Here is a 70825-nt window from a genome sequence, read left to right as displayed (position 1 = left end):
ATGCAGCTGCGAGGAGAACCACAGGGCGGCGGCCCTGTGGCCCGACGGGGCGACGCAGCGGCAGCCCGATGCTCGATCGGTGGAGAGGCGCGCTGAACTCGGGGACGATCTTCACGGGACCTGCGGAGGCACGCGTAACCTATGGGCCAGGTCGGTCACGCGGCGTAGATGAGGCGGATCGCGCCGGCGAGCGGGTGATCAAGCCGATCGCGCGCGAGGTAGGGGACGCCGCTCGGTGGAGGCGTGGTGGCGGCGGAGTCCGAGATGAAGCCGGCAACGACGGACGGCGTGGAACGTCGTGCAGACGAGCTTGTCAGCACCGGCACCCGGGCTGCCAAAGCAACGCCGGCGCCCGGGCAGCGAGGCCCGAGTGACCAACGGAGCAGCGGCGCCCGAGTGAGGCGGCCGACGAGCCTGACGCAGCCATCCCGACGCAGCCGAGGACGAGGCCGGCGAGGTGGACCGCCGGGCCGCCGTGCAGACGCGGCGGAGGCGGGTGATGTGGATCGATGGGCGGGCCGGCGTGCGAGCGACGGCTATGATTGGTCGTCGCATGGCGCGAGGCCGCCGGGTCGGGGCGATGCAGGTGTTCCGGTCGGAGCAGGGCGATGACGCCGACGCAGGGTGACGGCCGGACAGACGCGCGGACGGCGGCTGGCCCTGACGGGCCGCCTTGGTGCGCCTGGCCACCGGGTCGGGAGAGGCCGGCTGGTAGCGCCGGGGTCGGAGTAGAGGCGCTCGGGATCGACGGCGGCGGTGGGCGACGCAAACCGATCAAAAATAGATCGAAAAACCAAAAAGAAATCACGCGATCAAAATGACCGGCGGGAGAGAAAACCCCGGAGCAAGGCTCAGGGAAAAGACTCTCTAGGGCAGCCGGTCAACACGACCGGCGGACAAACCCTAGGTACGGGCGGCGCGGCCCCCAGCGGCGGTCATGGAGACCGACCGCCCCGGGGGCGGCGCGCGGGTGCGGAAGCGGCGGCGACTAGGGCTTAGGATCGACTTGCGATAGATACCATGTTAGAAGGGAGAGAGAGATTTGGTGGAATTGTGATTAATGTATTGCTTGAGCCTCGTGGGCATATATGAGTACAATGATCAACTTGTAGTACAAGACAAGGCAGGAACAAATCCTAGTCTATCCTATACTTCCTAATATACATTATACTCAACATATGTGTATGACATATTGTTGATCGGAAATAATGTAGAATTTTCTGGAAAGCATAAAGGAGTTTTTGAAAGGAGTTTTTTCAAAGAAAGACCTCGGTGAAGCTGCTTACATATTGAGCATAAAGATCTATAGAGATAAATCAAGACGCTTGATAAGTTTTTTCAATGAGTACATACCTTGACAAGATTTTGAAGTAGTTCAAAATGGAACAGTCAAAGAAATAGTTGTTGCCTGTGTTACAAGGTGTGAAATTGAGTAAGACTCAAAGCGCGACCACGGCAGAAGATAGAAAGAAAATGAAAGTCATTCCCTATGCCTCAGCCATAGGTTCTACAAAGTATGTCATGCTGTGTACCAGATCTATTATATACCCTACCACTGAGTTTGGCAAGGGAGTACAATAGTGATCTAGGAGTAGTTCACTGGACAGCGGTCAAAATTATCCTTAGTGGAATAAGGATATGTTTCTCGATTATGGAGGTGACAAAAGGTTCATCGTAAAGGGTTACATCGATGCAAGTTTTTGACACTGATCCAGATGACTCTAAGTCTCAATCTGGATACATATTGAAAGTGGGAGCTATTAGCTAGAATAGCTCCGTGCAGAGCATTGTAGACATAGAATTTGCAAAATACTTACGGATCTGAATGTGACAGACCCGTTGACTAAAATTATCTCACAAGCAAAACATGATCACACCTTAGTACTCTTTGGGTGTTAATCACATAGCGATGTGAACTAGATTAGTGACTCTAGTAAACCCTTTGGGTGTTGGTCACATGATGATGTGAACTATGGGTGTTAATCACATGGTGATGTGAATTATTGGTGTTAAATCACATGGCGATGTGAACTAGATTATTGACTCTAGTGCAAGTGGGAGACTGAAGGAAATATGTCCTAGAGGCAATAATAAAGTTATTATTTATTTCCTTATTTCATGATAAATGTTTATTATTCATGCTAGAATTGTATTAACCGGAAACATAATACTTGTCTGAATACATAGACAAACAGAGTGTCACTAGTATGCCTCTACTTGACAAGCTCGTTGATCAAAGATGGTTATGTTTCCTAGCCATAGACATGAGTTGTCATTTGATTAACGGGATCACATCATTAGGAGAATGATTTGATTGACTTGACCCATTCCGTTAGCTTAGCACTTGATCGTTTAGTATTCTGTTATTGCTTTCTTCACGGCTTATACATGTTCCTATGACTATGAGATTATGCAACTCCCGTTTACCAGAGGAAAACTTTATGTGCTACCAAACGTCACAACGTAACTGGGTGATTATAAAGGTGCTCTACAGGTGTCTCCGAAGGTACTTGTTGGGTTGGCGTATTTCGAGATTAGGATTTTTCACTCCGATTGTCGGAGAGGTATCTCTGGGCCCACTCAGTAATGCACATCACTATAAGCCTTGCAAGCATTGTAACTAATGAGTTAGTTGTGGGATGATGTATTACGGAACGAGTAAAGAGACTTGCCGGTAACGAGATTGAACTAGGTATTGAGATACCGACGATCGAATCTCGGGCAAGTAACATACCGATGACAAAGGGAACAACGTATGTTGTTATGCGGTTTGACCGATAAATATCTTCATAGAATATGTGGAAGCCAATATGAGCATCCAGATTCCGCTATTGGTTATTGACCGGAGACGTTTCTCGGTCATGTCTACATTGTTCTCGAACCCGTAGGGTCCACACGCTTAAAGTTCGATGGCGGTTATATTATGAGTTTATGTGTTTTGATGTACCGAAGGTAGTTCGCAGTCCCGGATGAGATCGGGGACATGACGAGGAGTCTCGAAATGGTCGAGACGTAAAGATCGATATATTGGACGACTATATTCGGACATCAGAAAGGTTCCGAGTGATTCGGGTATTTTTCGGAGTACCGGAGAGTTACGGGAATTCGCCGGGGAGTATATGGGCCTTATTGGGCTTTAGGGGAAAGAGAGAGGAGAGGCTGCGCCCCCCCCCCCCCAAGGCCTAGTCCGAATTGGACTAGGGGGAGGGGCTGCGCCCCCTCCTTCCTTCTCTTCTCTCTCCCCTTTCCTTGACTCCTACTCCTACTACTTGGAAGGAGGGGAATCCTACTCCCGGTGGGAGTAGGACTCCTCCTAGGGCGCGCCATAGAGAGGGCCGGCCCTCCCCCTCCTCCACTCCTTTATATATGGGGAGGGGGGCACCCCTTGGAGACACAACAATTGATCCCTTGGATCTCTTAGCCGTGTGCGGTGCCCCCCTCCACCATAATCCACCTCGGTCATATCGTAGCGGTGCTTAGGCGAAGCCCTGCGTCTGTAGAACATCATCATCGTCACCACGCTGTCGTGCTGACGGAACTCTCCCTCAAAGCTCGGCTGGATCGGAGTTCGAGGGACGTCATCGAGTTGAACGTGTGCTGAACTCGGAGGTGCCATGCGTTCGGTACTTGATCGGTCGGATCATGAAGATGTATGACTACATCAACCGCGTTGTGCTAACGCTTCCGCTTTCGGTCTACGAGGATACGTGGACACACTCTCCCCTCTCGTTGCTATGCATCACCATGATCCTGTGTGTGCGTAGGAAAGTTTTTGAAATTACTATGTTCCCCAACACTACCCCTACCGGTCGGTATCCGCCATCGGGGTTAACAGTGAAACGTAAATCCGAATCGGACTCGCGATGATCGATGAGATCGGTCAGATCGGAAAATTCGGCGTGATCGGAGTTCAGATGTGATCTGTGATTTGTAGAAACGTCGGGCGCTGCCCCTTCGAACCCCGCCCGCTAACCGGCTAGCGGGACTGTCGTGTGCGTAGCGCCTTGTATTTCGTACATGATCACTCTAACCGGTAGAATGCGATTCTATGCATAACTTTATTTTGCAGGGTTTGATGTGAATAGTATGGTTCATGTGTATGTGATGCATGTGTATAAATTTATACATGGCATGCGTGTCATGTTTGTCAGCCGGCAGGAGCCAAAGTGCTGTCATTATATTGTATAACGACCTGCGTGTCGACTTGTGACTCTATGTAAAAATCCTTACTAGTTGTAGTAGTTGGATAATAGAGATCAGGTTGGTGGCTTGGCGTCCCGGCGTGACAAACAAGATGGAGTTCCTAGATGGTCATCCGAGTCGGAGCCGACCTGGAAGAACATCCATGAAGGAGCCATACTATTTCACAATATATGTTTATTTGTGATTGTTATGGTTCTTGTTTGCTATGCATGTTAGAATGGTAGAAAGATCCCTCATGAATATCAAGCGAATTGCCATCCCCGATGTTGCACCTTCGCACGTCAAGTACGTCTAGTAGTGGGCTCATAAAATTGAGGTGCTGCTGGGTGTCCTTGAACTGAAGGGTTCGTGTCAGACACGGACATGCACTACATCAGGTTAACTTGACAAGGCTATCAAAACGGTTTTGGGCCTTGTGGCAAAGGAGGTTGGGGGCCGGGGTATGAGATACCTTCCCGACCGACAGGAGTCGTATAGAGATATGATTAGCAAGGAGTTGCTTACCGAATAGGCATGTTGTCTAGCAGTGATGCTAAAGCTCACTAGTCGCATGTGCTAGTCGGATCCTGAATCACTGAGAGTTTGCGGAGGGATGCCAACTTTAGTGGGAGTATTATCGTTTAAGGCTAGAATTACTCTACATAAACACATTGCTTACTGATTGCATATTTTCTGTTGTAGATCAATGGCACCACCTGCTCAACCCAACTTTGCATTGAAATCAATTCTGGAACAGGATAAACTGAATGGAACAAACTTTACGACCTGGTATAGAAATCTGAGAATTGTTCTCAAGCATGATAAAAAAGGAACATGTTCTAGAGGATCCACTTCCAGAGGAACCTGCCGATAATGCTAATACCACAACTAAGAATGCCTACCAGAAACTCATTGATGAATCAACGGAGATCAGTTGTCTGATGCTGGCTTGTATGGAGCCCGATTTGCAACAGCATTTTGAAAATGTTGAGGCTTACGATATGATCGAAAGTCTCAAGAGCATGTTTCAGACACAGGCTAGGACCGAAAGGTTCAACGTCTGGTGATCCTTGATGGATTGCAAGCTGAAGGAAGGTGATCCACTGAGCCCACATGTGATCAAGATGATCGGATATGTGCAAGCTTTGGATCGGTTGGGCTTCCCGCTCTTGGATGAGTTGGCTACTGATGCAGTTCTGGGTTCTCTTCCACCCAGCTATGGGACGTTCATCTCGAACTATCATATGCATGGCATGGATAAGAAGCTCACTGAATTGCATGGGATGCTCAAAGTGGCAGAGCAGGATATTAAGAAAGGCACGCATCAAGTGTTGATGGTGCAGAAATCGGCTAAGTTCAAGAAGAGTTGGTCTAAGAAGAAGGCTAAGGCAAAGGGCACGGAGATGGTAACCTCCGCCGCTACGCCGAAGTCTGGACCGGACTCAAAGACCATTTGCTATCATTGCAAGAAAACTGGTCACTGGAAGAGGAACTGTAGCAAGTGGCTTGCAGAGCATGGCAAGAAGGCTGGGAATGCTGCTCCAGGCAAAGGTACACTTGTTGCATATGTTATAGACATTTACCTTGCTGACATACCTAGTAGATCTTGGGTATTTGATACCGGATTGGTTGTTCATATTTGCAACTCGATGCAGGGGCTGGTAAGAACTAGGCGTGTGTCACAAGGGGAGATTGACATCAGGGTCGGCAACATAGCAAGAGTTGCTACGTTGGAGGTCGGCACGATGCAGCTCCAGCTTCCTTCTGGATTTATTTTGGAATTGACTAATTATTATTACATTCCTGCACTTAGTCAGAACATTATTTCTGCCTCATGTTTGATGAGTCAGGGTTATGAATTCAATTTAAAGGACAATGGTTGTTCGTTTTATTTGAATGGTATGTTCCACGGCTATACACCCATTGTTGATGGGCTATTTATATTGAATCTGGAACAGGAACCGGTCTATAACGTGAATGTCAAGAGGCATAAGCCTAATGAGATAAATCCGACATACTTCTGGCATTGCCGGCTTGGACATATTAGTCTGAAACGCATGAAGAAGCTCCATGATGATGGGCTCCTAACTTCGTCCGACTTCGGGTCGTTCGAGACATGTGAATCATGCTTGCTCGGCAAGATGACTAAGTCTCCTTTCGCAAAGAGTTGCGAGAGGGTCCGAGCTGTTGGAACTTATACATAGTGATGTGTGTGGTCCAATGAGCACAACTGCCAGAGGTGGCTATCAGTACTTCGTGACTTTCACCGACGACTTGAGTAGATATGGATATATCTATTTGATGAGGCACAAGTTGGAAACTTTTGAAAAGTTCAAAGAGTTTCAGAACGAGGTTGAGAATCAGCTCGGCAAGACTATAAAACTTCTACGATCAGATCATGGAGGTGGGTACATGAGCCAGGAGTTTGATGATCATCTGAAAAGCCGAGGTATAGTACCTCAGCTCACACCTCCGGGTACGCCACAGAGAAACGGCATGTCGGAACGGAGGAATAGGACCTTGTTGGACATGGTTCGGTCAATGATGAGCAAATCGGATTTACCCTTGTCATTCTGGGGATACGCTCTAGAAACCGCAGCTTTCACACTTAACAGGGTACCATCAAAATCCGTAGATAAGACACCACATGAGATGTGGACCGGGAAGAGTCCCAGTTTGTCTTTTCTAAAGATTTGGGGTTGTGAAGCATTTGTCAAGTGACTTATGTCAGACAAGCTTACACCCAAGTCGGATAAGTGCATATTTGTGGGATATCCGAGGGAAACCTTAGGATATAGCTTCTACAACCGGGAAGAGAACAAAGTGTTTGTTGCTCGGAACGGGGTTTTCCTTGAGAAAGAGTTTCTCAGTCAGGAGGCCAGTGGGAGGACGGTCCGACTCAAAGAAATTCGAGGACCACACGGGGACGGCTCGGCTGGTGATGAGATCATACCGGAGTCAGTCAGGGAACCCGTAGTGGAAGCGGCACCGAAACCACGGAGGTCGGAGAGATTGCGCAGAGTGCGTGATGTATTGTTGCTAGAAAGCAATTAGCCGGCCACGTATGCGGAAGCGATGGTGAACCCAGATTCCGAGGCATGGCTGGAGGCCATGAGATCCGAGTTAAAGTCCATGGATGAGAATCAAGTCTGGGACTTGGTTGATCCGTCGCCTGGCGTAACAGCCATTGGTTGCAAATGGGTCTTTAAGAAGAAAAATGATGTGGATGGAAATGTTTAGATCCACAAAGCTCGGCTTGTAGCTAAGGTTATGGACAAGTTCAAGGAATTGACTACGACGAGACTTACTCGCTGGTACCCATGCTGAAGTCGGTAAGGATCATACTAGCTATAGCTGCATATTTCGATTACGAGATATGGCAGATGGATGTCAAGACGTCTTTCCTTCACGGAAATTTAACCGAGGACGTGTATATGATGCAGCCCGAGGGTTTTGTCAATCCGACTAGCGCTAGTAAGGTATGCAAGCTCAAGAGATCCATTTATGGGTTGAGGCAAGCATCTCGGAGTTGGAACATTCGTTTTGATGAGGTCGTCATTGGTCTCGGTTTCATCAAAAGCGAAGAGGACTCTTGTTTATACAACAAGTTAAGTGGGAGCTCGATAGTGTTTTTGATCTTGTATGTGGACGACATACTACTGGTCGGAAATGATGTTTCGATGCTAAACTCGGTCAAGGAGTCATTGAATGGCAAGTTTTCGATGAAGGACCTTGGTGAGGCAGTGTATATTTTAGGCATTAAGATCTATAGAGATAGATCGAGGAGGCTGCTCGGCTTAAGCTAGAGCACGTACATAGATAAAGTGTTGAAGCGGTTCAACATGAGTGAGGCGAAGAAAGGGTTCTTGCCACTCTCACATGGTATAAGGCTAAGCGAGACTCGGAGTCCTTTGACATCTGATGAGCGAAGCAGGATGAGTAGGATTCCATATGCCTCGGCAATCGGATCCATCATGTATGCCATGATATGTACGCGGCCCGATGTTGCTTTTGCAATAAGCCTAACAAGTAGATACCAGGCCAACCCAGGTGAGAGTCACTGGGCAGCGGTAAAGACTATTTTGAAGTACCTGAGAAGGACTAAAGAGATGTTCCTAGTTTATGGAGGTGAGGAAGAGCTCATTGTAAGGGGTTACGCCGATGCTAGTTTCCAAACCGACAGAGATGATTGTCGACCACAGTCCGGATTCGTGTACGTCATGAACGGAGGAGCAGTGAGCTGGATGAGTTCCAAGCAAGATACGGTGGCCGATTCTACCACAGAAGCCAAATACATTGCGGCTTGTGAAGCTGCAAAGGAAGGTGTTTGGATCCGAAACTTTTTGGATGATCTTGGTATTTTCCCAGCCCCGAAACCATCGCACAAGCCAAGGAGCCGAGGAATCACCACAAGACCAGACACATAGATCGGAAATATCACCTGATACGAAAGATCGTAAAGAATGGTGATGTAGAGTTATGCAAAATTCACACGGATGCAAATGTTGCAGATCCGTTGACTAAGCCGCTTCCACAACCCAAGCATGAGGGGCACGTTAGAGCTATGGGCATTCGATGTCTATTTGATTGACTCTAGTGCAAGTGGGAGACTGTTAGAGATATGCCCTAGAGGCAATCATGTATGATGATATTTCCTATGTGTTTATGAATAAAGATAGTCCTTGGACATTATCAATGATGTGTATCAGCAAGTACGTGACTTGTTTGTGGGACTATGCATTGTATGATGATTGTCCTAAAAGGTCCCTAGTCGAAAGGGCTGTGTGGACGCGCAACCAACTAGACTAGCATATGACACGGTCGATGGCTTGGTCTCACTAGCCATGGAGCATTGGATGCTAACCGGATAATATGGACTTGGAAGGATCTGGTCGGATTCGACGTAGTCGGATCCGAGTCGAGATAAGGTCCGAGTCGGACAGACCCAACTATGAGACGTAGCGATATGTCATCGGTGAGTCTCTAGTACAACATACGTTTTATGTCCTAAGACCTGAGCTGACGCATATACTCGGGATGGTGACAGACCTGCTTTGGGCCGACCAAACGCTACTCCGTGACTGGGTAGTTACAAAGGTAGGTTTCAGGCTTATCCAGACCCATGCTGCGAGACATGGTCAAGCAAGATGGGATTTGCCCCTCCGATCAGGAGAGATATAATCTGGGGCCCTCGTGTGATCCGACCAGGATAAGCATGGCCATGCGACAAGGATTATGAGATAATCTGGATTATGGTCGGCATCACTGGAACGAGAAAGAGGTCGGGCTAGCATAAGGATGACAGACTCGCCTTGAGCCCGACAACATATATCGTGTGGTAAAAGGAATGGAAGTGTGATGTACAGGTTCGCCTAACCAGCTTCATAGTCTGCTTGGTGTTCGGCATGCCTTGCTAGAGGCCGCTACCAACTATGCAGTTCGAAGGTGATCTGAACTGCGACCAAGCCAGCTTGAACCTAAAGGGTCGCGCGCTTAAGGGAAGGAACCTACGAGGTCAGATCCGAGGACACTGGTCGGATATGATCTGAGCTGTATTCGGATTGTGGCCGAGTAGACTTATGGGCTTTAGGGTTCGTGCGAGACCCAAGTGCCCGCGACGGACGCCTATATAAAGTGGAGGTGCGGCACACTCAGGGGTTGATCGCTTCGGCGCTGTCACTAGGGTTTGCATGTGTTGTGAATAGACACCTCCACTCGCCGCCGGTTGTGTGATCGGACCTAGCAGTCCGCCGCACGACGTTCCTCCTGCACGCGCGGATACCGTTAGAGGCGGTGCACTTGCGCCGCTCCGGCGAACCTGTACGTGGGAACAGACGACCGGCTGTTCGAGGGAGATCGGACGAGGAGGAGACGATCCACGCGAACGCGCTGCCCCAACTCTTCTTCCGCTGCACGGCACTGCGCGTCTAGTGGTAACGATCTGTGATCCATCTCCCGTAACATGTTCCTGGTTGTTCTGCGCATAGGAAAATTTTAATTTGTAGTCGACGCACCCTACCGTAGAACCCAACAAAAAGTTATTTTGGGTAAAAATGGTGGTGCTCGATGGAATCGTCGCTTAGGTGGCGTCATGGTCCCGCTGGTTTTTCCCACTCGCTGGGGTTTAGCTTTCTCTCGTTGTCTAACGGTGTCGATTCCCTTCTCCTCTTATCTTTAGCCGACGTCAACGTTGTTCTTCATTTTGGCTAATCCAGGGGCCTTGGCCGAACCACATGGGGTCGTCGGACCTTTCTGGTGTCTTTTACCTCACCCACTAGCGCTATATCGATATAGTGTTTGCGATTTTGTCTTCTTCGGTGTTGGATGGAGCAGACTAGGGGGGCCGCCTTTGTTGGAACTATCGTGGGGTGGGCAACTTGTTGACGGTCCGAGAGCTTCGTGAACTAACAAAGCAATCTGCCTAGACAGATTGAGAAAACATGTGTCAAAATTTAGCATCAATATTAGGATTTAATAAAAGTTTCTTCGTTAGTAATTCAGGAAGAAGTGGTGGAATTTGTTTATTTTGAAATAGATAAATAGTGTTAGTTGTTTCCGGTTGTTCACAGTATCGTATTGGTGCTCATGTGAATGCTAAAGGTTGTGTTAGTTGTATCGGGTAGTTCACAATATCGTACCGAGGCTCATGTGAATGCTCTTTTTTTTGCAGGAATCATGTGGGCTGCAAGAATTAATCTAAGGCGCATTGTCGATCATCCAAGGACCAAACAATCACACAAGGCATGACACTGTAATTTGTTAATGAGATTCATCTTAGGGAATCGGTGTCTTAGTTAATCGCCAAGCTTGTTTGGCAAGCATTGCAACGTTGAAAAGATGTGTGTCACGGAATCCTAAACCACCCATATACTCTGGCATTGTAAGGACATCCCATGACACCCATGATGCCTTCCTTTCTCCATTCCTACACCCCATGAAAACTTTTTGAGGATAGTATCAATGGTTGGCAAAGTTATCTTGGTAGGAGGAAACATGACATAAAGAACGTGGGTATAGCCTGTGTGACTGACTTGATCAAAACCTCATTACCGCCACTGCTAGGCACTTATGAATTTATTTGGTAGAACACACACATCCTCACAGAACATGTTGTTCACTAATGGGCCACGCGAAATAGACGCACTGTGTTACGAACCTTCCCACATGATTTAGGGAAGGTTTTAGAAGATCCTGTCGGTATTTCTTTCTCTTTTTTCTATTTTTTTTATTTTTTTACAAATTTGTAAACATTATTTAGACTTCCAAAATATTTTAAAATTTGTGAACATTTTCTAAATTTCCTAAACATTTATAAATTAATGAATATTTATATACTTGTGAACTTTCAAAAAACTTATGAACTTTTTTTAATTCTTTTTTTTTATTTCACTAAGTTTTTCGAAAACAGAAAAGAAAAATGCTAACAACATAACAAAGCCAAGCAGCCATCGAGCAAGCGCCAAGCGCCCAATGCTCACTTAGGGCATTTTGCCGTCTAAAGCGTAAATAAGAGCACCCATCAAGCATTTTGCAACCATTTGGTTTAAAACACACACCCTCACGAAGCGATGTCCCCCAATGTATGGGACCAACTAGATGCACTTTATGAGCCTTCCCACGTGGTTTCTGGAAGATTCCAACTTATTTTTATTTTATATTCCTATCATTTTTTGCAGTGTTTCTGTTTTTTATTTGTGAACATTTTTTACAATGCACTAATAAATTTTCAGATTCGCGGATATTTTTTAAATTTTTGAACGTTATTTAGAATTCATGAATATTTTCAAATTAATGAACATTTTTAAAATTCAAAATACTTTTAAAATTGGTGTAAATTTTAAATTTTTTTATGAAAATTATTTTAAATAGTTGAGTACTCCCTCCGATCTATACTAATGGTCGCTGATTCACAAATACTTGAATGCTTGAGTAGTTTTTTTTATTTCAGGAACTGTTAAAACAATTTACTACCTTTTTATTTAATAGTTGAACAATGCTTTGTTTCACTGTCAGTTTCAAAACCAAAAAATTCCACTAGCAGCGAGCGAGCGCCTGCTGCAAGTTTTAGGGGCATTTTGCCGCCTGAAGTGTTAAATAGGAGCACCCAACCCCTTCGGAACGTCAAAGCCGAAAGACAGGGCAGCTGCGTCTAGGACGACGGCCTGGACCTGGGCCTGTTGCCTTCGTCAGATGCGCTCCACGGTGGCCCTGCCTTCGAACTGCAACGTAGGCCGGAGCAAAGATCATCCAGTCACACCTGCGTCAAATCGTCAAAGGAGGGAGGAAAAGCGAAAGCGAAACGAAAACCCAACCATCCGCGCACATTTTGATGCGAACGAATTTTATGCTGCTCTGCTCTGGGTTTCTTGGATCTGTTGCATCCATCCTCGGTTCCTTTTCGTTTCTCGGAGTTCGTACGCTATCCGAACCTTTGGGCACATGAGATGCTCACATTCTCACAGCGCACAGCAAGAAGAGAACGGAAGAGAACACACCAGCACGCATGCCGCGATCATTGGCGGCGATCTGTAAAGATGAGCACGCTTCTTCCTTGGTGCGAACAGGAAGACTTCCAGTTCAGCATATTAGCACCGGCATGATATGATACCAGTTGCTGAAAAGTTACTCCAAGCTCCAAGAGCATCAGCTCGTGGGCAGCATTAACAAAATCAAAAGATAAAAAGCGGCAACGTGCTAGAGGTTTCCAGGAACGACGGATCAGGAAGGTTGATCCCGGTGGAGCCGACTGTGCTCGGTCGTATCATCTGGTCCATTCCAGCGGGCATGTTACGTTTCGAGCGTCGCCATGGCGCAGGCGATGCATGGGGCATGGCATGGCTGCATCCACCCGAAAAGCAGAAAGAGAAAGGGAAAAAGGGAGGCCAAACCGAAAGAGATCGAAAGAAGCAAAAGGGGATCGAGGGAGACGACGGCGCCATGCCATGGCGGCACGCCGTGCCTGTGCGTGCAACAGGGATTTGAGAGGGGGCGCATGCCGCTTCTTTTGAGCCTGCTTCTCATGTCGCCCCCGCGCGCTCGCTTTGCCGGCATTTTCATGATGCGCCGTGTCCCCGGTCTCGGGATCACCACCGGCTGCCTCGACCCCTAGCGAGCCCTGCCCGTCGCGTAGCCATTGATGGCCACGATCCACCTCCCTTCGCAATGGAGTACCTCTTGTCTGCTCCACGCCCGTCTCTCTCGTCCTCCTTTAGCCCCCTTATCTTTTCGCTTTCTCCGATCTCGAAACCGTGTACCTGCTCGCGCTTCTCCTCTCGAAGCAGTTTATGGAATGGAAGGAATCTATCTTCTCGGCTCCATCACATGGGACCAAGGTAGCAACAAGCTGGGGGAACTGAACTTCACACTGCAGCATAGCTTCTTGTGCAACCAATCTGTCCAGAACCCTGCTAGCTTAATTATGTTGAGCATGCATGTGCGAGCACTGAATGTTTTTCTGCAAGATATCGCAGCAGAGGATAGCAGCCGGCTCATTCTATGATGTCAAATCAGGTGAATATTACAGTCGTTGCCGACCGATGATTGAAATTCCAGGCTTAAAATTCAGTGTGCGACCGTTCGAATTGTCTTCGAATATGTTTCCCGCCGGAAACCATTTGCAGCGCATGCAGTTAAGTGCTGCGTCATGTCTGCCATGGGTTCAGAGAGGCAGGGTGACTAACTTCACGGACTCTGTGTGCAGCAGCCACTACTCACTTAGGCACAGCGCAACATGCTGCCTAGATGCGTATGATACTTGGTGAGAAATTCACTTTCCCACACAAAATTCACGGCACATGCATGCAATCCACATGAGCCCTTGGGGGCAGAGGGGCTGCACTAACTTTGTCGCGCTCGTTCACGCTGCTTGTGTCCCTGAAACTTGTCTTTTATTTATGCTGATCACGTTCTTTTACAGCTAACTGAAACTGTCTTGTCCGTCTGATGGTCTGCAGCTCAGCTGTTCAGGGACCATGTCCGATGATCTCACGGACAAATCATGACCACCTTTTACTCTGCGTGGCTCCTAAGCTCAGATTAGCACGGAAGCAACACCTTTGTTAATTCACTAGCCAGTAGCCACTAAACTTTTACGAAACAATCGATTACTAAGCTCTACCCTTTCACTGTAGCACGTTGGTTGAAAATGACTCGCGCAGAAAACTGCCAGACCACCAGCAAGTCATTTTCAATAGTACTTACTTGACAACCAAAGAACGATCCAAGTTCCGGGGAAATAATTCTCGATGACAATCATCGCAGGGTGATCACGGTCATGTCAGATAATGGAGAAGGTAGAGATCAGACGTATCCGCAAACAGGGCATGCAGGATAAGAAAAGAGGCGTTGATCGCTGGAGCAAGAAAATGGCAGAGAGCTGGGTGTCCACTGGCAAGTGGCGAGCAGAACAGATAGACGGATCAATCGACCACCTATCTATCTCTCTCTAGCCGCCCACCGCACTACCGCAGATACCTGCTGCTATTTGGCCAAGCAGGCAAGCACCCATTCCGCGCAGGGCACTACATATCCAACGATCCTTCCGGCCGGGGTGGGCAAAATTTCGTGTTTTGACCTTTTGACAAAGAATTTCAGGATCGAACCCTGGTTTGAAAAAATTTCAGGATTTGACCCTTTTTCCTACCGCCAGGGGCTCTGGCGGTAGGGTTAGACAAACTACCGCCAAGGCCCCTGGCGGTAGGGTACTTATCCACGTCAGCACGCGGAAACGGCCGCCGTCCCCCTCCGTCGCACCCTCCCGCCAGGGGACCTGGCGGTAGCCGGTCTAACCCTACCGCCAGAGCCCCTGGCGGTAGGGTCCGGGCAGTTATTTGCCCCGAAACCCCCGCGCCCCTGCCCATCTCCCCACCCCTCCCCCTCCCCCCCCCCCCCCAGTTCCTCATTTTCTCCCCCAAGTCGCCCCTCTCTCCATCTCTCATCTCCTCCACTCCCCCCTCGGATCTTCACCGATTCTTCATCGTTTTTGCGGATCGAGATGGCCTCGAAGAGAGAAACGTAAGCTCCTCCAATCCCTCCAATTATTTTTTACAAACTTACTTCCGATTCGACGCATTATTTGCTTGAAATCCCTCATATTTTGTAACTTAGATTGGATTTTTTTCACCTAAGATTGATTGTAGTTGTAGTTCTTAGTTCTTTAGTAACTAGTGGTATTGGATATGAACTCTAATCAATAGTTCATATGTTAGTGTGAAGATGAACCCTAGTTCATTTTTTTTGTTAAAAAAATTATGATGTAATGTTGATATGAGGATGAACCCTAGTTTGATGATGCATGTTGATATGATGATATGATCTAGTGTGAAGATGAACCCTAGTTTGATGATGCATGTTGATATGATGATATGAAGATGTTGTTTGGAAAATTTATTTAAAAATATGAAGATATGATGTATGTTGGAGGTTTTTTTTGATATGATGCATGTTGATATGATTTGATCCATCATGTGTAGTAGATGTTGTTGGAGGAATATGCTTAAAATTTTATTTTAATATGATGCATCTTGATATGATTTGAGTTCATTGTTTGTTTATGTATGCTTATGCTTATGGTGCTTTTGTTTATGAAACTCTATTAAGGCGACCACCTCTTGCAGACAACATCGGCCAATGGTACTCCATGCTGGACTGGGCATTCGACAAGGGTCATCGTGCTCGTTTCATAGAGAACGGAGAGGTAAGTGATATGAATGAAATATTGATCAAAGTTTTTGGATTGATGAAAATGATTTCCTAACTTTTGGCGTTCACTGTTTGACAGATGCTCTAGCCACTGCGCATGAGGGGTCACGGGGTTCATGGGCATATGGACTACGACGAGCGGTACGTGCCGTTCTTCAAGAAAGCCCGTCTGTTGGGTTTCGTGTTGCAGTTCAAGCATCAGCCGCCGACGCTTGTCCACGCAGCTCTCACAGCTCTGATTGACCGGTGGCGACCCGAGACCCATTCTTTCCATCTGCCATGCGGGGAGATGACGGTGACCCTAGAGGACTGGGGGATGATTACTGCCATGCCGATCGAGGGTCATGCACTCACCGGTCGAGTGGAGAGGACCAACTGGCAGGAGAGGGTCACCACCCTCATCGGCGACTGCCCCGGTGCCAAGAGTAACCGTACATCCGGTGTGCCGTTGACCTGGCTCTCGGAGCACCGGAAGACATGCCCCCAAGGCGCAGATGAGGCGACTGTGGAGTTGTACGCGAGGGCCTATCTGTGGTATATTCTCTCGGAGGTCGTGTTTCCAGACAGGGTCTGCTTGGGTGTGCAGGAGCTGGGTCAGTTGAAGCTTATCAGCCTGTAGCCACACAGGGCCTCATCGGCTCATCGAGCCATGCTCCCTCGTCGTCTAGGTTGGTTGGGGAGGAGGAGGAGGAGGAGGAGGAGGAAGAGTATGAGGAGGAGGAGGCCACACATGAAGAAGAGGAGGAGGAGGAGGATGAGAGCAACGAGGAGGAGGAGTACGATGAAGATTATGGACCTCCACCAACTCAAACATCTCAAGCATCTCAGCTGCCGAAGAAGAGGAATCCGAAGAAGAAGGATTTGCTGAGTCCGGACCCTTTCCAGACACCGGTTCCTCGCCGGCCCAAGAAGAAGACCGTAGAGACTCGTTCAAAGAGTAACGAGGACCGTACCTCCAAGAGGGGAAGGAGCAACTGATTATGATCTTTGATACTTGGCTCTTTTAGTTTGGTTGAACTTTGTTTGGTTGAACTTGTCTAGTGGTTGTGAAACTACGTGGAACTATGTGTTTGCTATTTGTGGATCTATGTGTTTGCTACTATGTGGAACTTCGTTGAAGTTCGTTTGAAATGTTATATGCACAAGTTATCTAATGTTGATCTATGTGATGCCCAAGTTTAATTGTTTAAAATCTCTGATATTGCTGTCATATTTGTAAAACTTGTTGTGATATTGCTGTCATATTGAATTCGAAAATAAGCAACCAAATGAACTAGAAACAACAAAACAGAGGACCCTACCGCCAAGGCCCCTGGCGGTAGGGTCAGACACCCTACCGCCAGCCCCCATGGCGGTAGGGCACACCTACCGCCAGGGCCCTTGCTTTTTTCGTTACAGAAGCTTTACACTGGAAAAATACAGGACCCTACCGCCAGGGGACCTGGCGGTAGGGTCACACAGCCTACCGCCTGCCCCCATGGCGGTAGGGTGAACCTACCGCCAGGTCCATTGCACATTTCGTTACAGAAGGTTTGTACGGCAAAACCCTGCCACACCCTACCGCCAGGGGATCTGGCGGTAGGGTTAGACCTACCGCCAGGCCCCCTGGCGGTAGGTACTTATCCATGTCAGCGCAGTCAAACGGCCGCTGTCCCCCTCCGTCGGCACCCTACCGCCAGGTGCTTTGGCGATAGGTTGTCTAACCCTACCGCCAGAGCCCCTGGCGGTACCAAAGGGTCAAATCCCGAATTTTTTTGAAACCGGGGTCAGATCCTAAATTTTTTTGTCAAAAGGGTCAAAACATGAAATTTAGCCGCCGGGGTGGACGTGGACGCGCACCGGAATCTATCTGATCTACATATGGTCGTATCTGGAGACATGACATAAATTCAGGTGGCTTGCTACTGTAGTTTAGCAATGCGCGCTTGCTTTTTTCCAGGCTGGTGGAAGAGGAAGAAGATCCATCCCTCGGCTCGGTTGTGTCTGCGTAGGAGGAGATGGAAACGGAGCGCAGGAGTCGTGGCAAGTTCGATCAGGGCATTGACCTCCGGCGAAAGGTAGGAGGAAAACGTTTGGCTGAGGTGGAACTCACGCGCACCTACGTTGTCATGGGATTATAGTAATTGCTTTGAACAGTTGGTCGCAAATTCGGTTTCCTGGGATGCGACGTGGTGCGCTCAGAAAGAGATAACTGCGTCGGTTTGGTCCTCTCTTTTCCGCAACTCTGTTGAAGGAAGCACTCGGCCATGGGAATTACTCCTGCTTTTTGTGTAGAGATCACTCGATTGCATTGGCAGGCTGGGATTTTCCCTGTCAGTTCAGTTGTCACTTCCAATCATGCACTCCCAATCATAGTTGGAACCTGTGGAAATGTGCATGGCGTTCATGCACCCACCCAAAGAATTAGAAATTTTACCGATAGACTTTCCGTGTCCCAAACGGATGAGATCAAACGAAGGGCTCTGCATGCATGGCTTGTCCACCCTTTTTTTGAAATGAAAGGGGTTGCCCCCCTGCCCCAACTTTTTATTGAAAAAGCAAAGGCAACCAAAGCACACTGTATACAGCTCTCGGCTCCAGCCAGAAGTAGCCGCAGCAGAATTATTACAAAACGATGGAGCTAAAAGTCTGTTGAAACGCCCACAAGAGAACTAAGTAACTGGCCCCTATAGGGAAGGCAAAGCACAAGCTATGAAACCCCTATAGGGCTATCGGCATGCCAGGCAATCCTAAGCAACTCCCCGCGATGATGGTCGAGCAGCTTCAAGCATTGGAGGAGTAGCACAGCTTGGGAGTCCATGCACAGGATCTTCCATTGATGGATATGCCTCCCCACCATTCCCAATACACATTTGATACTTCGCCATCTTCTTCCCTGAAACACAATTTCATTCCGAAACAACCATAAGCTCCATAAGGTAGCAGCAGAGATCAGGTTTATTGCATCATAGCATTTTTTCTTCTTCCAAAAAGGAATAAAAGATTCAAACGATTCTGGTACAGGCATCTTAGTGCAATTAGAAATCACAAGCCAGACTTGCCGAGCCACCACACAATCAAAAAATAGATGATGGATACTCTCAGCTTCACTACAGAAGACACATGTCAGGTCCTCCACATGTTGGCGTTTAGCCAAATTGTCCCTAGTCAGACTCTTGTTATGCACCATTAATCAAAGAAACACATGGATATTAGGAGGGACTCTAATCCTCCAGATAAAATCTCTCGAGATAGAGACCACGCCCCCCCCCCCCCCCAATTAATCACTTTATACATAGATTTCACTGAATATACTCCTTTATTTTCCAAGGTCCACACAGGCTTATCAGCCATGTTGGATAAACGGATACCCTTAACCACCTTAAGCATCTCATTCCAAGAGCACAAGGTATCTTCACTAACACATCTCCTAAAGGTCAGCTTCAAATTCTCTCCATCCCAAACCTGAGCCACAGAGGCATCTTGTTGCTGGCAGATTACAAAGAGGTCCCAAAACCTAGTCTTGAGTGAAAAATCACCCACCCAGGTGTCATGCCAAAAGGAAATTTTTCTCCCATCCCCAGGGATCCACCTATAAAAGGTCTTAGCAGCAGAAAACCCCAGGTAAAGCTTTTCCAGAAGGGAGAGCCTACCCCAGTTCTGGACCAAAGTATATTTGGTCTATCCACATTATATTTATACTTAAGCAACTTCTTCCAGTCACTATCCCTACCATCAAAGAATCATTTACTCCAAGCAGCAAGTAAGGACATATTAAACTCCCTAAGATTAGGAACACCCAAGCCACCCCACTCTTTCTTTTGAGAGACCAGCCCCCATTTGGCCAAGTGGTACTTATGATTGTTACCAACATTACCCCAGAAAAAGTGGGACATTTGAGAAGTAATAGCATCAATTCCCCACTTAGGGAATTTCATAATGGACATTAAGTAAGAAGGAATACTAGCAATGCAGGAAGCAAGTAAAATCAATTTCCCTTTGTAAGACAGGTTTCTCCCCAACCACCCAGCAATATTCCTGATAATTCTATTAATAATTGGTTGGATATCCTCTCTCCCGAGATTCTTGAAATGTAAAGGAACACCAAGGTATTTAAAAGGGAATTCCCCAATTTGACAACAGAAAATTTGAGCAAATTCTTTAGCATTCTCCTCATCAATATTGATGGTATGCAGGTCACTTTTATGAAAGTTGATACAAAGACCAGATAGCTTTTCAAAATAGGCCAGGATCCATTTTAAGTGTCTAGCATGATCAACAGAGGCATCTAAAAAGAGCAGTGTGTCATCAGCATATTGCAAACTGACCACACCACCAGGCACCACATGAGGCAGAAGCCCTTTAATCAGATTATGGCTAGTAGCTTTCTTCAACATTTTAGAAAAAACATCAGCCACTAAGTTAAAAAGGAGAGGAGAGGAAGGGTCACCTTGTTTCAGCCCTTTCCCTCCCATAAAATGAGGACCAATAGTATCATTAATTTTCACAGCAAAAGTCCCCTGATGAAGACAGCTACAAACCCAACCTATCCATTTTTTACCAAAACCTCTAGACCTCAACATTTCCACAAGGAAATCCCAATTCACCTTATCATAGGCTTTTTCATAGTCCAATTTTAATACCAGGCAACTAGAACCAGATCTGTGGATCTCATGAATCACTTCATGAGCCATGACTACACTTTCAAGAATGAATCTCCCTTTAATAAAAGCAGTTTGATTTTGGGAGATAATTCTGTCACAAATAGGGGAAGCCCTAGTGTTCATAGCTTTAGAAAAAATCTTAACAGAACAATTCCCCAGGCTAATAGGTCTAAAAAAATCATATCTTTAGCATTATTAACCTTAGGGATCAAGGTAATAATAGCAAAGTTTAATCTGGACACATCCAAATTACCATTTTCAAAGTCTTTCACTAACCACATAAAGTCATTTTTAATTCATTCCCAAAAGGTTTGATAAAAGATAAATGACAGGCCATCAGGGTCAGGGGCTCCTCCAGCATAAGAGCTCATAATTGCCTTTTTAATCTCCTCCTCAGAAAAGGGTTTCTCCAAAATCTCTCTCTCCTCCTCTGTGATCATATCACACTCATCCCAAAAATCCTCATCTAAATGAATGTCAGGTTTTTGTTCATAAGAAAATAGCTTCTTATAGAAGTTAGTAGCAACATCCAACAAAGCATCAGTAGTTGTAACAGGACCATCAGGGCCATTTAGTTCATCCAAATGGTTTTCCCTATGTCTATGATTAGCAAGGGCCATAAAGTAAGCATTATTACGATCTCCCTCTAAGATTTTTCTGTCTCTAGATCTCTGCCAGAAGGCAGTCTCTTCCTTTTCCAGATATCATCCAATTTTTTCTTAATGAGATTCATTCTCTCAAACTCATTTGGAGGAAGATGATTTTGCTCAGATTTCACATCTAAGATATCGAACTCCATATGGAGAGATTTTTTCTTTTTCTTCATGGCAGCCTCAATATTAATGCTCCACCCCTTAATGACCTTTCTAAGAGCTCTAGTTTTGCACCTCCAATTCTCAATAGAAGAACTAGCATCACCATTCTTAGTCCAAACATCTTGCACAAGTTGGGAGAACCCAGCTTGAGCTAACCACCACTTCTCAAATCTAAACATCTTAGGGCAATTAACTTTCCTAGCCCCGGTGTCTAGCACTAGGGGGGTGTGGTCACTCCCCACCCTTGGAAGGGCAATCAAAGTGGATAAAGGAAAATGCATATCCCAGTCCACAGAAGTGAACACCCTATCAAGAACTGCAAAAATGGGATTGTTCTGGTTATTGGACCAAGTGAAAGATCTGTTGGAAATGGAAATTTCCAATAGGGCCCATCTATTAACCCAGTCATTGAAGAGAAAGGCAAAATGTGGATTAATAGTGCCACTACTTTTATCAGATTGTTGTCTTACAAGATTAAAGTCACCACACACCAGAACAGGGTATGAGGCAGATTCCATGATATCATGTAATTCAGCAACAAAATCTACCTTGAATTCAGGATAAGCAGAGCCATAGACCACAACTAACTGCCACACAAACTTGTCATTTTTTGTCTTAATGGTAGAAACCACACCAAATTTTTTGTTAGTAAAGCCAATAACCTCAAACATATCATTTCTAAAACCTACTAGGATACCCCCAGCAGTGTTCAAAGCAGGTAAGAAGTGCCAAGTAAACTGGTTATGTTTGTCCACAGCCCTGAGGAGACCCTCAGAAATGAGTTCTTTTTTAGCTTCTTGAAACCCAATAAAATCTGGGTTAGCTTTAGCAATAGTATCACACAGGCACTGAATTTTCCCTGGTTGTCCAGGCCCCCTAATGTTCCAAATGAGACCTATCATATCTAAGCTATTTTGAAAGGATGTGACAAGCCACAAGGTTTAACCTTGGTCAGAACAGCTGGGGACTTCTCACAGCAAGCAGCAGTGCCCACTGGATGCTTGAGAGTAGCCCCCACTGGAGTGAACCCAACATCTACCTCATGAACATCCAAATTAGAAGGCAACACAGTTTCAGGGTTGTTGTTAGCAAACAGCAGACATTTTTTTTCATCCTCAATTAAGTCATCAATAATCACTTGTTTAGAGCACACATCCTTACCCATCTTCAAATTAATTTTCTCAGTATGAACAGCAAGGAGATTAGGGTCAAGAACAGCAAATGAGTTACCTTCGTATGTGTGAGGCACTTCCAGGTTCTTCTTCCTCTTGTACTCAGCGGCTTTCTGCATGATATTCACATGGCCATGTCCCCTGGTTTGTGGCTTCTGGGCCAAGACAGGCCCCCATTTAGATTTATTCTGTCTATTTTTCCCATCTTCCAGCACCTCATCAAGTGAAGTCAGCAAAGATCTTTTCAAACCAAAAGATTTGATCAATTCAACAGCATCCATAGGTAAGGTACCCATATCCTCCTCAGCATTCTTCTCTTCTTCAGAATCAAAACAATCAATTGATCTCAGTATCATGTTGCAGTAAGCTACACTATCACCTCCAGCCAGGTTACCATCACAATCACAGTCAGCCCCATTATCCAAAGGATTTTTTATCTTGGGGGTAGTATGAGGATCCATAGCTTCATAAGAAACAATATTCTCACTTACAACAAGTCCATCACCCAATCCAACTGGGTAAGTTGAAACTACATTTTTCTGTTTAGCACAACAGTTGAAGCACAAGCTTCACCCTCACATGTTCCTTTGGTTAAGTCATCAAGCTCTTTTCCTCCTTCAGAATTAGCTTTTGCTACAGCACATTCCATGATGAAGTTTTCATGTTCAGTGTCTGACCAGCTAACCTGGTAATCAGTAACCTCAGAAGTTTTCTTGTGGCTACCAGCACCAGAAGTCCCTTTTGAGCTCAAGTTAGCTTTATCCAAATCATGTATAGCATTTTCATCATTGGACAGAATGTCATCCTGAGCACCATCAGTTTTGCCCTCCTGATTATTCTCATTATCTTCATCAATCTCTTCATCATCACCCTCTTCATCATTAACCACAGAATCTAGGCCACCAGATTGTTCAAACCCTTCCACAGTAAAACCAATAAGAAACGACTTTTTCTTCATCTCTATCAACCTTTCAAAAGGAATTTTGGTTGGATCTCTGCAAGCAATTTTGACCCTCACATTCTCAAAAAAGGTTCTGAACATTCCATTCCAGTCTACATCAGTGAGCACACCAACATAGAAGCAATTTGACAGAACACCTTCCAGGTACACCATTTAGGTGGTATGCCCTCAATCAATACCCAGGCTTCAACAAGTTCTCCAAATGGATCACATGCTCCCTTCCATTCAGTCACATTCACATTTACACCATCTTTAGGCAGATCAAAGGCTGGGAATTCAATAAGATCCTCAGCACTTTTCCAGGGTGGGAACCTGACTAGGAAAGTCTTGCTTGACAGTTCTCTCACTTGCCATGGCCATTGTCTATTCTTGCAAAAGACAGCAGACAGCAAGCCACAAAGCTCAGTCTTCTGCACCTCTCCTTTGATGATGTTAACTACAGCACAGTTCTGATAATTCAACCACTTGGTTTCAGCAACAGCAGGAACCTCCACATGGTAAAAACCAAGACCACTAGCTCCACTTCCAAAAAAGGTAGCTGAAGGTTGAATTTTAGCCCAGGCAGCACAATTGTTAACATTATGATTCTGCTGGCAAATAAAACAAGCCTTTGTCTTCACACAGTTTCCCACATAATGGCCAGGACCCCCACAATTATAACAAATCATATCTTTATATCTTGGATCCAGCACCTGTTCTACCTCAGATTCAACCACTGGAGCAGGGATTTGAGAAGAAGAAGCAGTAGAGGCAGTCGACTTAGCTTTCTGCACAGGGACATGATCTTTACCAGAATTGGTAACACCTTGGCGACGTTGCACAGGAGCCGGAACGCGCTGGCCACCTCCCTGCTGGGAGGCAGCCCCAGAGCTTGATCCAGACGGGCGCCTATCAGCCATCACTACACCTTCCTTAACAACTTCTGCAAACGATCTGGAACCCGGACCAATTCCCTCGCAAGGCAAGCAGATCGGTTTGGGAGGAGGATCAAAAGATCGAACCACAGCAGGATGACAGTCAGCCCTGGTAAAACTCCCAGCAGCAAGCAAATCCTTCCGCACCTAGAATATAGTGGGGAAAGGTTTTGAGAATAAAGGGTTAGGGTTACTGTGGCGGCGGGGAGGGGAAGGAATCGACCACAACTGGCCATAGTGCTCCTCTATATACTCTAGGTCATGGCTGGACTGAGAAAGCGCATTACCAGATTTCGCTTTCCGCCTCACCACACATCCACGAATGGATGGCTCGCAGACCTTCGGAGCAGGAAAGGGGCTTCTCTGCTTTTGAACACTTTTTCCTGAAGCACATGCTCCAAACTTTTCCCCTGATTTCGAATTCAGACTTGATAAAGCAGAACTTCTGTCATCGCCCACACCTGACTTAAACTTGCTAACATCCATAACATCATTTTTTGATACCAAATCACCAAGAGGGAGAACCCTCAATTCCTCTTTCTCTCGATTACTCACCGTTAAACTGTCAACAGAAAGGGAAGCCCCCGAATGAGGCACAATGGTATTATGAACATCTACATAATCAAGCATTTTAGCCGTACCAAATTTGCGGCGTGCACGAAAGTCGCGCAAGTATCTCAGAGAATTAACAGAGATGACCCCCGAAATCATACCTTGGTCGCCAGGCCATGGCGGAGGCTCGATGTCGTGTCTGCTGCCCTTGGTGTGGTGGCCTCCAGCGTGTAGACCTCCATCGTGCAGGCCGTGACCAGCACCATCGACGGTCGCTAAGGCCGACGAGGAGGGAGGACCCTGGGTGGCAGCACCCCAGGGGGAATCCTTGAGGTTGCATCCATGCGCGGCCTTGCGATGATGAAGCGAGGAGGATTGGATCTGAATTCATGCCACCGCTCGGCCTGCACTGGATCTGGAGAGCCCGCCTCCTGGATAGCCCAGAAGAGGAACTCCACATCCGATGCGCCATCGTCGCCGGTGAATCTCGCGTATTCGTCGAACCTGGTGTGCTGAAGGATGCTCTCGAAGATCTCCGACCACATCGAGCGATCCGGGAATCGCTCCCGCACCACCCGCTCCATCTCCTGGTACGCCTCCGGTGAGTTCGCATCGACTGGAGGAGACGGAAGCCGCAACGGCTCCGCCACCCGCGACGTCGACTGAAGGCGACGGATCTGAGCACCCCGGCGGCGAGGTGCAGTCATCCAGTCCAGTGGCGGGAGGGGAGGTGGATAGGCTCGGGGACGGCGCAGCAATGGCGGTGGGGAGGGAGGTAGGTGGGGGAAGGGGGGAGGGGAAAAATCGCCCGCTCATCAATGTGAATCTCTGTCCAAATTCGCACCCTCTCCATACATGTTACTCCAAATTCGAAGCATGGAGTTGGTTTTGGCTAGCCTTGGATTTAATAACCAACACAAAAAATATTACAACAACCGAGCAGAGCAACGACAAACCGACCGACCTCCCACGGCCATGGACCACCCACCCTAGCCAGGGCCTCGAAAGAGAGGAGCCCTAAACTAAACAAAAGCGATCAACACTGCATGCAGTATATGATTACCGGATCGACTCGCTCATCTGGCGACAGGGACACTTAAAAAAATTCTGTCAAGCTAACCCCGGCCCGTGCATGTGCGCGCCTTCCATTCCTCCAAACTTTCCAATCCCTTTTCCACCAATAATCTCCCGCCCGCCCGCCCGCCAGCGACGCCGACGCGCGCACACACGCCCGCAATCACCACGCCGCAGGTGCACGGACGGTGCTGCCCCGCCGGGATCACGAGCAGCAGAAGATCGGCTAAAGAAGAGAGGCAGACGAGACGAGACGACACGACACGATCTGCGCATGGCCGGAGCGTACCCGTGCATGCAGCGGAAGGTGCCGGGCAGGCAGAAGGCAGTGTCGAGCCGAGCGCAGCTGTGCTGCGCTGCGCGCGCGCGTGCACAAGGAGGAGCGCGATCTGCGCCTCTGATGCGCCTGCCGCGGCGTTGTGTGCTCGCCGGCCGACCGGAAAGGAAAGCGAAGGCTGCCGGCCCCCGGCCCGGCTCTCGACCGCGCGATCCGTCCGTCGCTCCGATGGACGGACGACGGTTTCCTTGGGCCTGGCGCGGGGGAGGGGGGGGGGGGGGGGGGGGGGGCAGAGCGTGACGTCCCAGCACACCCTGCCTGCCTTTTCGCATTGGGACCGCACGAATTAGTTGCTCCCAGGCCGAGCTGCGGCCACGTCAGTTGAATGTATGTATGTATGTATTCGGTTCCGCCGCCCAAGGAGAAAATGTTCAGTGTATTGGGCTGTCTGTCTGAACACCGTAACTTTGGACCCTTGTGCTGTGCACATTCAGAAGCAAACAAGCCTCGTAATCACTTGTCGGTGAATATCTCTCCTCCTTCATTCATGTAAAACAAGAGGAGCAGACTTACAGTGTGGAGAGGCGTGCGCTCGATCGTGCACATAGAACAAGAGAACAACCAACAGGTAAGCAAGCCAGGCGCAGGGCAGGGCCGACCGTCGCTGTCTCCGAATCCAACAGCCCAGCTTTATTAATCAGGGATTACAATGATGACTCCTCGTTGCTTTATATAGGGGGTAAAGGGTCAAGGGATAAGTACCCACTTAACGTAAAGTGGGGAAACGGGAGGGGCTAGCCCGTGCGATACGCACGAGGCCGCCGCCACCCCTGGTGGCCCCGGTTTCCCAACACTCTCCCTTGGGTAATTATCCGTATATCCATGCCTCAAAACTCCAAAAAACCCAGTGGGAAAAAAATATGGAGAAAGAGCACACAGTATACATTGTTGTATTGCACGAATTGCCTCGTCAAAAACCTCGTGTGAGAAACATCAGGAAAACTCACTCAAGGGAAAAAGAGTACAATCCACTCAACCATCAAGTTGAGTACTCGATCATCAGGATTGAGATTTTAGCGACGAGCTTGTGAAGTTTTCTCCCCCTGAACCTTGCATCTCTCTAAGTCTCATCATACCGATTCCACGCACACACCTCTCTAAGGTTGATGCCGGTAATGATTTAGTGAACATATCAGCAAGATTGTCACAGGACTTAGTATGCAAAACTCTCACCTCGTTCAACTGTTGCAACTCATGTGCATAGAAGAACTTGGGACTAATATGCTTTGTGAGGTTACTCTTCGCATAACCCATCTGGACTTGTGCAACACAAGCAGCATTATCTTCATAGATAATGGTAGGGGTTTGTACGGTGTTCAGCCCACATGTCTGCTGAATGTGGCCGATCATCCGCCGAAGTGATACACACTCTTTTGACGCTTCGAATAGTGCCATGATTTCCGAGTGGTTCGTGGAAGTCGACACAAGTGTTTGCTTGGACGATTTCCAGGAAAACGCAGTTCCACCACAAAGGAAAACATATCCAGTCTGCGATTTGCAATCATGCGGGTCCGATAGGTACCCAGCATCGGCATAACCTATAATAGATAGGTCTTGATTTCTTTTATAAAACAGACCAAGATCTTTGGTCCCTTGCAGGTAACGGAAGACGTCCTTGACACCTTTCCAATGCCTCTTGGTAGGTTCAGAACTGTACCGAGCAAGCAAACTAACGGCGAACGCAATGTCTGGCCGTGTACAATTTGCGAGGTACATGAGTGCTCCAACTGCACTCAGGTAAGGAACCTCTGGTCCCAGAGTTTCCTCCCCCTCTTTCTTTGGCCTGAACGGGTCCTTGTCTGGCTGTAAAGATCTTCCGACCATCGGGGTCTTAGAAGGATATGCCTTATCAAATCCAAATCTTTCCAACACCTTCTGGGTGTAGGCCGACTGGTGCACTAGAATCCCATCAGGGGAATGTTCAAGTTGCAGACCTAGACAAACTTGGTTTTACCCAAATCCTTCATCTCGAATTCCGACATCAGGTAGGAACTCGCTTCCTCAATATCCTCAAGCGTACCGATTATGTTTAAATCGTCCACGTACACCGACATTATACAGAATCCATCTTGGGATCGCCGTATAAAAACACATGGGCAATCTTTATTGCTCGTGTAGCCCTTCTCATGAAGGAAATCACTTAAGCGATTGTACCACATTCTACCAGACTGTCTGAGTCCGTACAGTGCCTTTTGAAGTTGAACACTGTATAGACCCCTATTTGCTCTATCATGATTCGGAACAGGGATACCTTCTGGAACCTTCATGTATATGTTCGAATCCAAGTTACCATATAGGTAAGCAGTGACAACATCCATTAGTTTCATTTTCAAGCCCATGTTTACTGCCATCGAGATCAAGTATCTAAAGGTAACTCCATCCATGACTGGGGAATAAGTCTCCTCAAAATCGACACCTGGTCGTTGCGTGAACCCTTGAGCAACGAGCCTTGCTTTGTACCGTACTACCTTATTATTTTCATCTCTCTTTCGAACAAAAACCCACCTATGGCCAACAGGGCGAATGTGGGGAGGAGTTCGACAAACTGGTCCGAACACCTTCCTTTTGTTGAGAGATAATAATTCGGCAGTAATTGTCTGCTGCCAATCTTTCCAATCCGACCTTTTCTTGCAATCAACGAGCGTGTTAGGCTCAGGGTCAAGATCTATGATTGAGGCAATTTTCGTAGCAAAGTTGATGTCGACAATCACCGTTGCTCGGTTCAGGGACTCCCCCGTATAAATAATTTATGGCCATTTCGTCATGGAGCGCATGCGGCGCAAACACTTGCTCTACCAAATTTCCCATTATGGGAGCAAGGTCCTTTAGATTTCCCGCGCCGATGTGTGCGCTCACATCTCCGCTGGGTGTTTCCCCTATGGGAAAGTTTAAGTCCGGAATTTCGTGCACTGAATTTTCCGTACTTGTGCCAGGTCTCGACTGGCTCCCCGTTTCAATTTGGGGTACTTTGGCGACAGGCTGTGATAAATCTCTCTTATCCTTTTTCGTCGGGCGTCCCCGAGTACTTGGGATTTGAGAAGCCGGATTTCTCGTCCTTTTAGGCCTTTGGACGGGAGCGGGCATGCCATCATTTTTCTTCGGTATTTCTGTTGGAAATATGCCCTAGAGGCAATAATAAATGGTTATTATTATATTTCTTTATTCATGATAATAGTCTATTATTCATGCTATAATTGTATTGTCCGGAAATCGTAATACATGTGTGAATACATAGACCACAACGTGTCCCTAGTAAGCCTCTAGTTGACTAGCTCGTTGATCAACAGATAGTCATGGTTTCCTGACTGTGGACATTGGATGTCATTGATAACGGGGTCACATCATTAGGAGAATGATGTGATGGACAAGACCCAATCCTAAGCATAGCATAAAAGATCGTGTAGTTTCGTTTGCTAGAGCTTTTCCAATGTCAAGTATCTTTTCCTTAGACCATGAGATCGTGCAACTCCCGGATACCGTAGGAGTGCTTTGGGTGTGCCAAACGTCACAACGTAACTGGGTGACTATAAAGGTGCACTACGGGTATCTTCGAAAGTGTCTGTTGGGTTGGCACGGATCGAGACTGGGATTTGTCACTCCGTGTGACGGAGAGGTATCTCTGGGCCCACTCGGTAATGCATCATCATAATGAGCTCAATGTGACTAAGGCGTTAGTCACGGGATCATGCATTACGGTACGAGTAAAGAGACTTGCCGGTAACGAGATTGAACAAGGTATTGGGATACCGACGATCGAATCTCGGGCAAGTAACATACCGATTGACAAAGGGAATTGTATACGGGATTGATTGAATCCTCGACACCGTGGTTCATCCGATGAGATCATCGTGGAACATGTGGGAGCCAACATGGGTATCCAGATCCCGCTGTTGGTTATTGACCGGAGAGGCGTCTCGGTCATGTCTGCATGTCTCCCGAACCCGTAGGGTCTACACACTTAAGGTTCGGTGACGCTAGGGTTGTAGAGATATATGTATGCGGAAACCCGAAAGTTGTTCGGAGTCCCGGATGAGATCCCGGACGTCACGAGAGGTTCCGGAATGGTCCGGAGGTGAAGAATTATATATAGGAAGTCAAGTTTCGGCCACCGGGAAAGTTTCGGGGGTTACCGGTACTGTACCGGGACCACCGGAAGGGTCCCGGGGGTCCACCGGGTGGGGCCACCTATCCCGGAGGGCCCCATGGGCTGAAAGTGGAAGGGAACCAGCCCTTAGTGGGCTGGGGCGCCCCCCTTGGGCCTCCCCCCATGCGCCTAGGGTTGGGAACCCTAGGGGGGAGCTTCCCCCTTGCCTTGGGGGGCAAGGCACCCCTTTCCACTCCTTGGCCGCCGCCCCCCCCCCCCAACCCTAGATGGGTTTTGGCCGGCCCCCCTCCCAAGGGGGCCTATATAAAGGGGGGGAGGGAGGGTAGCAACCTACAACCTTGGGCGCCTCCCTCCTCCCCTGCAACACCTCTCTCTCTCTCTCTCGCAGAAGCTTGGCAAAGGCCTGCCGAGACCCGCTACATCCACCACCATGCCGTCGTGCTTCTGGATCTCCATCAACCTCTCCTCCCCCCTTGCTGGATCAAGAAGGAGGAGACGTCGCTGCACCGTACGTGTGTTGAACGCGGAGGTGCCGTCCGTTCGGCACTCGGTCATCGGTGATTTGGATCACGGCGAGTATGACTCCGTCATCCACGTTCATTGGAACGCTTCCGCTCGCGATCTACAAGGGTATGTAGATGCACTCCTTTCCCCTCGTTGCTAGTATACTCCATAGATGCATCTTGGTGAGCGTAGGAAAATTTTAAAATTATGCTACGATTCCCAACAGTGGCATCATGAGCCAGGCCTATGTGTAGTTACTATGCACGAGTAGAACACAAAGAAGTTGTGGGCGTTGAGTTTGCCAATTTTTCTTGCCGCTACTAGTCTTTTCTTGTTTCGGCGGCATTGTAGGATGAAGCGGCCCGGACCGACCTTACACGTACGCTTACGTGAGACAGGTTCCACCGACTGACATGCACTAGTTGCATAAGGTGGCTAGCGGGTGTCTGTCTCTCCTACTTTAGTCGGAACGGATTCGATGAAAAGGGTCCTTATGAAGGGTAAATAGAAATTGGCAAATCACGTTGTGGTCATACGTAGGTAAGAAACGTTCTTGCTAGAAACCTACAAACCACGTAAAAACTTGCAGCAACAATTAGAGGACGTCTAACTTGTTTTTGCAGCAAGTGATATATGTGATATGATATGGCCAGAAGATGTGATGAATGATATATGTGATGTATGAGATTGATCATATTCTTGTAATAGGAATCACGACTTGCATGTCGATGAGTATGACAACCGGCATGAGCCATAGGAGTTGTCTTTATTATTTTGCATGACCTGCGTGTCATTGAATAACGCCATGTAAATTACTTTACTTTGTTGCTAAACGCGTTAGCCATAGAAGTAGAAGTAATCGTTGGCGTGACGACTTCATGAAGACACAATGATGAAGATCATGATGATGGAGATCATGGTGTCATGCCGGTGACGAAGATGATCATGGTGCCCCGAAGATGGAGATCAAAGGAGCATAATGATATTGGCCATATCATGTCACTATTTGATTGCATGTGATGTTTATCATGTTTTTGCATCTTATTTGCTTAGAACGACGGTAGTAAGTAAGATGATCCCTTATAATAATTTCAAGAAAGTGTTCACCCTAACTGTGCACCGTTGCGAAGGTTCGTTGTTTCGAAGCACCACGTGATGATCGGGTGTGATAGATTCTAACGTTCGAATACAACGGGTGTTGACGAGCCTAGCATGTACAGACATGGCCTCGGAACACACGCAATACACTTAGGTTGACTTGACGAGCCTAGCATGTACAGACATGGCCTCGGAACACGGAGGACCGAAAGGTCGAGCATGAGTCGTATAGAAGATACGATCAACATGGAGATGTTCACCGATCTTGACTAGTCCGTCTCACGTGATGATCGGACACGGCCTAGTTAAACTCGGATCATGTTTCACTTAGATGACGAGAGGGATGTCTATCTGAGTGGGAGTTCATTAAATAATTTGATTAGATGAACTTAATTATCATGAACTTAGTCTAAAATCTTTACACTATGTATTGTAGATCAAATGGCCAACGTTGTCCTCAATTTCAACGCGTTCCTAGAGAAAACCAAGCTGAAAGATGATGGCAGCAACTATACGGACTGGGTCCGGAACCTGAGGATCATCCTCATAGTAGCCAAGAAAGATTATGTCTTAGAAGCACCGCTAGGTGATGCACCAATCCCAGAGAACCAAGACGTTATGAACGCTTGGCAGCAGCGTGCTGATGATTACTCCCTCGTTCAGTGCGGCATGCTTTACAGCTTAGAACCGGGTCTCCAAAAGCGTTTTGAGAAACATGGAGCATATGAGATGTTCGAGGAGCTGAAATTGGTTTTTCAAGCTCATGCCCGGGTCGAGAGATATGATGTCTCCGACAAGTTCTTCAGCTGTAAAATGGAGGAGAATAGTTCTGTTAGTGAGCACATACTCAGAATGTCTGGGTTGCATAACCGCTTGTCTCACGTCAAGCTGACTAGGACTGTGCCGAGTAAAGAGACTTGCCGGTAACGAGATTGAACAAGGTATTGGGATACCGACGATCGAATCTCGGGCAAGTAACATACCGATTGACAAAGGGAATTGTATACGGGATTGATTGAATCCTCGACACCGTGGTTCATCCGATGAGATCATCGTGGAACATGTGGGAGCCAACATGGGTATCCAGATCCCGCTGTTGGTTATTGACCGGAGAGGCGTCTCGGTCATGTCTGCATGTCTCCCGAACCCGTAGGGTCTACACACTTAAGGTTCGGTGACGCTAGGGTTGTAGAGATATATGTATGCGGAAACCCGAAAGTTGTTCGAAGTCCCGGATGAGATCCCGGACGTCACGAGAGGTTCCGAAATGGTCCGGAGGTGAATAATTATATATAGGAAGTCAAGTTTCGGCCACCGGGAAAGTTTTTGGGGTTACCGGTACTGTATCGGGACCACCGAAAGGGTCCCGGGGGTCCACCGGGTGGGGCCACCTATCCCGGAGGGCCCCGTGGGCTGAAAGTGGAAGGGAACCAGCCCTTAGTGGGCTGGGGCGCCCCCCTTGGGCCTCCCCCCATGCGCCTAGGGTTGGGAACCCTAGGGGGGAGCTTCCCCCTTGCCTTGGGGGGCAAGGCACCCCTTTCCACTCCTTGGCCGCCGCCCCCCCAACCCTAGATGGGTTTTGGCCGGCCCCCCTCCCAAGGGGGCCTATATAAAGGGGGGGAGGGTAGCAACCTACAGCCTTGGGCGCCTCCCTCCTCCCCTGCAACACCTCTCTCTCTCTCGCAGAAGCTTGGCAAAGCCCTGCCGAGACCCGCTACATCCACCACAACGCCGTCGTGCTGCTGGATCTCCATCAACCTCTCCTTCCCCCTTGCTGGATCAAGAAGGAGGAGACGTCGCTGCACCGTACGTGTGTTGAACGCGGAGGTGCCGTCCGTTCGGCACTCGGTCATCGGTGATTTGGATCACGGCGAGTACGACTCCGTCATCCACGTTCATTGGAACGCTTCCGCTCGCGATCTACAAGGGTATGTAGATGCACTCCTTTCCCCTCGTTGCTAGTATACTCCATAGATGCATCTTGGTGAGCGTAGGAAAATTTTAAAATTATGCTACGATTCCCAACAATTTCAACCCTTTCCGGTGCATTGCGCGCGTGCACATGCGATTTTGTCACAGTCTTTAAGTCACTAAAGTGGTCGGGCAGTTGATTTGCTAAAGACTGCAAATCTATTATCTTTTGGACTTCTCTCTCAGTCTCAGCAGTGCGCGGGTCATGAGCGTGGATCCCCGTGGCTTGCCACGTGATTTCTCGTCTTTTAGCATCAAGGGGTTGATTCTCTCCCCCTAAAGTCGGGAAAAGATCCTCGTCAAAAATGCAATCAGCAAAACGAGCCGTGTGACAGTCACCTGTCATGGGGTCCAGATACCTGATTATGGACACAGTCTCATAACCAACGTATATCCCCGACTTACGGAGCGGGCCCATCGCCGATCGCTGAGGGGGTGGTATTGGTACATATACCTGGCAACCGAACCTACGAAGGTGGGAAATTTTTGGTGCCGACCCTTGCGCAAGTTGAACAGGAGAGTGGATGTTGTAGGCCGACGGTCGAAAATTTATGAGATTAGCCGCGTGTAACACCGCGTGGCCCCAACATGTAGTTGGTAAATTACAACCCTGAAGGAGCGGTCGGGCAATGAATTTAATTCTTTTAATCAATGCCTCGGCAAGTCCATTTTGTGTATGAACATGTGGTACCGAGTGCTCAACTTTGATTCCCATTGCCATGCAATAATCATCGAACGCCTTTGAAGTAAATTCTCCGGCGTTGTCCATTCGAATAGACTTTATACGATAATCCGGGAAATTATTCCTCATTTGTATGATCTGTGAGATCAATTTTGCAAAGGCATGGTTCCTTGTTGACAGCAGGCAAACATTGGACCATTTAGAGGAAGCATCAATGAGCACCATGAAGTACCGAAACGGCCCCGTGAGGGGCTGAATTGGACCGCATATGTCCCCTTGGATACTTTCCAAGAACGCGGGGATTTCATCCCTCACCTTGAGGGGCGATGGCCTAATGACTAACTTCCCCTTAGCGCATGCGGAGCACACGAAATCATCGGGATTCGGGAAGTTCTTCACGTTAACATTATGGCCATGTGAGTTGTTAATTATATTTCTCATCATCCTAAGTCCGGGGTGGCCTAACCTATCGTGCCAGAGGCAGAAGAGTTCAGAGCTTCTAAAAACGGTCTTGAGGGTAGTGTACACGGGCGGTGCTACTATCTTAGTGTAGTATAGCCCTGTGTCAAACGAAGGAAGCCTTTCGATAACATGTTTACCACCTGCATCCCGCTTTGTGATGAGTAGGCACTCCTTGCCGTTTTCATCATCGGTCTCAGCATGGAAACCATTAGCGCAGATGTCTCTAAAGCTCAAAAGAGTACGAGTCGACTCCGGGTACAACAACGCATCATTAATGATCAAAGTTGTTCCCATGGGGAGTATAATAGTGGCTCGTCCGGAGCCAACTATGTGAGATCCGCAGCCGGCGATTGTCATAATACTTCCCGGAGATTTTTTAATGGACTCAAAGTAATTAGTTTCTCGTAAAATGGTATGAGTGGTGGCGCTATCGGCAAGGCACGTTTCCTCCATTCGGGCGCCACACGCGTTCTAAAATATGACATCTAATTAATGTAATGAGGAAGAAAATACATTAAAAATAAATGCACACATCTCAGAACATAACATGCTATCATGTATAAATAATGGAATAAATGAATAAATGTCATCCAATCGCCAAAGTAAAGAATAAGTTTATGCTCTCATAGAGCTTACAACCAAATCGAATTTATTCAATTTTATTGTATCAAATCACGGAATCATGATAACCAAAGAGGTATGCTAAGTGGACTCGGTGAAGAAGCCATTCACTTCCGCCGCAATCTCCATACTAGTGAGCTGATCCTACTTAGAAATCATCTTGGAGGCAGCATCAATGTCTAGTGGCGGCGCCGCCGAGGCGGCCATGTGGTCAACCTCCATGGCGACGTGGGCGTCGGTAGAGACCGCCAAAGCTGCCGCGATGGGCACCACGGGGGTCGCCTCTATGGGCACAGCAGGGGCAGTAGCGATCATCACGGGTGCCGCCATGGGCGTCGGTGGTGCTCCCTCCTGAACCAAGGCGAGGTGCGTCTCACGCGCCTTCCGAGCCTTATATGCATCAACGACCTCCTGTGGTGCGCGGCACTGGCGGGAGAAATGCTCCACCGAGCCACAACGGAAGCAGTCCTGAGGCCTTTGCCCTCCCTTGCCCGGCTTGTTCTGCTTAGCCGGGGCGGGGGGTGAGGGCCCTTCTTCTTGCCCTTTCGGCCCCTCTTCTTCTGTTGAGGCTTGCGGACTTTGAGAGCGTTCACCTCCTGGCGAGAACTCACCCCAAGTGGTTGCGCGAGAAAGTTCTTTTTGAGAACCTCGTCCTGCGCCTCCGCCACCTGGAGGACGTCAATCAACTCTGAATACCTCGTGTAGTTCCCCTGGCGGTAGTTCCGTGAGGACTGGACCGCGTCGGGGTGGAAAGTGGATAGGGTTTTCTCAATCTTCTAGGAGTCGGTAATCTCAGTACCACACAACCGAAGAGTCGTACAAATCCGGTGGAGAGCCGAATTGTACTCCCCAACCGTCTTGAAGTCCGCAAACCTCAGACGGATCCACTCTGCCTCTGCACGTGGCTTCACAGTGTACTTCAGTCGCTCAAACCGCTGCTTAAGAGCGGTCCAAAGGCTAGAAGCACTGCGCTCAGCCATATACTCATCTTTCAAAGTAGGTGACAGGTGATGACGGAGAAAGTGCAGAGCCTGCGCATTCTCAGTTTCGAACTTGGGATCAGTGACGGCCAGCTGGGCCCCCTTACCGATCGCCCTCGGGAGGGTTTTGCCCTGGAAAAAGATCTCGCAGTCCGAGGACCATGACAGGTAGTTCAGCCCTGTCTGGGCCAACTCAGGAAACTCCTTGTTGACAATTCCGGCCATCTGCGATTTATGCAAAAATCATGAGATTACAGCAGGTAATCTTTTGCACAAAGAGATGTTGATAAACTTATTCAATAAAATGACGTTCCAATATTTAAAACATGCTATTATATGACTTACTAAATGATTAAGAGTGCTAAACAATTAATCTACAGCAGTAAAATCATACAATAATATCATGTTACAAAAGATAGCATGTTAAGCGCATCTAGTATGTGAAAACTAGCCCAAAAATTGAATTCTCGAGGCATTTTAAAGCCCAAATACGCGTTTTCAGCGAAAACAGACAGTTTCAGGGGGTTATACGCAAAATATTACAGCAGGAATATAGTCGCATAAATTTACTGTACTGCGGGGGCTAAAACATAAATAACCGCGCGCGCGCTCTCTGGCCTGGCCCTAGTTTGTCTGCAGGCCGAAAAATGGGCCGTCGGCCCGTGTAGCCAGCCCCACCGCCCTCCTCCTTTTTTATGGAGGGAAAGGGGAGGCCCATTGCGCACAGCCCGCTGGGCCGGCCCGCTTGCCAGCTCTGGGGTCGCTAGGGTTTCCAACCCTAGTGCCCGAGCGGCGGCGGCCTCGACAGGCCCGTCCGCACGCACGATGCGGCACGGCGCGGCGGCGCGCACGGTGCGGTCGACGGGGCGGGGCGGCGTGGCGCGGCCACGGCGCGGCCAGCGGGGCGCGCGGCCAGGGCGCGGCCATGGCGCGGCGGCGGCGTCAAATGCCAAGCCAGCCAGCCCGCCGGGCGTGGCTACCTCGCGCGTACGCGGGGCGGCCAGCAGCCGGGCGGCGACCAGCGCCAGGCCAGCACGCACGCCGGGCGCGACTACCACGCGCGCACGTGGCGTCGGCCAGCAGCCGGGCGGCGACTAGCGGAGCCGGGGCCAGCAGGGCACGCGGCGGCACGAGCGTGCATCGGGCACGGGTACGGCCAGCTGCTTTGGACGGCGTCATCTGGACGTCGGCGACGGGATCTCAAAAACATCGTCGTGTTCATCGGGAACATCGACGGCGCGTGGCACAGCGAGTGCGTTGCGGCGGTACCGTGATCATCTGGCTCACGATCTGTACCGACTCCCGTATAGTGTAGTCAACAAGTCTCTCATGATCCAAAAACATCGACATTGGTCGGCGACGTATTCGTCCGCTCGGTTTTTGGGAGAGAAATCCACACCATAGGTAGATTTATCCGAAAAATAATCTAATCGCAAAAACGGAATCGTAGTAACGAGAGGAATCCATTTTTGCAAAAGTGGGGATCGGATCTTATACCTCCGCGGGATCGACGAAAGCCTGCGTGATGCAGGCTTGACGGAGAGTTGATGGAGCGAAGCGTGCTGATAACATGTTGCGCAACTCCGCCGACGAGTCCGGTCCGAGGTTGCGGAGCGAGGGCGAGCGTCGTAGACGAAGTAGTCGAAGTAGTCGAACACGCGAAAGTAGATGACACGGAGAGATATGAAGGAGATCAGCTTTATTAATCAATGATCAGGGATTACAATGATGGTTCCTCGTTGCTTTATATAGGGGGTAAAGGGTTAAGGGATAAATACCCACTTAACGTAAAGTGGGGAAACGGGAGGGGCTAGCCCGTGCGATACGCACGCCGCCGCCACCCCTGGTGGCCCCGGTTTCCCAACACTAGCAAACCAAACCTAACCCAACCCCCGTAACCCTACGCACGCACATATACTACAAAAACAAGTGCGTGCGTGCGTGCTGGATTTCCTCCCACGCCTCTAGTGTACGCACGATCGATCGATGGATGGATCGGACCCAACCACACGTCCAATCGCACCCATCTCTGCACTTACACCCAAGAAAGAAGAGAAAAGAGCGATAGTGGTGTGTGTGTGTACGTACATCGTACCGTCCCTACGTGTGGCCAGACGACAGACCGGCTGTCAGTCACCCCGTCACCCATGGCGATCAATCCAACAGCTAGCACATCAAGGCCGGCATCGATCAACTCGATCACCAAAGGTGAAAGCCAACCTAATGCGCCTGGGGGGCCGTCCTCCAACCAAGCTAAGCTAGCCGTGCCCATCGTTTCCGGCCAGAGATCGATCGAGATCGAGATGGCCATCGAAGCGGGCAGGCAGCGGGTGAACAGCATCCCTATCAGCGCCCGGGTCTGTCACGTTACCCAACGGCAGCCGCTGCTCTCGGCACCCAACCCTGCCCTGCCTCTGCCTGCTTCTCGACCACGGGGTCTGGACGGGCGCACGCACCGACTCGGATGGCATGGGCGCCCCTCCCTCCGTGCTGCGCGCGACACACGTGCATCAGTAGGGATCCGGCTTGCCTGCTCCTTCTCCATGCTCCCATCCATGCTCCCATTTCATCCTACGGCTGTTCTTTTCCCTTTTTCTTTTCTAATCTAATCATCTTTCCCCCTGATTTTCAGGGGGTGGGGCCGGGCCTTATTTTCTTTCAATCAAATCAAGCCACGTATGCGGGAACACGGATGAGAGCATGGGAAGGGAGCAGGCAAGTCTCGTCCCATCAGTAAGGGCTGGAAGCTCCGCCTGAAAGGGAAAGGGACGGAGGGCTCCGTGCCGGAGGCAGCCGCCCCGTCTAGTCCATTTGTGTCCCTCTCCTGTCTCACCAATCGTCGTCGCCCACCGTCGACCGACGCAGGTGGGCATCGAGGACGGAAATTTTGGCCAAGTCGCCGTGGAAATCCTACTCCGGCGTCGTGTTTCAAAAGCTTAGATAACGAAGTCTCGGTGTGTAGCGACGACCATCTTTCGACAGGAAAAACCGTTCTCGATGCGTGCGTGTTGGTGTGGGCATGGGTTTGAACTGACGAGAGGCCCGTTTCCTTTCCTTTGAGTGGCGCGCAGCCATCTCCCGGAATTAAAGACACGGGTCGAGGTCTTACAATACTAATTATTGTGGTTGACGGTGCCCCTTGTGCGTGCGGCGTGCCCCCGCCATCCATCGCACTCAAGCCCTCGTGAACATGTCCGGGGTTGCCGTCAACCCGCACAGCAATTCGCGCATCTAAACAATGATCCCGCGCCTCAAAGCCACACAAACAAAAAGGGAGCGCGCGCGCACCGTGCACCGTGAAAACAACCCCAGTGAGTGACAGTGGAAAGAAACAAAAAACATGCAACCAAAAACATTCCCCGGCCACCATCAAATCAAAATCAAAATGAAGTAATGAACGCCCTTTCCAGCCGAGCGAGCGGGCTGGCCGGCTAGCTCTGCCGCCACCCTAGGAGCCCATGGTCCCGGCAGCAGCAATAATAATGATAATAATAATAATAAACAAGCCAAAAACATGTACCGCTCACTGTACTGTACACCCGGTACAGCAGGGCCCGGTGTACCGCGGCCCGCTAATTAAACCTTGATTACCGTAGGCTGGCCGGATTAATCAAGGACGGGAATCTCGTGCTTTGCAGCTCGCCACGCCCTCTTTATTCAGTAAGTAGTACGGTGCAGGCAGCGCGCTGTTGATCACTATATATGGATTATTATTAAGCTGCAAAGCGCGGTTCCACGTACAGATATATGTGGCGACACCCGCAGGAGGCGCGCTTTTCGCAGCGGAGACGCCGTACCCGCGCCAGCACGGCAGCACGGGGCCTCCGTTTCTTTATTTGCTTGGTTATTATGGAAGGAAGGTGTTTTCGGTCGGCGACACGGAGCACGCATGGCTAGGCCGCTAGATGTGGCGCGCGCATGCCGTTTCGCGCCATATGTTTGCTTCTTTGTTTGTTCAGAAGCCCGCTTTGTTAGGAGCACTGCACAAATTTTGCTCCAGCCGTGCGATTGGCAACTAAAGAGAGCATGTTACGCAGGGTACGGGCCGACGCGGCTCGATCATGAGCTAAATGAAAACCTGGGACGTGCCAAAAGGGGCGGATTCACATTCACTCGGCCCAGACCAGTACTGGTGTCTGTCTGGTAACCTTCTTGGATGAAAAGCGTATGATTATGGTGCGTGGTTGGCTACAGTGGTCGCACACAGCACAGGTAACGCCACCGGGTGGTGACATGCATAGCATGGCTGAGAGACAGGTAGACAGAGGGTGCGCGAGGACTGGGCCCGTCGCCATCACCCGCACGCCCGAAACCAACTGAGTCTGAACCCAGTGGCCTCCTCCACTGCCCGTTGCCACGTCACCCCCCGTCGCCCCTTCTTCCTTCCTCCCCCGCCAGCCGGCCGCCTATATCTTCCCACCGATCCCTCACCCCCTCACCCTTCTTTCCTCCAACCTTTCTCCTCCTTTTCACCACCGCCACCCTTCGCCCCACGAGCTCAGTTTCGGAGAACCATCTCACTGTACACGGAGTTCCTCTGCCTCGCGCCACTTTCCGCTGTAGAACAGAGCATTGTCCGTGGAATGGAGAGGCGCGGGGACAAGGGGATGGCGGCGCGGGCGAGGCGCCACGCCGACCAGCCGTCCTTTTCGTCGTCGCTGCTCGACGCGATATACAGGTCCATGGAGGACGAGCCGGGCCACGCCGCCGGGGACGCGGCGGCGACCAAGAAGAAGCAGCAGCAGCAGGAGGAGGCCCTGCACTACAGCTACTACTACAGGCCGTCGCTGGCCGGGAGCTACCGTGCGCGCGCGCCGGCCCCGGGGCCGCACGCCACCACGTCCAGCTCCTCCGAGTGCTCCAGCTACGGCGGCTTCTCCTCGTCGGAGGCCGAGTCGTCCAACCACCGCCGCCTGCGCCCCATCCGCACCGCCGTGCCCGGCGAGCAGCCCGCGCCCGCGCCGGAGAAGAAGGCCAAGAAGCAGCCGGCGGGGGCCTCCATCCGCGCCAAGCTCAGGGACCTCCGCAAGCCGGCCTCCCCCGGCGCGCGCCTCGCCGGCTTCCTCAACACCATCTTCGCCGGCAAGCGCGCGCCGCAGACGCCGCCCTCGGCCCGCACGGCGGCGGAGTACGCGTGCTCGTCCGCGTCGTCCTACTCGCGGTCGTGCCTGAGCAAGACGCCGTCGACGCGCGGGCACGCCAACCGCACCGTGCGGTTCGTGGACAGCGACCGCGAGGCGCCGGCGACGGTGCCCGGGGCGGACCGGCGGAGGGTGCCGGTGGAGCAGATGCTGCTCCGGCGCATGGAGATGGAGAGCGACGAGGAGGACGACGAGGACGAGAGCAGCGACGCCAGCTCCGACCTGTTCGAGCTCGAGAACTTCGCCGCCGCCGCCGTGCCGCCGGGCGCGGGGTACCGGGACGAGCTGCCGGTGTACGAGACGACGAGGGTGGTGCTGAACCGCGGCATTGGGCACGCGCACGGGCACGGCCGGAGCGCCAGAGTTGTCTGACGTCGCTCGGACGATCGGATCGCGCGCGCGGTGACTGTAAAATGCAAATTAGTTAGCGAGATGGGAGGTGGAGTAAGCGTTTTATTACGTGCTCTCTCTTTTAACCGTTGGTGTTCTCTCTGAGATTTTCTTTGTTTTTGGGGTGTGGAGTGTACTCAGATCAGATGTAATTTCTAGCCGCAGGAGATGAATCAGTAAAATGTTGTTCCTAGTGTCATTTCTCCTTTGCCCTCTGCTTTTGAACTACTACTTCAGAAAGTCTTGAATTCCTCGCGAAGTCTTGAATGCACTGACACCGGTCCGGTTGGAAGCAAATGTTTTGGACGAACCAAATCGGAGGTAGTAGTACTTAAAATTAGTCGAATACATATTTGGCACGGATGAGTTGGATATTGACGACGTACGGTCCCATGTCATCGGCGGCAAGCGCACCACCGTGTGTATTCTACTACTGAGTGCGGGTACGATCTGCTAGGAGGCTAGCGTGACATGAACAGGACGCAACAGCATGTAAAGACGAGGGAGTACAAGAAGAGAAATGAGGAGGGGATTGAAAGGCCGGAGGCGGACGGCGACGGTGGTGGGCGAAGACGGCGACGGTGAGCGATGGATTTGACGGGGATGCACACGCTTTGTCTGCTGCCCGCTAACATGCGAGCTCCTCCTAATCATTACCGGCATCATATCCCTACGGAATCATTCCTCTTCCGTTTTTTCTTCTTTCTCTCACTCTCTCCGGCGCGCGAGGCCGGCCGCCACAGGCGTCAGCTCCAGCACACTAGCGAGTGTACTACTACTACTACTACACTAGCAGTAATCCCAGATGATGAGTCAAATCGATCGGTCCAAGCATGACACGTCTGCTTCGCCGGTCACGCACTCCTACTAATTTGGGGGCGCGGATCAGCGAATCCGGGAAACAGGGCCGCAATCCTGGCTCGCCGTACGGTCTAAATCTTGCTAATTATGGCCGGGCCGGCCATCGTCCATGGATTGTTGCAGAAGCAAGAAACTTAGGTGTGTTGTGCTAGGAGCTAGGCTGATCGAGGCCGGTTATCAAACATGTCGATACAAAATCACCAACGGCTCCAAAGAGCCATGATGGTAGAGCCTACTGGATGTTGGTCAATTATTTCGGCTACAGGAAAATCGATCAGGTTAGCAGCTGCTCGTGGTTCACTTTGCGCGGGTCGACCCATATTTTTAGTCCTGATCTATGCCACTCCAGGCTCTAGATCACTAAGATCAGTACGCCACTCCTGACCGAGGCCCTGTTTCCCGGGTTTTTCTTCTTGCTCTCTTTGAGACGATGTACGGCCAGCGTTTTCGAAAGTGTGCCTGCCGCCATTGATTGATTGCGCCGTCCTTCTCATGTTGGGTCGATCGTGCACTCTCTTTATGTCTGTACGACCGACGTGCACGTACAGGGATTCCCATGTACCGCGCACTATAGATCCGTCTCACGCATACCCTCCCAAAAAGGCCCAAAAATCAAACCTGGCCGAGTTCGAAATCAGGAGCAACACATTAACTGAGCCACTGTTCGGTAGTGGTAGAAAGAATCTGCACAAAATGCAGTGGCGCCATTATTAAGGAAGAAAAGAGATCAGCAGAGGATCAAAGGCACTGCTGGCACTGCTCTCTCCAAATCTGAATTTACGACCCAGGTAAAAAGAGAGATTGACGTGATGTGTTGTGATCCACCAGCTTGAATGCGAAGAAATCTGATGCCTGCTTCCGTCCGGGTCCCTCGCCCAGCGGATCACTCTCTCCATGGCCCATGCGTGGTGTCACCGCAAGCAATCATCCGATGAAATTATGCGCCAAATCTTACTTTCTATCCAGCCATTGATATGAGCTAATCTCCACCGCGGAAAAGGCGAAATGCTCGCGTACGTGCCCCCATTATTCTTCTATTTTCTTCCTCTTTGGCCGAGTTCCTTTAACCCTTTTTCCCCCGGCTTGTGAGTGCCGTCAGTCAAAAAGAGGGTTTAAAGCCTCCCTTGCGATGTTCTCAACTGCGAGCCGACCTCAACGAGTGTTAATTTAGTTTTGCTGCTTGTTCCATCAGCTTGATTCCCATACTTTTGGAGCATGGCCGTGCTGGACTTGCCACTAAGCAATAAAATAAAAATACCGTCCCATAGTACGTGAACTATACTAAGTATTTTTCCTTCTTAAACTTGCTGTACCGAGACTGTATTGGGCTTTACCACATGCGAGCTCCACTGTTTCTTTTCTTTTTCATTTCAAGAGCGCATCTGACAGAGACAGTGCATGGGCATATGCAGCGTTGGTTGTAATTAAGTTCAGAACACATGTTATTTTCTCCAAACAAGGAAATATATGTCCAATACAGTACTCTAGGACTAGTAGTTGCAGGACTTTGCGTGCGGCCGGAAAGGATGACAAGACCGTAGCCAGTAGACTGATGGATATGGCGCGGACGAAATCATTTCAGATGCATATGTGAAAGGATCGAAATGCGTTTTGGACTACTAGACCTAAATTATGTGTGCGGCTGGCCCATGTATCTTTGGATACTCACGAATTGTACGCGCCTAATCAGTCAGATTACGACGCGATGGGAGGACCACCGATCGGGTAGAGCCAATGATCTACACGCAGGATGCACGCATGACGTACAAAACAATCCACGCTGGCTGATATGTTTTCGGCCAACCATTCAAATTGTAGTGGCTGTGTCCTGTGCGTACCTTTCTGATGATGATGCAGAGGATGAACCGTTCCATTTTAGCTAAAGACCCGGCCGTTCTTTTTTTTTTTTTGAGAAGGTGGATTACCCCCGGCCGTTCAAACTGATCAAAGATCGACGATGGCGATAGCTCCAAATCTCATTTCGGCCACTTGGTTGACGGTCTTGCTGCAGATTAATTAAACTGCTTTCTCAACACAAAACCTGCGTAGGAATTCGTTGGAACATGAGGAATTCTGTATCACATGATGCAACCCGAACATACGCGCCGTTCGATCGATGTGTGGAACTGTAGACTTAATTCAGACTGAGCACACAAAAGCTGTTGATCGATCCAAACCCAAAACCATGTGCTTGGACACATGACATGGATCCCTACCTCCGGCCGGTGAAGTTGATTAGGAGTAGGACTCGTCTAAACCAATGTGTGGGCTATTATTGGCCTATGGACCACAGCATCATTGTAGGCTGGTAATTAAGCATCTAGAAAAGATAAAGGTCTGCACTCACTAGTAAAAAAGGGTCATCTGTCCCGGTTAGTAAGGGCCATTTGTCCCGGTTGTTGAACCGGGACTAAAGGGTCGTTACTAATGCCCTAGCCCTTTAGTCCCGGTTCTTACACGAACAGGGACAGATGGGCCTCCACGTGGCCGCTGCGGCCACCCCAGGCAGGAGGGCCTTTGGTCCCGGTTGGTGACACCAACCGGGACCAAAAGGCATCCACGCGTCAGCATTTCAGTGGCTGGGGTTTTTGTTTTTTTAAAGGGGGAGGGTTTAGGGGGTAATTTAGGGTGTGTAAGCTAGCTAACAAAGAGAACTGTCATCTCTTATTTCCGTGCTTGATTTACCAACGCTACTGCTATGCCTAAACATGGCTTAGATTAAAGTGAAGGCAACATGTGGTGCATGTCGAAAGTAATATTAATCCTAACTTGATCAAGTTTGGATTAGTACTACTTTCAACATGCACCACATGCTTGTTGCCTTCACTTCATTCCAATCCATGTTCATTTCACCCACTGATTTATAATAACTCTTCATGCCCGCATCATGCATCATCATAATAACAAGTCCTACTAATCATCATCATACAACTTCTACTCGTTATTAATAACAAGTCATACGATCATCATCCTCATAGTCATCGAACCAACCCTACTTAATTATTCTTAGCACATGATCATCAGTATTATTCTTAGCACATGATCATCTTACCAGGGTATCTCCATAATAGTTACCGTAGTTCAACACGTGCACTAGTGGCACGTATTGACCATAATGCGGAGGAGTTTTACAATAGATATTGTAATTCTCAAGATCAGTACAAAATCCGACCAGATGAGTTTTCTCCTCATAGTCATCGAACCAACCCTACTTAATTATTCTTAGCACATGATCATCAGTATTATTCTTAGCACATGATCATCTTACCAGGGTATCTCCATAATAGTTACCGTAGTTCAACACGTGCACTAGTGGCACGTATTGACCATAATGCGGAGGAGTTTTACAATAGATATTGTAATTCTCAAGATCAGTACAAAATCCGACCAGATGAGTTTTCTCCTTATAAGTTAACTCAGAGCCATCGGTGTAGTAGGTTCTGTCTACCATGTTTCGCACATTGTTTGAACAATCAAAATATGCTGTCAATGAAAATAAGCTGTCAACTATTTTAAAATGAACAATATAAATTAGCTAATAACTATGTTTGAGAAACTCACATAGCGGTAAATTGGACGCGTATCAACAAGGACCCAAATGTCCATATTGTCTTGCTCGATGTCAGGATCACCAAGATCCATGGTGACAAGCATACCCTCGTCAAAACCATACATCTTGCAAAATGCTTCCCAATTTTTGCAACCAAAATGGGTTACGCTCTCAGAATTACACAGATTTACTTCAAAATCTATATCATGATGGGTCCTTAGGTGAATTTTCTTTGTTTCCATACTTTCATGGTCTTCAAAACCCATCCTCTCCAAGACGTAGCGTCTTGCATGGCATGGGATAAGCTAGTCGAATTGTAAAATATGAAAAGTACACGTTGAAATAGTTGAAGTCGTGCTTAATTACGAAAAAATAACACTTGTCGTCATTGCGTACCGTTTCAACATCGAAGGTCTCCTCCAGCTTAATACTGAAGCGCCGATCTTCGTCCAGGTGAGGCCAGTCGCACAGACCTCGGTCGTCGTGGCACCAGTCGCACTCCCCCGGGAGACTTTCGTCGTCCGAGTACGACATTTCCTATGTTCATAATTCAAATATTAAACGTCTACAATTAAATATATGTACTAAAAACCTAAGTTAGATCATTATTATTCATCACGGGTTGACTATCGGTTTGTCTGAGTCTTTTCTTGAAAACTCTCAGCTCACGTGGTGTATACATTCGACCGTTGGTGATGGTCGCTCCTCCTTTCATCCCCGAGTGCATTACACCAAAATGTCTAGCACACGGGAATGAAGGAGAAGCGACCCCCACGACAACAGTCGGGATTCTTCGTCCTCTCATATATATATGGTGGAACTCTCCCTCACTGATTCCTCTCAGACATTTGCGACCGTCAGTGATGGTAGCTCCCTCCTTTCGTTCCCGAGTGCATTACACCAAATTGTCTAGCACACGGGAACGAAGGAGAAGCTACCCCCACGACAACAGTCGGGATTCTTCGTCCTCTCATATATGGTGGAGACTCAATAGACTTAAAGTCAACCCGAAATATCGTTTAATTATCTTTCTAAAACCGGTTCGTGGCTGGTCTCACCTCGAGGTCGGAGGGGGTCGGTGACGGGGACGACGGCGGGGATGATGGAGGGGGGCTCCTAGATTTCTGCGAAAACAAAAACCCTATAAGCTATCAACTAATCATATGCATACGCCTTGCATAGTGCTCTCCAATTTTAGCATTCAAAGTAGGAGTAGTTTTCCAATCTGAGCATTCAATAAGCAAAATCAAATCACAAAATAAAGTAGTATTCAAATTAGGATGCATTCAATTATAAGCAAAACTACATCATCTCCATGCGTCCGTACATCGTCGAATATTATCACTAATACACCTCGAATACTATCATACATATAGCATCGCTAGTACAGCTAGAACCGTAGCGCCAGACGGGTATCGGCGCGGGCGGTGGATACCCAAAGAGAAGGAACCATCACAGGATCATAGCTCCAGTGAGATCCCTGAAGAACCTGTCAGGTATTGTCGAACCTGCACTCCAACGCAACCATGTAGCGACGGACGTGCTCGTCCTCCTCGCTAACACGGTGACGTAGCACCTCCGCGGTGTCCGGAAGCCTCGGCACCATCACTGGCCCACGCGACCGCCACCAAACAAGGATCGGGTCAATGACGGGCTGGCTCCTCACCAACCTACGCCCCCCGGAAGGTAGCACCTCCCAAAACCAGCCCGGCGGAGCCCAGTCCCGGACATGGCCCCTCTGATCAAGCCGGCCTCCTCCGCCGAGTCGACGACGAGGATGCGGGATTGGCATCGTCGACGTCGATGCGGGAATAATTGCTTTAACTAAAAAAATAAACTAGTTCTATTAATTTTCTTGCTAAAAATAAACTACTTTTATAGTAAAATAAACTAGTTTTATTAAATCAACTAGTTCAACTACTAAGCACTTACTATAAATAGAATAAAGTAGTACTTACTAAAAATAAACTAATTTAACTAGTTCTATTATTTTTCTAACTAATTCTATTAAACACTTTCTCTTCTTATTCTATGAACAAAATTACAACAGAAAAAAATCATAAAAATTCTATGAACAAGATAAAAATTCTATGAACAAAATTACAACAGAAAAAAATTATAAAAATTCTATGAAAAAATTGACATATTCTTTGCATATATATGAACACAGAAACATTTGCATATTCAATAATAATATCACAAAAAAATCTATGAACAGAAGAAAATTCTAACTTTTGGATATTCATTTATGAACAAATTACAACAACTCAATTAACTACACATCTAAACTACACATCTGAATTAACTACACATCTAAATTAGGAAAATTCATATGAGCTCACTAAGGGGCGGCGATCGACAAGGAGGCAGGGCACGGGGGCGACGGTGAGGGGCGCGGCCACGGGCGACGAGGGGGTAGGGGGCGGCGACGGGGAGGGGCGCGGCGACGGGCGACGAGGAGGCAGGGGCGGAGGTGAGGTGCGCGGCGACGGGCGACGAGGAGGCAGGGGCGGAGGTGAGGTGCGCGGCGACGGGCGACGAGGAGGCAGGGGGCGCGGGGCGGCGACGGCGTCTGGGCGGCGCGGGACGGCGTCGGAGGCAGGGGCGACGACGGCGACGGCGAGGCGCAGAGAGGCAGCCTGGCGGCGTCGTCGGGGCGGGGAAGACGAACTGAATGAAAATTTTCACAAGTGCTAGTTATATAGACGAAGGATTGGTCCCGGTTCGTGACAGCAACCGGGACGAATGCGACATTTAGTCCCGGTTGGTGCCACCAACCGGGACCAAAGGCCTCTTTTCAGCAGCCCAAAGGGCGGGAAGCAGCGGCCTTTGGTCCCGATTGGTGTCACCAACCGGGACTAAAGGGGGGCATTGGTACCGGTTAGTGCCACGAACCGGTACCAATGCACACCTTTAGTCTCGGTTGGTGCCACCAACCGGGACCAAAGGCCTTGTGCTGCTGCGCCCGCGTCGAAAGTTTAGTCCCACCTCGCTAGTTGAGAGGGGCGCGCAGTGGTTTATAAGCCCCACTGCCGCACCCCTCTCGAGCTCCTCTCCATTGCAGGCTTACGGGCCTAATTGTCACTGCTATGCCTGATGGGCTTACTGGGCCTTCTGCGGGCCTGAATCCTGACCCATCGATGGGTTTCTAGTCGTATTCATGCCGTGGTGGCCCAGTAGGTGGCATATTTTTTATTTTTTGCCTATTTTTTATTTTCTTTTTTGCTTTATTTATTTTGTTTTGTTTCTACTTACAACAAAAAACTTATTTATTTTATTTTGTTTTGTTTCTAATTACTTATTTATTTTACTTTATGATAATTCTTTTTGCTATTAAAGTTTCTAACAAAAAAAGTTCTTTATGAAAATTATTTTTGCTTTTAATGATTTTGAACAGAAAATACTTCAATAATTTCAGTTGCATCAATTTTATATAATTTTAGTTTCAATAATACTAGAGGTTTCTTATAATGTTTTGAACAGAAAATACTTTGTTAATTTTAGTTTCATAAATTTTATTAAAGTTTATTTTATTTTGTTTCTACTTATATATTTTAATAAATTTTATATTATTTTGTTTTTAATTACTTATTTATTTTATTTGTTATTTTTCATGCACCATTTTTCATGTATTTACTGATTATTTTGAGCTATAAGACCCTAAAATTGAAAAGCATTTCAAATGAACTCTGAAAAGGTTGAAAGTTGGCATGGTATCATCATTTCATCCACATAGCATGTGCAAGAAAGTTGAGAGGGTTACCGCAAAAACTGGATGCACTTCGTGTACAAAACGGACAATCTCTTTCAAAGTATCAGGATTTCATACGGAAACTCGTCTGTTACAAAGGGATTTCATTTTTTTAAACTTATTTGAACTCCTGACTTTTTGTGTGTTCAAAATGCACCATTCAAAGCCACATCATCATTTTTCAATCCTTTCTGACTTCATTTGTTATTTTTCATGAATTTACTAATTATTTTGAGCTATAAGACCCTAAAATTGAAAAGCATTTCAAATGAACCTGAAATTGAAAAACCCAACAAATGAACTCTGAAAAGGTTGAAAGTTGGCATGGTATCATCATTTCACCCACATAGCATGTGCTAAAAAGTTGAGAGGGTCCCGGCAAAAACTGGATGCACTTCGTGAACAAAATGGACAATCTCTTTCGAAGTATCAGGGTTTCGGAGGAAAACTCATCTGTTACAAAGGGATTTCATTTTCTTGAACTTATTTGAACTCCAGACTTTTTGTGTGTTCAAAATGCACCATTCAAAGCCACATCATCAATTTTCAACCATTTCTGACTTCATTTGTTATTTTTCATGCAGTGACGGATTGTTTTGAGCTAAATGACCCTGAAATTGAAAAGACCTACAAATGAGCTCTGAAAAGGTTGAAAGTTGGCATGGTATCATCATTTCACCCACATAGCATGTGCTAAAAAGTTGAGAGGGTTACGGCAAAAGCTGGATGCACTTCGTGAACAAAATGGACAATCTCTTTCGAAGTATCAGAGTTTCGGACGAAAACTCATCAGTTACAAAGGGATTTCATTTTCTTGAACTTATTTGAACTTCAGACTTTTTGTGTGTTCAAAATGAACCATTCAAAGCAGAGACTGATTTTGAATGGTGCATATTCAACACACAAAAAGTCTGTAAAGATCGCCAACCCCAACATAAAAAAATGAGCATATATGCGCCTATAGAGAGAATTCAACCTAAATTCATAACAAATTTCTATGAATTTCAAAGAAATTACTCTGAATTTAGGTCAAATTCCCTGTATAAGGGCATCTATTTTCACTTTGAGAGGAGCTCAACAAGGCAGAGATGGACGGGCTTATAAACCAGTGTGAGCGCCCTTCGGTTGGCGAGGTGGGACTGAACTCTGACCGCAACGACGACCAACCCTTTAGTCCCGGTTTGTGGCACAAACCGGGACTAATGGTCATAGGCCAGGGGCGAGGCGCATTGGTCTCAGTTCGTGCGTGGAACCGGGACCAAAAAGTCCAGACGAACCGGGACCTATGGCCCACGTGGCCCGGCCGGGCCCCTGGGTTCACGAACCGGAACAATTGCCTCCTTTGGTCCCGGTTCGTGAGCGAACCGGGATTAATGGTATTACGAGGGCCGAACCAATGCCCTGTTTTCTACTAGTGACTGCATGCACACACATTTTATTCTAGTATTAATCTCCTGAAACGTACGTACGGCGTCATCTAGTATTCAGTCTCTCTTTCAAAACGGGCAGACTCCCGCAGCTATATGCAGTGCCTGTCAGCAGGCTATGAACATAGAGGGACAAAGATCTTGAGAGCTGTTGAGGAAAGCAACTCGGGCCCCTACACAAAGGCTAGCTATCACTGTATTTTACCAGTAGACTATATCTCAAAAGAAGCTTAGGCCTTGTCTAGACTCTAATAATGTGATGTGAGGTACTGGAGTACGCCAGGAGATGGTAATTAAGAAAAAGAAATTTTGGGCACTTGGAACTAAGAACATAGCAGCAGTAGGAGTTTTAGGAGTGCTTAAAGGTGATGGCCTGATCAATTAATAACTAAAGATCGAGGTTTTACTTGCCCACATCAGGAGTTGACCCTTGCTTTTGAGCTTCTCCAGCCACTAATCAGGCATTATTCGTTAATTAATCAGTCCTATGATAGTACTGTCCAGTACTCAAGCTTAATAACTTGTTGATGGGGAAAGGATGCATGTTTGCTCAAAAGTAGAAGGCTAACATATTGATCCTCTAGCATAAACCTAATACTAGCTAGCTCATTCTTTTGAGTTTTGTTATCGTTATGTGGTGGGGCGGCGTGAGGTGGGTAGCATCATCTAAGCTAGAAATGCATAGAGATACAAACCTAGAACACCTAAGACAATTGTCTAATTTATCTGCAAGATTTTGCAACTAACTCTGATGTGCCTGCTCTGTCCTGAAATCCACTAGCCTCGATCGAAAAGGATAATGAATCAAAATCACTGTAGTGTCCTAAAGCTGCTTGACCTAGGGGCTGTCAAATGTCTCAAAAGAAACCTGACTTTTTGTGAGTTTGACAAAATGCACGCATGTACTAACGAGTGAACAGTGATTAGATGGGCAATTATTTTCCCGCGTCGTTTTGTTGCACGCATGCAGCGCGCGGGAACACCAGCTTAAGGACGTGGTTGGCAGCAAGTTTTGAAAAGATGTGGAGGCAAAGATCTGTGCATGGACCGTAGAGACTTAAATCTTCACATGGACAGTACTGTAGTTTATGTCTACACGGACGGACGGACGTGCGTGCTCACTGTTCACATGCATGCATGCAGGCCCACGAGACGAGAGCGTGCGGGCTATGAGTGTGAGCGCGGCACATGCAGGGCTTGACATTTACACTAGCCGCCGCACACTATTTTCGACTTCTTGTCAAGATCGGCGCACGCCGAGCAGACATATCGAGAGGAAAATGAACTTGTAACGAACATTTGGAAAAGGAGCAGTGATGAATTATTTGCGCGGGCCGCGCGTGCGTCCGGCAGTAACACGTACGGTAACAAGCAGCAACGGATTCTAACTGTTACCGATCGGGCGCCCAATCTCATGAATCAGAGAGGTAAAAAAAAGGAGCGTGCACTGAAAAAGAAAGCCATGCCGATCCCGCCGGTCGTCGACGATAGAACTTGCATGGTGGGCCGGCGGGGCACCGATCCCGATGCACGGACCAGACAAAGACGTCCATACGCCACAGGAGTAGACGCACAGGGACCAGCCACGCATGCATGCAGGGGAATCGTGTACAGCACAGTGTCACGCGAGTCGTGAGCCGGAAGCTTGATCGATCGCCGCCGCAGCTTTCGCTCCGATCGATCAAAAGGAGCACCGCTGCACGCACGCACGAGAGCGAAAGCTCGATTTGGGGGCTCGCGCGCGCCAAAGCTCTCGTCTCGTCTCGTGCGGATGGCCGGCCGGCCGGTGGTGGGATCGGCCCGATCCGATCGGATCGAATTCGATCGTGCTGCTCCCACCATCACGTACTCCACGGTGAGGCCAGGTCCGGTTCGGTCCGGTCCAGCCCGGCTTTTATTGTTGGAAGCTGCGCGACCGCGACGCGGGAACCAAGAAACAAAAGGGAAAGCTTCAAAAAAAAAAAAGAGGGAAAGCGGCGCTCCGGCCTCAGGATGACAGGTGGGGCCGCCGCTTTGCCGCGTGCAGCGCGGACGTAGTGTGCGATACGACCATGCATGCATGCCGGCTTGGCCGCCTCAAAAGCCTCGTGCTCGTGGGTATTCTTGCGGTACGGGCTAGTAGTAACTTTTCTTTTCCGGCTCTGGCTGGAATGGATGGGTGAGAATGTTTTTCCTTTGCCTTTTCTGCTTTGAAGTATGGAGGCTTTTGTTTCGTCTCGGGATGATGGCCGATCGTGGTGGCCTCTGCCGCCCTGCCTGCCACGCGCGATCGCCTCCCTCCCCACCCCACGTGCGACTACATGCAAATGCAACGCAACTCGAGTGCTGCGCGGGTACGTACACGCGCACGTACTCCTGGTACGTACGTACGTACCCGTTTCATCGGCTTTGGTTCGTGGCGTCAGGCGTCAGCAATGGAGTATGGAGTATGTGCGTGAATAGTGTACGACGACTACTGCTCACTCGTAAGAGCATCACCAGCCGTTGGCCCAGGGAGCGAGTTGGTCCCCAGCCGCCGGCCCCAGGGCCGTTCCCAGGTGCGTTCAAAAAAAAAATAGCAAAGTTCAAAGTTCGGCGAAGTTCGGCATATATTACATAATATATCTAATTAAAAAAGAAACTGGCTGAACGCGGAGTAGTCGCCGCCGCCGTCGTCGTCGGGCTTCTCCTCCTTGACGCGGCCGTCCCTGGTGGACCCCTGACCGGCGTCGCCTACGCGGACTGGTGACGGCGGCGCTTCGTCGTCGTCGCTGTCCTCGATGACGACGACTCCTCCTTCGTCGCGGCCCCGGCGGCGCTGCGCGAATCGCCGCAGGGCGGCGCACTGGCGCTCCCTCGCCATCTTCAGGGAGTCCGCGCGCGCCCATTCCAGGGCAGCGTCGTCGTCGAGCTCGACGTCGCTGCCGTGCTCCGTCTTCACCGCGGGGAGGCCCGACTCCGTCTTCACCGGCGCGAGCCCCGGCTCCGTCTTGGGCTTGACGAAGCGCGGAGGAGCCGACGAGGAGGCGCGCCGGCCGCCCTCGTTGATGACGATGCCGGCGCTGCGAGTGCGCTCGGGAGAGGGAGGGCTCGGCGGCGGCTCTCGGGAGAGGTAGAGCGCGGCGGCTAGGGCTAGGGCTGGTGTGGCCAGAGGCGAGGGAGGCCACCGGCTTATATAGCGGCGCCGCGCCCGTGTGTACGCGTGCGAGGGAGGGGAGGCGTCGGCGCGCCGCTCGTGACGCGCCGCCCGTGAGGAATCAATGGTAAGGCTGACCGGCGGCAGCCTTGCCATTGATTCCCCGCGGGAAACCGAGGCGTTGGGGGAAGACGACGCGCGGGGTCGCTGACGCGGCGGGCCCGCGGCTCTTTCGCGCCAAAACCGCTCGCCCCGGCGCCCCCGAGCGCCCCCCAGCGCGCCGGGTTCGGCCTGGGTCTACCGGCGCTAATTTCAGCCCAGGCCGGCGAAAATCGGGCTCCTGAGGGCGTGACTGGGCCGATTTTTCTGCGCCGGTATGAAAAAATCGTCTGGGGAGGCCTTTCTGGAGACGCGGCTGGAGATGCTCTAAGTAGAGAGTCCTTGACAGTGCCGCATGAATGCTGCGACGTACGTCTACTGCTGTCGCAGTGATTGCGAGCGATACGCCCGAATCGAGCGTAGAGGTACGGGCCATGTTCAAAAACTGCGACGTGCGCGCCTTTGTGGCCAACAGGAATCACGGGCCATGCATGCATGCAGGTGCAGGTACGTACTACGCGCGTTCAATGGCTGCACCGCCCCCGCCGCATGCATCCATCGTGCAGAACTGCAGATTCATCCACTAGCCGAGGTTTCTGACAGTTTTCAGATTGGCGGCCTCGAGTAGGAGGGGGGCGTAGCGTATAGCAATGGCATGCACAAATTGGGATCTAAATTCAAGTCACAACTTTAGAAAAAAAAATACTACGTAACAGATATAGCGTTGAACTGTAGCATGTTCAATTGTGAACGGAACGGCATGCTACTAGCAGCCGCCTAGCACCATTCAAATACAGATTTATGTGTTTTTTCTTGAGCTGTGCGTCAAATTGTCATATTTTCTTTTGGCACATGCTGAATTGTGCTTTATTTTGCTTTTTTGCATTGTTGAACTGGCGATGAATTTGTGCTATAAAGTGGAGATGCATGCATTTGCATATATGTGATGATTTGAATATGAGGAATGTGGTTGTCCGGGAGGACAAGTGTGGAGCCGTATGGCGCAATCCTGGGACGCGCCTGTGGACGTTTAGGGGGGCAGTATTTGCCTAGTCTCTACCTTCATGTATCTGTTGATGCTGCATGTTCAAACATGAAATATTTTTCTATTGGATGAGTTGGGTCGAGAGGTCGGAAACGGGTGACACCTGAGGTTTCACGTGGAATTGTTTGTTGGAACTAGCAGATTTTTTTCCTCGGACCAGTGAGATTTTTTGCTAGGGGTAGTAGTACCACAGGTCGCAGAACTTATCCTAGATGCGATGGTCCAGTCCTAAAACTTGTAAAAGTGAACTGGGCCACTCACACGCAGCCAAGTAGCGCCAGCGTGGTGGAGACAGTTAGCTCTGTACTTTTTGCAGATACCCCCTGCCGTTTGTTTTAATCAACCCGCACTACACCCCCAACTTAGTTAATTTCTGTGTTGGATCCGTTCGTCCTACTCCCTTATCTATTCTCAGCATCCATTAGGTTTGCATGACTGAAAAGCAGGGGAGATGAGCAGAGCGCCATTTCCCGAACAACATCTTCTCATCGTCTTGTAAAGCCAACAACAAGGGCTTACAAATCTTCCAGGATTATTTTGACTCTGTATGTAGTGAAGGAAGAGTGATTTCAGATATCTTGGCACATCCGGCGAGCTCCAGTAAGCAGGCGCCAGGATATTTTTGTGGACTTGAAGCAAGTCGAATGAGATGAGAGCAGCATTGAAGCAAGCCGAATGATATTTTTGTGAACTTGAAGCAGGCGCTAGTCTCTACCTCCACGCAGCTGCTGATGCTGCATGTTCAAACATGAAGTGTTTTTCTATTGGATGAGTTGGGCCAAGAGATCGGAAACGGGTGATGCGTGAGGTTTCACATGGAACTGTTTGTTGGAACTAGCGGGTCTTTTTTCTCGAACCGGTGAGAATTTTTGCTACTACCGTCGACAATGAGTCTTTTTTTTTGCTGAAATCAGTTTTTCTTTTGTTGCGACCTACGAGATTTTTTGTTGGGTCAGAGATGGCGTAAGCTACGTCCGTCAATGGGAAAAGCTACAACCAGCAACGGGAAAAGCTTCAATCGTCTACGTGTAACAATAACCAGCAGCAAAAAAAAACTTCAACCGGGGAGGTCTCAGATTTCGCTACGAACGGGGTTTGCTGGTTGCGGCGACGGCGACGGCGAGGGATGCAAGCGACTGGTGCTAGCAGAGGTTGGCAAGGGGTGGGGGGGGGGGGGGTGCTGTGGTCCTGCGATGGAGACAACCTCCAAGCGCACTTGAGGAAGAAAGGATGGTGAGGGAAGGAGGAGATCGTGGGGAAGTCATGGATGAACCTAGGTACATATGAACCCACTTTGGAAAACACATTTTTTTTCTTTTTTTAGAGGGAAAACACATTTCTAAATACTAAAAAAATCTGAAAAAAGTTGCACGGGTATATGTCCATGTTCTATGCGCGTGCATAAATTTTCACGGAAAAAATAACTTGTTTATGACATATGCAAAAAAGACAAAACAGTCGTGTCATGAAATGCTATTTAGAAGCGCTGAAATTGGTCTTTTTTTGTGGAGACAAAATAAAAATACATTTTTCACAAAACTTTGTGCCGCACACACATATTTGCAAACGTGTATGCGTGAAATTTTCTTTTGATTTTTTTGATATTTTAAAACATGCCTAAAATGTATTTTTTGGAAAGTGGGTGCATATGCACATGCGTGCAGTCGTGCGGTAACACTGCGGGTGCGATCCATCAGGGGGCTGGCGCCTGTCGACGAGCGCCTAGCACTAACAAAGGGGGGGACTGTCCTCTACTCCTCGCTAGCGATGTGGGGCCCTCTCGGCCAAAATGCTTCCGCTTTGAAAACTTTTGGATCAAGATGCCTAACTTCAAGAAGACTGTTCAAGATGCTTGGAATGAGAGAGTCCCCCATGTCGAGCCATGTCAAATCCTCTTTCACAAGATAAAGAGAGTTAGCCAACGCCTTCGCACTTGGAGCAAAAATATCTTCTCGAACCATAAGGTCCAACTTCACATGGCTCTTGAGATCATTTTTAGATTGGATTTGGCCCGAGAAAGTAGAACTTTGAGCTTTGAGGAGAGGGATCTCCGGAGGAAGCTCAAAAGAAAGATTGTGGCCCTTGCTGTTCTTGAGAGAGCTAGAAAGAGACAAAGCTCTAGGGTTACTTTGCTCAAAGAGGGTGATGCCAACACCCTTTTCTTCCACCTTCACGTCAATCACAGAAGAAGTAAAAAAATTATTCATCGGTTAAAACATAACAATGGGATGGGTCACAAACCACGATGATAAGAAGACAATCGCACAAGAACACTTTAGGAAGGCCATTAAAAAAGGGGCGCCCCGTGCTAAGGATCTCAACTGGGACTTCGTCCCCGCTCCGGCTTGCGACCTCGCGGACTTGGCGATGCCTTTCTCGGCGGAGGAAGTCAAGGATGCCATCTTTGCCCTCCCTACTGATAAAGCCCCGGGCCCTGACGGTTTTACCGGAGCCTTCTTCAAAGAGTGTTGGGAAATAGTCAAACCCGAAATCATGAAGGTCATCAGCAACTTCTCTGACCTTCAGGTCTCTAACTTGCATTGGCTAAACTCGGCAAACATAGCTCTCACTCCAAAGAAAGATGGCGCAGAGGACATCTCAGATTTTAGACCAATTAGTCTCATCCATGGCATTGCTAAGATCATTGCGAAGATGATGGCCACGCGGCTCACTCCTCATATGCACAAACTTGTCTCCAATGCGCAGAGTGCTTTCATCAAGAAAAGAAGTATCCATGACAATTTTATGTATGTGCGCAACTTGGCTAGGCGCTTTCAACGCACAAATACACCAACTTTGCTTTTCAAGCTTGACATTAAGAAGGCTTTTGATTCAATGCATTGGGATTACTTTATGGATTTGCTGCGCCACCATGGCTTCCCAAGTCGCTTCCGAGATTGGATCTCCGCCCTTCTTTCCTCGGCATCTTCGCGTGTATTGCTCAATGGTATTGCCGGTGACCCTATTCGGCATGGTCGGGGCCTTCGTCAAGGGGACCCTCTCTCTCCGTTGCTATTTGTTCTTGCCATTGACCCGCTGCACCACATCCTTGCCAAGGCGACTTCTCAAGGTCATCTTCAACCGCTCAGAGGTCGCCCCATCCGTGCATCCCTTTATGCCGATGATGCTACCATTTTCATTGCTCCAATAAAAAAATGACATTCAGTTCCTGGCTTCAACTCTTGCATCCTTTGGTGATGTTACCGGATTGGTCACTAATTGTGCCAAAAGTGTAGTAGCGCCCATTCGTTGCGGTAACATTGACCTTGACGACGTCCTACAAGCCTTCCCAGTGGTTTGCTCCACCTTCCATATGAGATATTTGGGGCTTCCTCTTTCGGTTTCAAGGCTTAAGAGGATTCACTTTCAGTTCTTAGAGGATAAAGTTGCTGGGAAGCTTGGGCTGCCAAACATGTGGCCACGCCGGGCCGTGTCGTCTTGGTCAAGGCAATGCTTACCGCCATTGCTATATATATATATATATATATATATATATATATATATATATATATATATATATATATATATAGACACACACACACACACACACACACACACACGCCCCTGGAATTGCCGGTGGAAGTGAGGAAGAAGATTGACAGCTTGCGGTGTGCCTATCTTTGGGCGGGTTGTGATAAGGTGACTGGTGGAAAATGCAAGGCCAATTGGGAACTCGTCTGTAAGCCCAAGAGCTTCGGTGGTTTGGGCATCCTCAACCTTGAGAAGTTTGCTACTGCCCTTCGACTGCGATGGCTTTGGTATGAATGGGCTGACCCCCCAAAACTTGGGCTGGGACGGGAACACCATGCAATGATGATGATAGAGACCTTTTTGCGGCAGCCACCACGGTTATTGTTGGAGATTGATGTAAGGCGAAGTTCTGGGAATCATCTTGGCTTGAAGGCATGAGACCAAAAGATATTGCTCCAAAGATTTTTGACCTCTCAGAAAAGAAATCTACCTCGGTCCAAAAAGCTCTCCTCAACAATTATTGGGTTAGTCAGATTGATACCCAACATAGGCTCACCATGGAGCATATTCAGGAGTTTGCCTTGCTTTGGGAGAAGCTATCCTCTGTTACTCTCGACAATGATGTGCATGATACTATCCTTTGGAAGTTCACATCTCATGGAGAATACTCGGCGTCGACTGCCTATATGGCACAGTTTGCAGGACACACGACAAGCATCATGCCTGCTGCTGTTTGGAAGGGTTGGGCCCCTCCGAAATGCAAATTTTTTGCTTGGTTGATAATTCAAAACAGAGTTTGGACGGCCGACCAATTGCACCGTCGTGGATGGCCGAACTGCAACCTCTGCCCGCTTTGCAAGCAAGTCCAGGAAACCGCGGCACACCTTCTCTTCCAATGCAGGTTCTCCCAGCGTGTCTGGATCGAGGTTGCAGCATGGCTTGGTATACATGGTGATGTGGTGAGGAGCTGGCGAAATGAGCCTTCGGTTCGAGAATGGTGGATTAAAAATGTGACTGAGCGTCGAGATCAGAGAAAGGCTTTCGCCTCCTTGTTCATGCTTATGTCTTGGGAGATTTGGAAAAAGCGTAATGCAAGGGTTTTTTGTAACATCGCCACTACGACGATGATGCTCGTCGCGAAGATAAAAGAGGAGGCTCATCTTTGGACTATTGCCGGTGCCACCCACTTGAGTATTATAATGCCGCGAGAGTAGATATTTGTATCCCGCTTTGCGGTCACTTGTCTTAAATCTTCTTCCTTAATCAATGAAAATGGCAAATCTTTTGCCTTGTTTCAAAAAAACAAAAACAAAGAGGACACTGAATGTTTTTGGCGCACGTACATACGTACGATCCTTCTGATGCATTGATGGGGAACTGAAGGTGCATCACATCATGCTACACCATCGCGCCCGGGCTGCGGCTACCTGCAGCAGGGGGCCGATCGCACGGAGCGAGACAGCGGGGGTAGGGGCCGGCCAGGCCAGCCATGGAGCAGTAAAAGAAGCAGGCGGCGCAGCCTCCCACGCGACAGACGCGCCCGGCGAAGATGCCACAGTGAACACGCGGCAGCCGTTCAGGGAGTGGTGGGTCGACCGAGCTGAGCGATGGTGATAGTTTTGGGCGTTGTTAGAGCATTACTAGTAGAACCCTCAAACCCTCAAATCCTTAAAGCAGTTTTAAGGGTTGAGAAGTGCCATTTTTTAACACTTTTAAGGGTTGAAAAACAGGGGCAAATACTAGAACCCTTAAACCTAACCCTTAAACTGCTTTAAGGATTAGATTTGAGGGTTCTATTGCCTCGACCCCAACCTTTAAATCTATCATTTGACATCTCATAATTTATGGCAACAAGAACACAATCAACTTCCAAACAAACTACCAAATAACAATCATTGATGCATGGTTTAATAGTTTACATCACAAAATCATCATCTTCCTCCTCTCATCGGCACCATCACCAAAAAGTTGCACCTCGGCGCCATCTCCTAGACCACAAGCGGGCTCCATCAAGCATCTCCATCGGCACCGGTGGAGTCGTACACACCGCCATCACCACAACTACTCATCGGAGTGTCACCTCGAAAAGTAGAGGACGCAACACGGAACATCCTCTTCCTCTCTGCGATGTCCTCCTTGGTGTCCTTCCACCATTGCAATTGGTCTTGATCCATGTCCTTCTTGGACATCATAATGTGCTCTTTCTCTTCCACCATGAGTTCTTTCCATACCTTTGCCTCTTTGAGCTTGATCATCCTCTCCTCCAACTCGGCCTTGCGCTTTCCATCTTCACCCTTAGCTTGCCCTTCTTGGTTCCCTCGGGCTTGCCCAAGTTCCTCTCCTCCTCATCTTCACTATCATCCATCCTTAGCATTGCCGACTTCTTGGGTGCGGTCTCTTGATCCCTCAACTTCCACTTGTCAAAGGTTTGAAGAATTGACCAAACATGCTTAAATGGGAATGGCTTGCCCTTGGAAGCGGCCATCTCCTTGTACCTCATGACGGCAATTGTCTCCTATCAACCACACATAAATCACATAAGAACCCACCAATAGCATAGTGCACACACATAATCAAAATAGTGAAGAAATATGTACTCACATAGTCGCTCTCCACGGTTCCACTAGGTGGTGCATCCCTCGCTTGGTCCATGGCCGCACTCCAACGAGCACAAGCGGGCTTGATCAACTCCCACCGGCCTTGAAGCGGCCGGAAAGTGCGATGGATGAACCCACTATTCTTCGGCTTGATCCTACAATAGACGTCCTCGGTCCTTTGCCAATACCGTTTACCGGTTTGATCGGTGCCGGTGGTTGCATCCATTCCCACAGCTGCCCAAGCACGAACCAAGAGGACATCTTCCGGCTCGGTGTAGTTTGTCGACCGCGCGTGTGGGCGGGAAGCGGCGGTGAATGCCTCCTCCCCTATCTCGGCCACCTCCTCCTCGTCATCCCCTTCATCCTCCTCATCTTCCTCCTTTTCCTCCAAGTCGTCACCAACCCTAAAGGGTCTAGGGGCGGAGCTCCGAGGTCCACCTCCGCGTTTTGGAGGAGGTCCATGAACGAGGATGGGGTTGCCATTTCCTCGAACACCTCGTGCGCGGCGGGAGGAGGTTCGGCGACGGCGGCGGGCGGGGCCGCGGGCTTCTTCCGCGGCTTGGTCACGGCCGGGGACGAGCCGGCGACCTTGGAGGCCGCCGCTCGCAGCCCATGAAAGGCCGCCTTCGTCCGGCTCTTCTTGGTGGCCGGGGCGGGCGCCGGGGAGGCGGCGAGGGCGGGCGCCGGGGCGATGACGGTGGCCGGGGCGGGAGCCGGGGAGGCGGCAGGAGGAGGTGCGAGGCCCGCCCGCCGCCGCTTGGCCCCGACGTGGGTCGCCGCCACCACGTCGGCCACGGTCGGGTGAGCGGGGGTGGGCGAGGCGGGCGGGACGGGCGCGGCGGGCGCGGAGGGGGCGCCGCGGCGGCGGGGCCCTCCATGGCCGGCGCGGCAGGAGGCGGCGGGAGGCGGCGGGAGGAGGAGGCCGGGAGGAGGAGGCAGTTGGCTCCCGCGCGAGAGAGGAGGAGAAGTGCGGGTTGGGGGGAGATTTTCCTCTCAACCCCTACTTCTTCAGGTTGCAAAGTGGTTCTAGTCCACGGCGTTTTTTTCGGCAAAAACTGTAAAAAAAGCGGTTATTTTTAGGGGTTTGAGGGTTTGAGGGCTCTACTAGTAAAAGCGGTTATTTTTAGGGGTTTGAGGGTTTGAGGGCTCTACTAGTAATGCTAAGCCCTCAAACCCTCAAACCCCTAAAAATAACCGCTTTTTTACAGTTTTCGCCCAAAAAACGCCGCAGACTAGAACCTCTAAACCCTCAAACCCGTAAAAAAATTTAGAGGTCCAACCCTCAAACCACTTTGCAACCTGAAGAAGTAGGGGTTGAGAGGAAAATCTCCCCCCAACCCGCACTTCTCCTCCTCTCTCGCGCGGGAGCCAACTGCCTCCTCCTCCCGGCCTCCTCCTCCCGCCGCCTCCCGCCGCCTCCTGCCGCGCCGGCCATGGAGGGCCCCGCCGCCGCGGCGCCCCCGCCCGCCGTGCCCGCCGCGCCCGTCCCGCCCGCCCCCGCCGCCGCCCACCCGACCGTGGCCGACGTGGTGGCGGCGACCCACGTCGGGGCCAAGCGGCGGCGGGCGGGCCTCGCACCTCCTCCTGCCGCCTCCCCGGCTCCCGCCCCGGCCACCGTCACCGCCTCGGCGCCCGCCCTCGTTGCCTCCCCGACGCCCGCCCCGGCCACCAAGAAGAGCCGGCCGAAGGCGGCCTCTCATGGGCCGCGAGGGGCGGCCTCCAAGGTCGCCGGATCGTCCCCGGCCGTGACCAAGCCGCGGAAGAAGCTCGCGCAGCGGAACAAGCCCGCGGCCCCGCCCGCCGCCGTCGCCGAACCTCCTCCCGCCGCGCACGAGGTGTTCGAGGAAATGGCAACCCCATCCTCGTTCATGGACCTCCTCCAAAACGCGGAGGTGAACCTCGGAGCTCCGCCCCTAGACCCCTTTAGGGTTGGTGACGACTTGGAGGAAAAGGAGGAAGATGAGGAGGATGAAGGGGATGACGAGGAGGAGGTGGCCGAGATAGGGGAGGAGGCATTCACCGCCGCTTCCCGCCCACACGCACGGTCGACAAACTACACCGAGCCGGAAGATGTCCTCTTGGTTCGTGCTTGGGCAGCGGTGGGAATGGATGCAACCACCGGCACCGATCAAACCGGTAAACGGTATTGGCAAAGGATCGAGGATGTCTATTGTAGGATCAAGCCGAAGAATAGTGGGTTCATCCATCGCACTTTCCGGTCGCTTCAAGGCCGGTGGGAGTTGATCAAGCCCGCTTGTGCTCGTTGGAGTGCGGCCATGGACCAAGTGAGGGATGCACCACCTAGTGGAACCGTGGAGAGCGACTATGTGAGTACATATTTCTTCACTATTTTGATTGTGTGTGCACTATGCTATTGGTGGGTTCTTATGTGATTTATGTGTGGTTGATAGGAGACAATTGCCGGCATGAGGTACAAGGAGATGGCCGCTTCCAAGGGCAAGCCATTCCCATTTAAGCATGTTTGGTCAATTCTTCAAACCTTTGACAAGTGGAAGTTGAGGGATCAAGAGACCGCACCCAAGAAGTCGGCAACGCTAAGGATGGATGATAGTGAAGATGAGGAGGAGGGGAACTTGGGCAAGCCCGAGGGAACCAAGAAGGGCAAGCTAAGGGTGAAGATGGAAAGCGCAAGGCCGAGTTGGAGGAGAGGATGATCAAGCTCAAAGAGGCAAAGGTATGGAAAGAACTCATGGTGGAAGAGAAAGAGCACATTACGATGTCCAAGAAGGACATGGATCAAGACCAATTGCAATGGTGGAAGGACACCAAGGAAGACATCGCAGAGAGGAAGAGGATGTTCCGTGTTGCGTCCTCTACTTTTCAAGGTGACACTCCGATGAGTAGTTGTGGTGATGGCGGTGTGTACGACTCCACCGGTGCCGATGGAGATGCTTGATGGAGCCCGCTTGTGGTCTAGGAGATGGCGCCGAGGTGCAACTTTTTGGTGATGGTGCCGATGAGAGGAGGAAGATGATGATTTTGTGATGTAAACTATTAAACCATGCATCAATGATTGTCATTTGGTAGTTTGTTTGGAAGTTGATTGTGTTCTTGTTGTCATAAATTATGAGATGTCAAATGATAGATTTAAAGGTTTGGGGTCGAGGCAAAGGCTAGAACCCTCAAATCTAATCCTTAAAGCAGTTTAACGGTTGGGTTTAAGGGTTCTAGTATTTGCCCCTGTTTTTCAACCCTTAAAAGTGTCAAAAAGTGACACTTCTCAACCCTTAAAACTGCTTTAAGGATTTGAGGGTTTGAGGGTTCTACTAGTAATGCTCTTACGGCTCGGCTTGGCATCGTCGTGGCTCAAAGGAGAATCACAGCTGAAACAACCAAAATTCAGTAATACTAGTGCTAATGAACTGGCTCCACGACACGATTAACAACCGCAAGCACCAAGCAGGACCAGCGGCGATGACGAACCACCAATGCATCTGGGGAGCTCGATTGTCTCCTTGGGTCCACGCCGCGCCGTGAATTGAAGAGAAGTGGATTTGAAAGTTGAAACCCGGCGAACTCGCTTTTAATTTAATTAATGGAAGGAAGGCGTGATGGGCGCATAAATGGGCTCACATCTCCGGACACGAGATGCTGGTCGGCCTTCTTCGGCTCATGAGATCGCCATGCCTCCTCTGCTGTCTCAGAGCATCTTCGGCCGTTGGCCCCTTAGGACGCATAAAAATCGCCCCTAAGGGCGAGCCGGGGGCGCTGGGGCGGTTTTGCGCCCAGTCGTCGCCTTCAGGCATCGAAATTGGCCCACTTTTCAGCCCCATTTCGGCGAATAAAGGGCCCATATGGGCGAGAATAGGCCCATATTCGGCGTGGTTTGCCGTGTCTCGGCGATCAATTATCAACACAATTTTTTCTTATCACATATTTCATCACAGAAAAATCAAATACTTCAACAAAATAGTACAACAACAAATAGTTCAATACAAATTATATAGTTCAACAAATAAAAACTCATATTTCATCACACGTCGCGCCCGGCGTCCCCCTTAAGCCTCCATAGATGCTCAATCGGATCTTTCTGCAGTTGATGATGCACCAGTGGGTCTCGGATCTCCTGACGCATACTGAGATAGGCAGTCCAGGTTGCCAGTAGCTGGTGATCAACTTCGGCTAGAGGACCCTGCCTGTAGTATGGTTCAGTGTCAAACACTGGGTCTTCTTGCTCGCTCTCGATGATCATGTTGTGCAAGATGACACAGCAAGTCATAATCTCCCACATTTGATCTTTGGACCGGGTCTGAGCGGGGTACCAGACAACAGCAAATCGAGATTGGAGCACACCAAATGCCCGCTCGACATCCTTCCTGCAAGCCTCCTGAATCTTCGCAAACCAGGCGTTCTTGCCTCCTGGCACAGGGTTTGAGATCGTCTTCACAAATGTCGACCATCTCGGATAGATGCCATCAGCTAGATAGTACCCCTTGTTGTAGTGCCGCCCATTGATCTCGAAGTTCACCGAAGGAGAATGACCTTCAACAAGCTTGGCAAAGACAGGAGAGCACTGCAGCACGTTGATGTCATTGTGAGTTCCTGGCATACCAAAGGAGTGCCAAATCTAGAGGTCCTGTGTGGCCACCGCCTCAAGTACCACACTGCAACCGCCTTTGGCGCCTTTGTACATCCCCTGCCAAGCAAATGGGCAATTCTTCCATTTCCAATGCATGCAGTCGATGCTTCCAAGCATCCCAGGAAATCCTCTCGCTGCATTCTGTGCTAGGATCCTAGCAGTGTCTTCCGCATTGGTTGGTCTCAAGTATTGCGGTCCAAACACTGCCACCACTGCCCGACAGAACTTGTAGAAACACTCTATGCTAGTGGACTCGGCCATGCGCCCATAGTCGTCGAGTGAATCACCCGGAGCTCCGTATGCAAGCATCCTCATCGCTGTCGTGCACTTCTGGATGGAGGTGAATCCAAGGGCGCCGGTGCAATCCATCTTGCACTTGAAGTAGTTGTCGAACTCCCGGATGGAATTCACAATCCTGAAGAAGAGCTTTCGGCTCATCCGATAACGGCGCCGAAATGTTTTCTCGCCGTGAAGTGGAGCATCGGCGAAGTAGTCGGAGTAGAGCATGCAGTAGACTTCGAGACGATGGCGGTTCTTTGCTTTCACCCGCCCCGGCACCGAGCCACCTCGCCGCGGCTTTTCATTGCTCGCCAGCAGCTGGGCGAGGGCGGCGAGCACCATGAGATGCTCTTCTTCCTGGACGTCGGCCTCGGCTTACTCCTCCAGCAGCGCGGCGAGCGCTTCCTCGTCATTCGAGTCCATCGCCGAGGCAGGCAAATCGCCGAACACCTTGCGCCCGGTGGACGTGTACCCGCCGCTAAACTGCCCCTCCGCGGCCGGAAACGCCCAGCTGCTGTTGGAGGGGCTGCCGCGGCGAAGCTCTGCTATTTTTTCGACGGGGAATGGCTATCTAGCGGTGAAGGGCGGCGGGCGGCGCCGGGATATAGCTAGTGGCGGTCGAGGGCACGGGGGATGGGAGGCGAGTCGGGGAAGAAAACCTCGACTTTTCCCCTGACAGTGTGGGCCAGCCGCACTTTTCCCTTGCGCCGGAGCCCTCAATTGCCCTCAGTGCGCCGGGTTCGGCCTGTGACCGCCAGGCGGAAAAAAGGGCCTAACCGGCGATTTTCGGCGTCCTAGGGACGCGACTGGGGCATTTTTTTGGCGCCGGCGCCGAAAAAATGGCTGGGGGACCTGTTGGGGGGCGCGGCTGGAGATGCTCTCAGTGTTTCATCGCCTGACCGCCTGGCGCCTGCACCGGCAGTGGTACCGTCTTCAGAAGCCATGTTCCTGTTCGAGCAGGCTGCAGCGTGGCCAGGACACAGGGGGCACCTCCTTCCTGCTTGATCATTTATGCTTACCACAGTGCGCACAGGTTGGCCTGGCCTGCCACATTACTCATTTATAGCAGCCACGGACGTAAGGCCCAAAAATAAGCCGAAAACATGGGGTACATCTGATCCAGGACAGCCATCTCCGTGCCTTCCATGTTCTTCAACTCACTCCACTCGTGTAATGTAACCCTGCATTATTATATAAGGCTAAAAAGAGATCGGAAGAAGCAATCATGTTTGCTTCATCTCCAACCATAACACAAGTAACCCAACAGATTAGAGTGCAGTTTTCGATTTTTATTCCTGCCAAAGGGGTTTGATTATTTGGCAACTCAGGCCATTGTACAAGGTCTTGCTTCACTGATCATGCATACCCGAGCAACGCGGACAGTCTACTTGGAGCCCGATCCCTGGACATCTACCAACTGATAGAGATCTCCACGTCGTTGGTGTCGCAGAGGAAGAAATTGCCTGAGAAATGATATTGGTCAAGCGCGATTAGACCAAGCTGAGAATGAACAGCGACATGGAAAAGCAAAAGATTTATTCTGCTTACCTCCTCTGCTCAATCAATGAATAATCAATCTCAGCTATTATAGTTGCTTCATCATGCTCAATTGTGGCGATCACCTCACCAAACTAGAAATAAAATGCCAACAGTTAAGCGTGAGATAACCATACCATCACTGAAAGAGTTTTCCGGTTGCCGAGTGTATGAAACAGCATGACTAAAGGCAAGTACTGATCTTTTGCTGGTAGTACATCCATTTTTATCCATTTCTCCGACAAGTATTTTCGGATGGAGGGAGTACTATTCCTTGTGTTAGTCCTGGGTTTAACTTTCAGGTCTGGACTCCGGAGCACAAAAGATCAGGAGGCTCCTGGCAAACTACCGAAGAACTGGCATCTTAAAATCAGTAATCAACTCACCGGTCCAACAAGAGTGGAATGTCCCCAAGCAACATAGCTTGAACTAGTATCTCGAGCTGGAGCACAGGTTGCCACAAAAAGCTGACAGAATAATGATTGTTACTACTTGAAAGCGAAAAACTGGAAGCAGAAATGATGAGTTTTTGTACAGAAAAATGGAGGGCAGCACAGCAGTGTTCCTCATACCTGGTTGTCAGCAGCCCTGGCATCATAAAGATATATTCAGAACAGAAGCAGAGAAGATGTAATGCAATATAAATAGGAAAGATGCTTCAGATAATACTCCTAGAGAAATTTTGATACAAGCGTTGATCTTTTGACTACATCTAAGCTTAATTTAGAAGAATCTTATCGTCAATAGAAGTACAAGATATTCAACCTCATTATGTATCTGCTGCATTTCATCTCTAGGTTCAAATGATTCAGAAGATACATACCTTGCGCGTTGAAGCAACTCCCAGTGCAATGGTCCAGTAGTCATGTTGAAAGCACCAGGATAGCATAGCAAATGAGCACCTACAGTCAACGAGCGAGCATTATTATATTTTGTATGATCAACAGTGAAGTTGCACGTATTATGTTATTAGCAACTAAAAATCTAGAGGTTGCAAGCTATTATGGGCTCGGTCCCAGTGTCAAGCAACACGAGTACTGCAGCGTGTGAAAAGTACATACAGTTAATAGTAGCAACTCTCAACTCATTTTAGTCGAAAGGTTATCTATTGAGGTGCACCCATGACATAAACTCATAACTTTTGGATCAAAGATATTTCCACTAGACTTTAACTAGAAAGGCAAACAAAGTACGTATATCTCATAAAACTTGATAGTCAATCATGCTAGTTGCATAGTTTTAAGATTCCTTTTTTAGACAGGTTCTTTGTTGTCAAAACATTCATCTATATAAGCACGGGATTCAGGGATTGTATCTATTATTGATTAAGAAAGAAAGAATAAACAAATTATCTAGTCTACCTCCCTTTTCACCAGGCAAACAGAATGGAGAAAGATCCTCCTAACAGCAGACCCTTAACCAACCAGGCCCATAGTACAAGTAAATACTGGAAATCAAATTATATTTTGCTATGAGTTTCTGTCTTTCTGAGACCAAATAATGTGATCCATTATGCACATACATAGTAAGTTAGCAGCTGCTACGAATCAAATGGAGTGGTTAGCATTAAAGCAATCCTAGAAGTATTTTGTCATTATAACACCAAAAAACATTACAAACAGATAAATCATGTGTACTGTAAAAATAGGATGTGAGAAATTTAGACCTCTTGCAGCATACAACATTGCCAATTCCTGGAAACGAATGTCATAGCAAATGCCTATACCAATTCGGCCTACATCTGAAAACAATTGACACTATATTAGATTTTATATGCAACAAAATAAATTAGTTGTGCTGTATCAAGAAACTAAAGCAGAACAAAGATGACCGAATTCAACTAGCTACAACAAATTGCAGAAGAAATCTAGGAAGCAGAACTGAACGAACAATGAGTACTGAAAGCTTAAATAACATATTCGAAGGAGATTCTTAAAGCCAAGAAACATGGGAAGTCCATATGGAAAGGTATGGTTTTAAAAATATCAACATCACATGTTCTGTTTGTAAACCTTAATTCATATGACCCAGACAAAAAGTTAGGGATACGTCGAAGATCTTGTGGTTTGAGAGCTACCCAATCCTAGTGTGGTTTATTACAGCAGAGTAACAAGACAAACCTGTGTCAACAATAGTAAGATCCTGCCCAGCAGTAAGGGTTTTTGATTCCTGGAATGTAATCTTTCCTGG

The 70825-nt window shown here is 49.1% G+C and overlaps 5 protein-coding genes across 5 annotated transcripts in view; 1 reads left to right on the top strand and 4 right to left on the bottom strand.

Moving 5' to 3' along the window:
- Window positions 1-21171: 21171 nt before the first annotated feature.
- Window positions 21172-22242, bottom strand: LOC141021968 (uncharacterized). The gene has a single exon (XM_073497837.1). The coding sequence runs from the start codon at window positions 22240-22242 to the stop codon at window positions 21172-21174; it is 1071 nt and encodes a 356-aa protein (XP_073353938.1).
- A 4479-nt stretch (window positions 22243-26721) lies between these two features.
- Window positions 26722-28174, bottom strand: LOC123493722 (secreted RxLR effector protein 161-like). Its single transcript, XM_045227724.1, has 2 exons — window positions 27524-28174; window positions 26722-26829 (listed from the first exon to the last, which is right to left on the bottom strand). The coding sequence occupies exons 1-2, from the start codon at window positions 28172-28174 to the stop codon at window positions 26722-26724; spliced, it is 759 nt and encodes a 252-aa protein (XP_045083659.1).
- Window positions 28175-35937: 7763 nt separating this feature from the next.
- Window positions 35938-36998, bottom strand: LOC123493721 (uncharacterized). The gene is made up of 3 exons (XM_045227723.1): window positions 36648-36998; window positions 36405-36566; window positions 35938-36219 (listed from the first exon to the last, which is right to left on the bottom strand). The coding sequence occupies exons 1-3, from the start codon at window positions 36996-36998 to the stop codon at window positions 35938-35940; spliced, it is 795 nt and encodes a 264-aa protein (XP_045083658.1).
- A 4199-nt stretch (window positions 36999-41197) lies between these two features.
- Window positions 41198-42503, top strand: LOC109768021 (protein BIG GRAIN 1). The gene has a single exon (XM_020326752.2). The coding sequence runs from the start codon at window positions 41357-41359 to the stop codon at window positions 42284-42286; it is 930 nt and encodes a 309-aa protein (XP_020182341.1). The 5' UTR covers window positions 41198-41356; the 3' UTR covers window positions 42287-42503.
- A 25864-nt stretch (window positions 42504-68367) lies between these two features.
- Window positions 68368-70825, bottom strand: part of LOC109768019 (omega-amidase, chloroplastic) — a 4584-nt gene continuing 2126 nt past the window's right edge. The window contains exons 4-10 of the mRNA XM_020326751.3: window positions 70756-70825; window positions 70302-70376; window positions 69459-69537; window positions 69208-69223; window positions 69022-69102; window positions 68648-68730; window positions 68368-68562 (exon numbers count right to left, since the gene is read on the bottom strand). The exon at window positions 70756-70825 is cut by the window's right edge and continues 24 nt beyond it. Of these exons, the coding sequence (XP_020182340.1) occupies window positions 68484-68562; window positions 68648-68730; window positions 69022-69102; window positions 69208-69223; window positions 69459-69537; window positions 70302-70376; window positions 70756-70825 (483 nt within the window). The 3' untranslated portion in view covers window positions 68368-68483. The remainder of the gene's footprint in view (window positions 68563-68647; window positions 68731-69021; window positions 69103-69207; window positions 69224-69458; window positions 69538-70301; window positions 70377-70755) is intronic.

This window comes from Aegilops tauschii, chromosome 4, assembly GCF_002575655.3.
Source record: "Aegilops tauschii subsp. strangulata cultivar AL8/78 chromosome 4, Aet v6.0, whole genome shotgun sequence".
NCBI classification, from domain to species: domain Eukaryota; kingdom Viridiplantae; phylum Streptophyta; class Magnoliopsida; order Poales; family Poaceae; genus Aegilops; species Aegilops tauschii.
The sequence above is the reverse complement of the archived record's forward strand: the minus strand, read 5'-3'. Positions and strand labels throughout refer to the sequence as shown.

What these genes read in the sequence shown, in the direction of transcription:
- LOC123493721 (XM_045227723.1), bottom strand. Translation starts at nt 36,998, where the DNA reads ATGGCCGGAATTGTCAACAAGGAGTTTCCTGAGTTGGCCCAGACAGGG. An exon ending in GGTTTGCGGACTTCAAGACG is followed by an intron (nt 36,567 to 36,647) that starts GTTGGGGAGTAC and finishes GACTCCTAGAAG; the next exon opens with ATTGAGAAAACCCTATCCAC. An exon ending in TTCTCGCGCAACCACTTGGG is followed by an intron (nt 36,220 to 36,404) that starts GTGAGTTCTCGC and finishes TTCTCCCGCCAG; the next exon opens with TGCCGCGCACCACAGGAGGT.
- LOC141021968 (XM_073497837.1), bottom strand. Translation starts at nt 22,242, where the DNA reads ATGATAGGTCTCATTTGGAACATTAGGGGGCCTGGACAACCAGGGAAA.
- LOC109768021 (XM_020326752.2), top strand. Translation starts at nt 41,357, where the DNA reads ATGGAGAGGCGCGGGGACAAGGGGATGGCGGCGCGGGCGAGGCGCCAC.
- LOC123493722 (XM_045227724.1), bottom strand. Translation starts at nt 28,174, where the DNA reads ATGGTCGGAAGATCTTTACAGCCAGACAAGGACCCGTTCAGGCCAAAG. An exon ending in AGTTGCAACAGTTGAACGAG is followed by an intron (nt 26,830 to 27,523) that starts GTGAGAGTTTTG and finishes ACATGAATGAAG; the next exon opens with GAGGAGAGATATTCACCGAC.